Source organism: Taurulus bubalis (genome assembly GCF_910589615.1).
Source record: "Taurulus bubalis genome assembly, chromosome: 1".
Lineage (NCBI taxonomy): Eukaryota > Metazoa > Chordata > Actinopteri > Perciformes > Cottidae > Taurulus > Taurulus bubalis.
Window position 1 is genome coordinate 38,821,151 of NC_136589.1, and position 72,089 is coordinate 38,893,239.

Sequence of the window (72,089 nt, forward strand, 5' to 3'; positions counted from 1 at the left end):
ATGATATTATTCAATTAAAATGCCTTAATGTTGTGCTATTGGATTGTTTTCAAACATGCACTTTTGGTGGATATGTTGTTTCTAGTTAATATTCAAATAGATACAGCTTTACTATTTCAATGCGCCTTTTTTAAAGTGAATTAATTTGGAAAGCCACTGATATATAATAATTGCATCGTTATTCAATCCGTCTCTTTCTGTTGCCAATTTTTTTTCAGAAAGACAACTACAATCGTGGGAGAAGATGAATAAATCTTTGCTTCAGCATCTTAAATCGCAGCCGCCGTGTTCCCTCGCGGCCGTCTTGCCGTAACGTGTTTACGTAATGTCTTCTCAGGTCACTTGCTGCCTGCATGACCGCGGTCTGAGCCGACGCTCGAGGAGTCACAGCAGCAGCAGCAGCGTTCAGGTCAGGCGTTCCTCCCCATGCCACTCTGAGGAGGAATCGGCTCACCCGGGGAGTACGAGTTCGGCCCTTGTGTTTCTCTTCTCTTCTCGACCATGGGAGGAGCCGTGAGCGCCGGGGAGGACAATGACGACCTCATCGATAATCTGAAGGAGGCCCAGTATATTCGCACAGAGAAAGTTGAGCAGGCTTTTCGGGCCATAGACCGCGGCGACTACTATCTGGACGGCTACCGGGACAGTGCCTACAAAGACTTGGCGTGGAAGCACGGCAACATACACCTGTCTGCTCCGTGCATATACTCTGAGGTGATGGAGGCCCTCAAACTGCAGCCTGGACTTTCTTTCCTCAATCTGGGCAGTGGGACCGGCTACTTGAGCACAATGGTTGGCCTTATCGTAGGTAAGTTTGCCCAGCTGTGCTTTTCATGTGTGGGAAGTGCTCAGATGTAAAATCTAGGTCAAACAAATGTACTACAAAAGTACACTGTGTGCCTGCAAATCAGTGCATCAGCGATAATGGCACTGCAATTGTAATTATTAAAAAATAATTCAAAAAAGGAAATTTGTAAAAGGTGCACTTCAGTTTCCTAAAGGCCAAGTGACCATTTACAAATGTCTTGTTTAAAACTCAACATTCAGTTTATTATCACTTAAGACAAAGAAGATCAGTGTAATGCAGATTAATGTAATGTGTCCATCAATAAAAAAAACAGTTTACCGTTTCAGTGCTACATGAAGTCACAATAGATCATTCTGTGTTTTTGATTGTTTTTAAAGAACATATTGTTCCTTTTGTGTTTGTTTTCCTCTAAGGGCCATTTGGTGTGAACCATGGAGTTGAGCTCCATAAGGATGTGGTTGAATATGCCAGAGAGAAACTGGAGGATTTCATAAAGAATAGTGACAGCTTTGATAAGTAAGTTCTTGCTTTTAAAAAGGAACATTTCATTTTGACAAATACGGCGATTCGATTTTTTGCTGAGAGTTAGAAGAAAAGATTAAAATCTTTAGGTAAAGTCCTCGGGTTATGAAAAGTGAAGCCAATGTGGAAGTGACTTGGACTTGCGTTCTCTTTAATGGCCATCAGGGGGCGACTCCTCTGGTTGCAAAAATAAGTCCTGGTTGTATATAAGTCCATGAGAACATTACCCTTCTTCTCACTTAATTTACAACATCAGTAAACATGAGTTCATGGTCTCAATCTTTAGCTTCAAGTCTTCTTCAATACAGCATAATGTGTATATGTTCATGTTTAATAAAACAGGGGTATACTTTTGGGGCGTGGCTACCTTGTGATTTACATGTCGCTACCACTGTGTTGTCCAGTCTGTGTTTTTGTATTTAACTCTTATAGTTCATGGAAGTTCATTTTAACATTTTGCCTTAGAATGTCTTGTTCAGTGTTTCGTTGAATTTAGCTCCACCCCTTTGTGCCATTTCTGGTTGCAAAAAAGCCAAGATGGCGGAGACCAAAAATCAAGGTTGCAATAGCCAAAAAGCCAAACTTAAAACTCCAAAACGGCACTCCACAAAAGTTGTTTGCGACGTTGTGATGACTATGTACACTTCTTATAAACAGTCTTACAGCCAGCAGCTGGTTAGCTTAGCTTAGCATAGAGGGTGAAAACAAGAGGAAGCAGTTGATTGTCCCAATGTAACAACATCTGTTTCCTCGCACTTCTAATGCTCACTGTTATGTTCTATATTTAGTTTGTTTATTCCGTGTAAAAACAACTATTATACCATGTTAATAGTGGGCTTTGATTAGATTATTATCTCGTTCCTTTTCACAAAAACAGTGTGTGTTGAAAGCACCACAGGCACTAATAGCAGTTGTATCTGCCAGTTCTGACATTGTCTTGAAAATGTAATACATTTATCTAATTTGCATGATTCTGTCACAGCTCACAAATGGGATGAGTCTGAAAGAAAGAAAGAAAGAAAAGAAAAAAACAGTTTTCCATTGTTGTTTTATGCTTTTTATTCACAATTCACAATCTAATTTGCATGATTCTGTCACAGCTCACAAATGGGATGAGTCAGAAAGAAAGAAAGAAAGAAAGAATGAAAGAAAGAAAGAAAGAAAGAAAGAAACAGTTTTCCATTGTTGTTTTATGCTTTTTATTCACAATACTCATCATTCTTCCCAGGTTTGAGTTCTGTGAACCAGTCTTTGTGGTGGGGAATTGCCTTGAAATCTCTCCAGACAGTCACCAATACGATCGCATCTACTGCGGCGCAGGAGTGCAAAAAGACCACGAAAATTACATGAAAGTACTGCTCAAAATTGGAGGCATTCTGGTGATGCCTATAGAAGACCAGGTAAGTGCTACAAGCCTCCTGACTGACACAGAAGTAACACATCATTATTGCTATTCAAAACGCTAACGCATGAGGGAAAACAGGTAAAATGGCTTTGACCTAAAAGACTGGTTATACAATTTTCACATGCATTATTGAGCCACAACTGCCCCTAGATATGAGCAGCGGAGTAAGGAGTACACAGAGGGCTGAATACATACATGTTTTATTTATTCAAAAAAGTGGATGTTTGAGTGTGGACAGACTGTAAGGGTGCGTTCAAAATATTTGGTGAAGTTGGTGGAGAATATGGTTGGACTTTTTCCCCCAGTAAGGAGGGTAAAGATCACGACAGATTCCCGGGCAAGGATTTCGGGCAACGCTTGACTAATAATAGATATTGTGAGCTGAGATTTTATGTTGTTTTTTAAGGCGTGAGTGCGATATACTCATAGGAAATCAATCAGAAGTGATGCTGTGTTTTTAGAGAAGGTAGAAGGCTCGATTAAGAGCGAAAACAGCCTGCACAGGCTTATGAATCATCATTTTTATCAGAAATCTAACCAGTATGAAAGCACCACAGCTCATATCTGCTCAGACCATGTCCACACAAATGTGAATCATTTAAAAAAATATATATATATTTTCTCCACCACACCCTGCCGCACTCCCACCTCCAAAAAAAGAACCAATATTACTCTCCAGAGTGGACAGTTATGAATCATGGGATGAACTGAGCTTTATGAAAATGCTGTCGCGCTGTATGATTGAGTATCTTCAAAGACGTGGCGGGGTACTAATGGGAGCAACAAGCCATTGTTTTTATAATGGATCGCATTATATAGAGGTCATCTCAAACGTACTCCACATTATTATTCTTTATGATGGTAGGCGCTCTCAAAAGCATTAAGGGAATTTACACTTAGCTTTGGGTCATTTCTGACCCTTCATCATTCAGAATCTGAATTACCTTTTATTAGCCAAGTATGTGTGTACAAATACATTAGCACACATTTGCATTGCTCTGAATGTATACAGGAATGGACATAACAGTTAGGCTCAAGGGCAATAAGACTGGAAGAATAAGGTAAAGAGTAGGCAGAACGAATGTGAAAAAATAGGTGTCTGAACATATGAAAATGACCAACAATAAAAATGTAATTAAAACATCTATATATAAGTAAATTGTTCTGTAAGTTAGTATCAATAAGTTAGGATCAATACGTTAGTATCGATAAGTCAGGGTCAATAAGTTAGGGTCATCGTGCTGAAGGAAGCGTGCATCAATTCAGATGAGATTCTCATTTCTCTACAGCTGATATTTACAGAACGATTGATAAATGTTTCTTTAGATAAATGGGGCGAACTGTCCCTTTTTAACAGACGAGTGTCCCGGCTTTATTGAAATAAATAATAAGTAATCACAGAGACCTGCACTCTGACAGCGAGCATTATTGTGTGGAATGAAGCACATTAATAATGTCTATGACTGAATGAACCATACGTTTGCCTTCAGGGCATCTTCAGTGTCCGCTGGTATTAACGGACCCGTCGTGTGCTCCCTGAAACATTACAGCTCCCACTAACATATACTCTCATGTTATTATCATGCGTGATGAGTCCAGAGCCTCATGGGAGTTAATAGTGTTTTGATAACGGTCAATACTGTGGACTCGTAATTACATGTTATGAACTGAGCCAGCGTCATCTACTGAGGGCGATAACTTCTCACACGTTGATAATAGGTGTGCTATGACGATGTCGCCCAATTTATACTACGACTGCAACGATCATGGACACAATTAATTTGCTCCTCTTTTGATGCTAGAATAATTGTTTATTTTTCAATCAAAAAATATAAAACACTTGTCGTGTCTCCAGCTTCTCGGGATCAAACAATGCATCAATTTAATTGAGAACATAATTTAGCAGATTAATGGATTTCTGAAATAAATCATTAGCAGCAGTTTTGCTATATTGTTTTTGCCATGGCTGCTCCTTTGTTTAATATATCTGTTTGTTTGTTTGTTTGTTTGTTTGTTTGTTTGTTTGTTTTTAAATTGTGGGCAGTGTTGCATATTATGATGACAAAAAAGACTTAACGCACCTCATTAAAATACATTTGGAACATTTTTTAAAGATTTAAAAAATTATTAAATAATGGCAATAGTCAAAACTATCTTTTCTCAATTGATTTTCTAAAAATTAAAGTACTGCAGAATTGCAGTACTGAGATCTTTGCCTTTTGAAAAACAACTTCTCTCTCTTGTTGATGCTCACAGTCTTTCGTTCTTTAAGCCCTTAATTTGCTCACGCACAAAGCAAGCGTGTATTAATTTGTCATGCACCTATTTGATACAGCAGCATGTATGAATATGGTAAAAAAAAAGGGCTCAGTTCTTCTCCGGGGGCAAAGTTTATCTTTGGTTACACATTGTTTACGTGCAATTTGGAGTACGATCATTAGACGTGTGAATGTTTTAATAAGCAAACACTGCATTTATAGAGATGATGACAAACGTGAGAGACGTGTCCCCTTAAGGATCTTCTCTCGTCAGGCGGCAAACCTGCAAATCAGCAAAAAGTTAATTTTGAAGAAACTGTGCTTCTTGCTCCCTAGTGTCACCCAACATTTCATATTTTACAAGTGTTGAGTTCAGGTTTTGCCTCTTTATGAAGCTGACCCAGATAACCAGGACTGGCCAGTGCACATGGGACAGCAAAAACATCTTGGCGGTGTCCTTTGCCCCCTTGGCCCAGCAGAGCATAGCTGATGGAGAGAAGCCCGACGCTGTCCAGCTGCGTAAGTTCTCCAGCCTCACAAAAGAAAAAAAAAAAAAAAAAAAAAAACTCCTTGTGTTTTATTATGCCTAACTGGTCTTGAAGTGTAAAGCAGGCAATATTTCAAAGTCAGACATTCAAAGTGATGTGACGAGACGATCCCGACAGCAATATTTCTTTTTGACATATGAAGCTCGCCCTGCAGCGGCTCCGTTCAGCCAGTAGATCCTTTTCCTTGAAGTACCGAGACACAGCTCTCTCTCTCTCTCTCTCTCTCTCTCTCTCTCTCTCTCTTTTTCTCTCTCTCTCTCTCGATGGCCTCTGTTGTTGAAGCTGGCCTGGTTGAAGGACTGGTTACAAGACTATTGTTGTTTTTCTTTGCGGCGCGCTGCCCTGAAGGACTGTCATCTCTGTTTGTCCTCAGCCCCGGTGACCGTCCGCAGCCTTCAAGATCTGTCTCGCATCTACATACGCCGCACTCTGAGGAACCTGGCCGACGACGACGGCCAGGCGAAGGGCGTCGTGCAGCGGGTTCCCCAGAAGCGAAAGCGCAGGCGCTGCCGGCGGCGGCGCATCAACACCTACGTTTTCGTGGGCAATCAGCTCATCCCCCAGATGGTGGAGAGCGAGGAGGAGGAGCACGCCGAGGAGGAACACAAGGAAGTGGAGGAGGAGGAAGAAAGAGACATTGGCGACATTGAAATCCTCAAGCAAGCGAACGTGTTGAGAGACCAAATCATGTCTTTGCCGCTGCCCGAGTCACTGAAAGCATATTTGCTGTATTACAGAGAAAAATGACTGAGTATCTAATATCCGCTCTTCATGGGCGCAGCGGCACCTGCTGAAAGGCTTTTTCGTCACCCCTTTTCAGTACAAATGTAGCATCGTTTCCATTAAGCCGTAATGGCAAAACTGTAATGGAAAGAGACATCATAGATAGCGGAGGTTAATGTTACGATCGTCGCCAACTGTATGAATTTGTATATCAAAAAAAAAAGAAGTAAAAAAGTACACTAAATGGACCGTTTCAGAAACCCGTTTTGAGATTCAGATTTTATCACAATGTCAGGATTTCTGCAGAAATGTGCAGATTATAAATTGTATATGGAAAAAAAAATAGTAGTTCTTATTATATTTGTAAGAACATGCTAAGATGGAGACTTTTTATAGAAGCTTTAACTTACAGTCAGGGTGATTTTAATTGGTCACCAGAAAAGGAAGCGAAAGACACTGAAAATCAAACAAGGCCACATCCTCCTCCCCTTTTTGTGAGTTTCCTGCATTCATCACTAATTGGGGCACTTGTGTCGTCGTTGCTCTTCAGATTTTGTTTCCCGGTCAACGTGCTTTGTATCTTCCTCAGCGAGAGGCTTTATTGATGCATCGTTTTTTTTCTACAGGGCACCTTTTTGATGTAACTTTTTCTACGGGGTGCTTGTGTTTCCTCACTTTGCATCTGAAAGCCGACGTCCTACTTGATGTGATGAGTTCTTGTCGGCCCCTCTCCTCTCCACGGTGTCTCCATCGTTGATGCAAATAGTATATTTAATCACATCAGAGGTTCGGCATAATGATAAAACTGATAACGGGTGTTACAGTCGGTGGCTCACATTTTTTAGCTTCGTTTTTAGAGGGGACTGGTGAAGGGGAGATGATAGTCAATAATGCATGAATTTACTGTAAATGTGTTGGGTGTTCCTGACGTTACTTCCTGTCTCATGACTGGTCACTGGAGGTGATGTCCCAAGTGATCCAGACTGGAAATGATTTGATAAAAAAGGAGGATTTAAAGAATATTAATCAAGTAGATGGCCTTGAGACAAATCTCAATTTTTCTGTATAGTATTGCATTTTTCTTTTTTCTTTTTTTAAATCAATGCAAATCAGAATCGCTGAGGATTTTGAAGCCTTTTGTATCCTGGAGTGTAGAAGTGTCCTACGAAGCACCTTAGTCCTCAAGGAAGAATAGAAATAATTTGTATTGCGGACTGGACTTGTTTTACTTGTGATGTAACTCCTGTTTAATCAAAGTACAATGTGCTCACAGAACCTTCCCTGATAATGGTGCCAACGTACACCATCACATTAAGGACTTCTGTGAGTTTTCTGGCACAGTAAATTTACCCAAACGAAGGTATATTTCTACAAAAACATTCCACGGTGGGGAAGAAAAAAAAAAAAAAAAGATGAACCGCACATCCACTGATAGATGTCACACTTATTCTTCATGCTTTATGGTCACAGACTTTGGAGATTTTCATTCATCTTTCTTTGAATGCATCGTTTAGTATTCCAAAAGCTGAGTTGAATGTTGTTGATATTAATTCTATTCAATATAAAAGTGATGTATATGTATTGTTCTCATAGGATTCTGCATACAGTTTAATTTGCTTTGTCGTAGCGCCCTTTTGCTGTACTGTATCTTGACACTGGGAACTCTGTAGATCAAAACTCCACTGCTGTATAGTAGATATAGTAGTGCGTTTGGTATTCATTTTTCTTCTGGTGTAATGACAAATATTTTTGTTTGAAAAACAGGAGCGATTATTCTATTAGTAGTTTGTGTGTGAAGAGGTAATTATTTTCTGTGAGTTTTCTTTGTTTTTTTTTTTACATTCATGGTAAAGCTTTGCAAGTAAGCAATAATGGAATAATTGATCATCTTATAATTACCAACAACAACCATAGTCCCATTTGATTTCCCATTCAAATCCTCATGACCAATTACTGGCATGCAACAGGTTATACACTATTATCTAAAACATAATTGCTAATCAGAGAGCACATTAAGTATTGAAAGCAGGGGGAACTACAACCTCGACTCTCAGGTCACGCCTTGCACCAAAGTAAACGGGGTGTGGACGAGATGCGACTGCAGAAATGGCACCCGATAAAGACCAAGTCATAACCAATGCTGTGCTTTTATATTAAGTTCATTTGGTCAGAGCCCAAACGGCTGTGTCTCTGTTTATCAGGCCCAGGTGGATTTTCTCATAGTGCGTGCAGTTCATTTTGAAAAAATGTGTTGTTTCTCCGTAAATGTTTGGCACAAAAATAAAAAAAATTACAATCACGTGATGCCTTCTTCTAATTATTGCAACGGCTCTTTGCGTGTCTCGTTTGTTTGATTTGTTACATGCAAGTCGTTCTTCCCCGAGAGCGTGTACGACGTGATCGAGTCTTTACGAGCAGATATGAAGAAGAAAAAAGTGGCAGTCTGAATCCTTGGAAAGCTTCTTTTTTTTTTTTTGCTTGAGTCACTGCTACTACATTACATTTCGTTTAGCTGACACTTTTATCCAAAGCGACTTACAATAAGTGCATTAGTACAAACTCATGAGTACAAACTCAGAACAACAAGAATCAAGAAAGTATAATTTCTTCAATAAAGCTAAACTACAAAGCGCTATAAGTAAGTGCTATTTAAGTGCTACTACGGTGCTACTTTCTTTATTCAAGGTGTAGTCGAAAAAGATGTGTTTTTAGTTTGCGAAAGAAGATGTAGAGACTTTCTGCTGTTAATTGATAAACAAAGAAAAAAGGTTTCCATCTACCCTCGCACTATAGCTTTTCTGACAGATTTTTGGATTTCCTGCAACAAACACAGACGAAAGGAGTAAGGAGGGATATTGAATTAAAATTCTGTGATGATAAAATTGAAAGAGTTTTTGAGACAAAATTCCTCGGGGTTGTGATTGATCATAAAGTAACATGGAGACAAATTGATTATATAAATGGTAAAATGTCAAAGTCAATAGCAATACTGTATAAATGTAGAGATGTACTAACTTCTAAGGCTTGCATGTAATTTATTGCTGACTTATACTTCCATATTTATGTTATTGTTTGGGGGTCAACATATAAAACATTTATTAATTCAACCGTCTAGTTACAAAAACGAGCAATACGTATTATGGATAATGGTTACTATGGTCAGATCTCATGTTATGAAATGTAATGATTTGGTATATTATAAAATAGTGCAGACAATGAACAGAGCTAAAGCAAAGTCACTGAAAGACTGTGCAAAAGTTGTACAAACTTAAAGCTTGTGTTGATCCATCTAAAAGAAGATTTAATAGATGTAGTGACAGGCACTGCCATTGTAATGTCAAATAAACTATTTACTTAATAAATCACTTTGACATTAAATTAATATACGGTTTGTATAAAAATAGAGGAAATGTGGGTGCAAGATGGAGATGTATGATTATGTCTCAATAGAAACAGAAGCTGATGTGTAAAATCAGCTTGTGAACCTTTGTTGAATCATATTGTCTTTGCTTAATGTGAAGAGGTTCTCAAAATGTAAACAGCAGAGCTATATCTGGATTTTAATCTCCACAAAAGAGTTGGATACTCTTATTCGTATAAAGCAATGCATCTTTAATAAGTCCCAAGATAAGATAACCCGGAGGACATCTTCATGGTGTTTCTTTTCATACTTTTTACTAAATGTATAAATGATTTCCTGACAGCGAGGACTGGAAGAAGGAGCTCTAGAATATTTTACATAAGGACAAGCTTTTTACTTTTAAATAAGACATTTACCTTTAGAAATGTACATTATTCAAGTCAGTTCATATTTATTCAGAGTAAATTTACATTTACTCTGAATATATTTTACTGCATTCAATTGAAAAAAAGGGAGAGAATTGTAGGTAAAGTAAAGAAAGAAAATCCTCTCTGTCCCAGTATAACCAGTCCACTCTGCCTCTCTGTCCCAGCATAACCAGTCCACTCTGCCTCTCTGTCCCAGTATAACCAGTCCACTCTGCCTCTCTGTCCCAGCATAACTAGTCCACTCAGCCTCTCTGTCCCAGCATAACCAGTCCACTCAGCCTCTCTGTCCCAGTATAACCAGTCCACTCAGCCTCTCTGTCCCAGTACAGTCAGCCTGCTCTCTGTTCTACTGAGGTCTGTTCTGAATGAGGCTCTTTTAGAACTATGCTAAGTTACATGAATGGTAACCATATCCCATAATGATGTACTTGACACACCTGGACTTTCAAACAGACAGGTGAACCAAACAGATGCACCTGGAGCTTAAGACAGACAGGTGAACAAAACAAGCACACCAGGAGCTTCTTCCCAGCTGCTGATTCATCTCCTTTCTTTTGTTCCACTCAGTTTATCAGGGGTTTTTCATGTGATTTAGTTTTTGACCTGTGACAGACTTGATATGGAGAAAATTACATCAGAATATATTACAATTGACTAAACTGAAGTGCACTAAACAGTTTTCTCAGGAAATACACTCAATTGTATTTAACTACACTTCTTTTTGCTATAATTGTGGTCCTGAATGTCTTTAAATATGTAAATATCATCGCTGAAATATACATTTGAGTAAATTAAGTTATATTTTAAGTATGTTAATATTGAGTACAAGTGTATTTCAATAGCCTTGATGATTTAATGGCGTCTGAAAATGGCAGTCAATATATTTTTAAGTTGTAGTTCTTACATGACAATGAAAGGAATTGAATTTCCACTTTCTTCCCAAGAGTTGGAGTTAGAGCATTTCTCAAGAGAGTTTGTATCAATCTGTTTATCCAACTCTGAGCACGACGCCGAATTAGGGTCATTTTCAAAATGTAAATGTCTTGAAGCGTAGTCAAGTATATTTCAAGCTGCTACCAAGAAAATATTAAGTACAGAAAGCATAGCTCCCTTTTAAGTACAATCAAATTACACTTGTGTGAAGAAAATAAAACCCACCACAAGTGAGCCATGTTATAAAAGGTCTCATTTATTAATTCATCACACAGAATATTTGTTAATAAAACATCTGCAAAAAAATAAAATAAACCTGGCTCTCTAGGATCCTGCGATAGATATGGAAAAGTGAGCAACGGAGATCATTTTAAAGCACAAACGCATCACTCAGACTTTCTTTGCATAGACTGCACCACCATTATTGTCCCTCAGACACTCCAGTCATCTTAACAAGTGCAAAGCACTTCACTGACCCCGTTTAATTTGCTATCCTCTAGAGTTTGCTTACTCGTGGGCCCCTTCTGTTCCGAGTCTGCTTTGTAAATGGAAGGTAAGAGCATGACTAATTGCGCTAATTGACCTGAACTCTTTTGGAGTATGATAGGTTAGTTATCACTCTGCTGCATTTATAAACAGTTTAACACAGAGAGAAGTTTAAAGGGGGCATCTCAAACCTTTTGCAGGCCACAACGCTACATATCTCTGTTCTTCACTGTGTTTTCTTTCTTAATAGTCAATGAAAAGTTGTCATATTTACAAGCTGAAGTTGCAACAACAACAAAAATATATATATTCTAAAAGACCTCATTGTAGATTTTATTCTTTTGGTCAATTGAGAAGATGATGGAGAGAGCACGAGGTTATGAGGTTTTCCACCTGGTTATCTCTGGTGCACATCAAATTAACAAATGCCATAATCCCTACGCGTAATCCCTCAAGTAATCGCCATCATTCATAATTCTTTGAGTTTATTTGAATGTCAGTGTTTATTTACATAATCAAGTTTTGGGGAGAAAAGGCTTAGAAACATTATAGAAGGTGTTTTCTTCATCATGTTTAGAGTTGTATTGTCACATTATAGTTGCGTGGTCCTGTGATAAAAACTACAGCCTTTTGACCTCAGCTTCTTTACGTCATATACAGAGAAAAATAAACGAGGTTACTCGGTATCGTCGCACACGTACACGAAAAGCATTCCTTTGAATCGAAAATTCTGAATCAGATTTACATCGATATTTCCCTTTCAGATGCACTCGTATTACACTCCAGTGGAAATTAAATTCTACTGCTAATTCAAGTATGAATGTAGGGGAAACATTTTCAGCTCAAGAACACACAAATAAATGAAATATAGAAAGCGTCATCACATCAGTGTGCAGACAAGTGATTTACTGTCCGATGAAAACACGAAAAGGCTAAAAAATCTTGAATAAAATCACATTAAAAAAAGCAGGCTACCGTGGGAAAAGAACTGCATTTTCCTTTGAGATGTGTTGATCATAAGGATGTCTGAGGATCAAGAGGACAATTTCACTTAAAAACATATTAGAATCGCACGGGTTGTGTCCACAGTCTCTCCGTGAAGTCTCTCAAAAGCAGAGGTTCATGTTTTTATTGTCTTCCACAATATCAAGTATATCACTCTCAAAGAGGTCTTTTTTAAAATAACGTCATCCTTTGCTCATTGTTTTCCACGCTCCTGCTCCGCCTCTTTAGGCCGCGGTCACAGCTTCAGAGCGGCGGCGCCTGTCAGGTGGCGTATTTGAGTTTGGGCGTCTGTGAGTTGCACGAGATGCTGCAAAGGGAAGGAAACCCGGCGGTCATCGCGGTGCCTTGGCTCTCCACAAAAATCGGGTCCAGGCAAGCGACTTTGGCAGCGAAGAAAGCGTGAATACAATGAAGCACGGCGAAGAGGTTTGAGAACTCCAGCTCCTAAAAGACAAGGGGGAAAAAAAACGTACGTAAGTCATACATTTTTTAGAACTTTGTTGCTGTGATTGTCTTGTTGAATAACCGTTTCCTCGGCATGCAGCATTAATGTTCTCTGGTAGTTGAATTACCTTCGCTTCAATAGATTTGGAGTCTTGATTTTGGAATAAAAACTTGATCTTGCTTTTTCCGTCATCAGAGGAGCCTTTTAATTGGGAGAACTTGTATCTCCACAGAACTGCCTGAAGAGAGGAAATTACAACGATTAAAAACTAACTTTAAGTACAACAACAACAAAAATGACTGCGTTTCCTTCTCATTTCATGAATAACGATAATATTGCATGGACCAAGAAATGGAGCGTGTCACCAACTTGTTATTTCTGCGATTAAGGACATTTAACAAGCCGCAGTGATTTCACCTGAAATAGCATAGCCTTGGTGATTCAATTAGTGTTGAGCTGAATAAACAAAAGCTGCACAGGGAGCCGAACGATAGGTAGACAGCTGGCCGCGCTTTCACATGAATCTGTAACTGTTCCTGCCACTGTAATTATTATTGTGACACTAATCAGATTAATTACGGCATAATAAAAAAAAAAAGTTTGACATGCCATAGACAAGAAGTCCCACTGTAATAGAAATCTTTCAAATTCAGAGCAGATATTCACGACTCATCAGAGTGTAACAGGGAGTGTCACCTCTCCAGCTTTCCTTTAAAGCCCACTGTGGCTCTGACAGGTGACGATATCTCCGTCTCCTTCATGTCAGTCACAAGCACCTATAATAGTAGATCTGTACTGAGGCCTACGGCGCACGGAGACACGTTAAGTCTGTTTCCTCATGGGATTCATTCTCATGAGATTCCACTCAGTATTGTTTTAGTTAAAGTAGGTGTTATGCGATCGTATATTTCTACTTTAATACATTTTAGAAGGAGATATTATACTCTTTATCTCACTTTACGCGACAGCTGCAGATATACCTCTTAGGATTTCCCATACAATTATTATTGATACATTGCTGTAGATAAAATTACCCAACAGTATGAATTCATTAAGATAATTTAGCTCACTTTGGCCAGCTACATTGAACTCATTAAAGTCTTAAACATTAATGGAGCAGTAAGTCTTCAATAGTATAATATATAATGATATAGCACCGACAGCAGCCATCCTCCTGCATTATAAGTGTTTTTACATTAGCTATTGTAGGAGCTCCTTTTTTATTTGTTTTGGGTATTTGATTTGTTCGAGATATTCACTTTATAAGTATGAAGTAAGATATTGTATGTTTGCTTGGTATTTGTTTAGATTATATTTTTTTGTAGGAATTAGCAGCACTAGGTTATATATATATATGTATATATATATATATATATATATATATATATATATATATATATATATATATATATATATATATATATATATATATATATATATATATATACAGTAGGCAGGCACGTACAGGACCAGCATGCACCTGGGATGGCTGTTCTTTTTAACCAGAGCAAGCTTCTTCGTTTGCTAAATAAAACACAGAAATGCCAAAATATTTGAATCCACAGTGGATATAATTGTGTTCACTATATCGCTATGGTGCATGAGTGGCATTTTTATTTAAAATCTGATCGAAGTTTGATTTTGATTAAGAACAAAAGCCATCAACCCAAAATGTGAACGTCTCTAGAGATCATTCTCCAGGACCTTTTCAGCGGTGATCCAGCTGGCATGACGGTTTAAATCTGAAGATGTGCAGTCTGTGGCGATAACGGATCTATGAAATCATCTCTTCCATGCTTAGAAATGACTCATCCACTTTAGCAACTGAGTTGTTTAACCGTTTGAAACAAGTTGGGAAGAAAGCAACGTTATGTAACTCCATCCAACCTGCATGTGCTACCATGTGACCGGACCTGGGGGACGTTCAGCCTGCTATCTATTCATGCAGGATCATAGCAATGGTAGTTTTGGGATTATTTTAGCACAGTTATTTATTCTCAGCTCAAGGAAGAATGCTGAAATAATTTTCCAGAACATATTACTGATGTATTATTTTCAATGCGTTTTCAATGATCTGAATACTTCTCCCACCATAGCAATAATGCAGTTTACAGAATGGGATTATCTTCAATTTCTGACATCATTCATATCATATAGATTATTTGTCATGGCCTTTCTGATGCAGTTAATTGTCAAAAGTACCCGTTTGCTTGCCGTTTCCGTCTCTTGGTTTGTGCAGCAGCTCACTCCAGTCTCTGGTGTCAGAGCTGTGGCCTTTGAGTCTCTACTGCTTTGAGAAAAAACATCTTTCGATATGTACAAATATTGTGCTTTTTATTTAATGTTTTGATTTATTGATAGACTGTACCACAGTAAGAGCTTTGTACATTTAACCACTATCTGTACCCATTTGTACTGTGCAGGGTCTCGGGTGAGCGAGAGACTTCCTTAAGAGAGATCTTGACACGACGGCAATATTACGCCGACAGCAGTAAATTAGCCCACATGTCTTTGGACTGTCAGAGGGAATCACACGCATGAGAAGGGGAGCTTGCAAACTTAACGCAGAAAGACCGCAAGTTCAAACTCAGAGCTGTGCTTTATGCTTTTAAATATAAAAATACATGTCTGGTAATACTGTCATCCTTGTTATATACGTATTTTCTTTTTATGTTGTGCCTTATAAAGTAACGTTGCTGCTTTTGATTACAAAAATAGACCCATGGTGAAACATCTCACTGGGTCCGTAGCCAGCAGATTCATTTCCACTTGTCAAATAGAGTCGTCTCCACGCCGTTTCTGATTGAAACCAATTCAAACATGCTTTTTGAAGTTTGCCAACAGCAGCTTTTAATTACAAAGTAATCCCGCCCAGTGTTTTGTCTCCAATTTGAGTTTACATATGGATTGTGTTTTGTGCATTTCTCTCTGTAAACAATACGCTGGCAACATGTCTCTTGTCCTTGGGGGGGACATTGTTGCTTCACATTGCAAGAACGGGGCCAAAATCTTGTAGAACAATATGGCAACGCTCGTTGTCCCGCTCATCCACATAATGTGCACCAGCGGCGTAGTCGGCACACAGCTCTCCGACCTGGGGAAAGGCCAAAATGAACTGCGGGAGGGAGTGAGAGGTTTGAGCCGGGGTGAGGAACCAGCCGTCAAAACAAATGTGATCATACTCCCAAAATGCTCACAGTGCAGAATAAGTTAGTAGCACTAAAAAAAAAAAGGAAAAGAGAGGCTGCTGCATCGCGATTTGCTTCATCCCACTGTGTCTACAGTGCAGTTGCCGGAAAATCTCCCACTGAAAGACTCTCTGGTCCGTATTTTTATTGATGATAAAGTCTCCCACTCACCTTTGAAGCTGCATCAAAGCACACAAAGCCCATGCTGAAGTCCACTGTTAGTCCCATAAGGTGGCTCTCCATGATACAGGCATACGTTTTACACTACAGAATAGGAGAACAAGATGTTACCCAAAAGAGCTACACAAGGACACAAAAGCCTTTATTTTCATTCTAAAAAAAAAAGTCACATGAGCGTAGTCAATTTCTGTGTTAAAACAACTGAGCGGGAACCGTGTGCTAGATTAAAATCATCACAATTCCCGTCACACTGCCTACTGTTCAGGTGCCTGACCTGTATCCTCTCCACCTCCAGGAACGTGGCCATCTGAAAAGCCTTTTCCCAGATCAGCAGCTCGCACTCCAGTTCCACGCTAAAGAACATGTCCTCCCCGCTCTCCGTCTGGACGCTGAAGCAGTGCTTCCTCTTGTCTAGAAGGTCGTTATCCTAAGATAAGACAGTACGGCTGCCATGCTGATCAGGTACAGATGGGCAGAGTGACGTGGAGATAAGACAAAGCGACAGCAATGCAGTTTCCTGAAGCTGAACGGAGGTTTATTTAGTCCGACGGCGGCGGACTGCGGCTTTAAAAGCATTTGAATTATTTTACTCCACATAACCAACACTTACGCGAAAGTAATGTGTATTACATGCACGCCGAACAGCGCAATGTTTTACCATAATGTATCTCGTTAGAACTTTATGTCACCTAAATGGCATTGTGTAACGGCTATGGCAGAGTAGCTGAACTTCTATCTGATCCAACATCAAATTTGCCATCCTGAGTTTCAAGATAATAAATTGCAGATAAATTCTCACAATCAAATTCAAAGTGACCTCCAACCTGCGGAGAATGAACAATGAAATCTGAATCTTGAGTTTCTGTGGGATTTGAAGTAGAACACATGCAAATAAATTGGTGGGTTATATAAGTGCATTCCTCAGTTTTCTACTTTATATTCTCTCAATGTATCCGGTGCGAGCGGTTGCTTCTCTGAATGCTCAAGAAATGAAACCGAAGCGGCTGCCTTACCTTTAAAATCTTGCACATGATTTCGTAAAGCGTAAAGCTTTTCTCTGCTCTAGTCCAGTCCCATGTTGTCACCTGAAACATGTCACATGCATTTTGATTAGAAGAATGGCTCTATTAAAAAAGGGAAAGACAGTCAAACTTAATATTAATAATAAAATAATAAAAAAAAGAATATATATATTTTTGCATAAAATTACAATTTAACCCCACCACCCTTGTAAATGATTGCTAGACATGTCTGACAGTTTACTTTTTTTTTTGTTTTGTATATTTAACACTTTTCATGACACTATTTTAAATACATTTCTGCAAGTATGGTTCTTCAATTAAAAAAACAAAATATTAAAAAGCAGGCTTGTCGTTGTTGCCTGAAAGTCAATGCTAACGTTAAAGCTCTGTGAATTGTGCCGGCATTGACATTGAGGAGTAGCACATGTTCATGTGTTGCAGGGTAGAGCCTTGTCCCTAGTATTGTAATACAGTATTATAAATCAAACAATAATTGAATGTTATTCTTTCTAACATAACTCTGCAATGCCTTAAATGCTAGAAAAACTTGGACGAGCAACACGGTGACCGATTTAGTTATACTTTAATGTTTTGTATATTTAAATACTTGCCAAATTTTGTACAGTTCACTAATTTGGAATTCCTTTCTAAGACAACCCTATACAAGATAACCCCATAATGAGTTAGCTAGTGACATCCCCCTTTCCTTTGGAAGAAACGGCAACGTTAAGTTACCGCTGTAAGCACGAAGCTAGTGGCTGGTCATGCTCATGTTTTCTGCTTTAGAGCAGATGAACACTGTTAAATGCATTCCTTACACTTTTTTTTGGGAGAAGTAACGTTTCCACCCTCCGTGACCCCGAGTATCGCTCTCACTCAGCATGTGCCGGCCTGCAGCGCTGCCAGACGACCCTCACCCGCACCCTAACCCGCCCACTGACATAAAAATCAGCCCAAATCTCCAACTTACCAGAAACCTGTGTAAAATCGTAACAATAGAAAACACAGCTTCATATCTGCAGTAAATAACCGAAGATTAAATGTGTCTGTTTTTCTAGGGGTCAATTATTGATCCGTATTATTGATTTCAGAGCCGTCATCCTGCCATTTGAGGGGGAAATATTCCTCAAACTTCTAGGTAACTCGTCTTTAGTGATGAAGAAGCTTCTCACATCGTCTGAACAAGCGTCTACATTACACCATCCACTCACATTAGCATATTCCATTTATCTGAGCAAATTCAAGTTGAGCAGGCAATTCCAGTTTCCTATCAATCTTTTCTCATCTCCAGCACCATCAACAACTTATCCTTCTTGTCATAATCACTTAAGTGGCTGGCAGAATGTAAACAGATTTAATGATCATCATCAATCAAGGGGAAGATCAATGCAGCACAAAGGACGATGAGTGAGCCGCTTCCTTCTTTTCTTTCCGAACAGGAAAACATTTTCTCCTTCAACAATACATTAACGCGATGTGAAAAATCTCCCGTAGAGTTTTGAACAACGTTCAATTCAAACAGAGCCGTCTGATGGTTGAAAGAGGAAGTTAGGCAAGACAAATGAGGATCAAGTAAAGACTTACAGGAGGTGCTGAGAACTTAAAGAGGGAGGAACCACGCAACGCGAGGAACTTCGGCGAATACATTCGGTCCTGAACGGAGTCCTGCTCCTTCTCGTCGACCCAGCCCATGTAGATAATCTATCGGACAGGGGAAGACGTAAATGTGCATTTATGTCACAATATCATAATACTTCTCTTCTCCGGATCTATACTAAAAGTATCAATACTACTGACACTAAGCTTTGTTTTCAGTGTCAATACCGCATCAATAGGATCAATGCTAAATAAAATGCATGGTGTCATGGTGAAGAAGACTCTTCTCGGAGGATACTGAAGAGTCTGTGCCACAGTTTTAAGCATGTCTATATAATTTGTTTTTATTCCATATTAAAAATGTCTTTTGTTTCAGAATGTATGTGATGAACTAATTCACTTAACTAACATTTCTATGTATCGACCACCCCAGGTTTTCGTTATTTTCGTTACATGAGATTTTTGCATTTGAGTTTTTTTCACGTGGGTAAAAGAATAAAACATAAAACATGTATAAAATATTTAACAATATGTGTATACATTTAGTTTGCTTACATTGCAAGGATCAAACCACATTCACAGAGGTTATTAGTATTACAAATAATTTAAATGTTTTTTTGTCCTCTCCAAATTTGAACTTGAATGTCATGAATAAGGCCTGAATATTCAACTTAATTGAAAAATACTTGTGAAACAAAGTTATCAGGGGCATGAAAGATTACCATTCAGGTACTCCTATTTTTAGGAGATAAAATATCTGACAAATCAAGGTACAAAATCACACAAACATCCAATACATCCCTCTTGTAACATTTCCCACAGCTGTCTAATACACGTCTGAAGACGTAGAAACAGTATAAACAGTATCTGTCACAGTATTTATTGTCATCCCACATATAGTATTCAGGGAAAAAACGATGGGAAGATAAAGATAAATAAAGCAAAGCAAATGTTCAGAGACATGATTTAAAAAGAACAAGTGCATCTCAACATCAGTACTGATTAGATTCTGGGTGATTGCAACCAAAGTAAAATGTTTGCTGGCTTTTCTGTTTGGAGTCTTTCCACTGATGGCGACACAAGCGAGTGAAAGATTCGGGACAAGTAGTCACGTCTCACGCCGCTTTCTTTCTTAAAAAGAATTGTCAAGTGAATTCACGCGTTTTTTTCATGCGGCACAAAATTAGCAACAAAAACGGAGCATCCCCGTGTGGAGACGGAGCGATGACGCTGGAAGTCAGCTGACGAAGGCGCTCAAGTTTTTTTCGGATAATTTCTCAGTGGATGTGTTTTAATGATGCAAACACTCTCCTCATGTTGCAATAGTTGGCAAGATTGTACCGTGCCCTTTCTGTGACTGGCTGCCCTGATTAGATTCACTTGTGTGATGTTTTACGAGATGAGAATAAAATGCACAAATTAAAGTCGGCCAGAGCACAAAGATAATCTAAACAAGGAGAAACACCTTACCTGCTGGTTAACTGGAAAATTTCGGTTAATCTTCTTCACCTGTTAAAATTTAAAAAGAACATCAATAACTCATTAAAATAGCTTCTGCCAACAATCAGACACCAATTACTGGCAGAATATCAAGCAGTTGTGGGACCCACAGGGACTCACGATCAGTAATGTGTCTCTGAACAAATAAACGGTGTCCTCGCAGAACCTGTGCTAACATGTTAACCACAGCACTGAATGAATACTGTTATAGCTACTTCATTTAGTCAATGCATGCAAATTACAAAATGAGATAGATAGTCATTCCCACAAAGACCCGAGGCTCTTCCGAAAAAAGAAAAAGAAAAAAATTAAAAGAAAATCCATTTAAAAAAATCCATTCTCTATGTGATAAAAAAAGCGGGGCAACTACCGAGAGAGCAGTCAGGCTTTAAATGAAAACATTCTGCTCAGATCACAGGTATCACTCGCTGCTAATCCTACACTATACTATTCTATCAATATATATATATAACTGTTTCTTAGCAGCAGAACACCAAATTAAGCCGTCCAGACCTGAACTCGTCCTCTTATAGAGGCGAGTCACAGCTGCTTGATTTGAAATGTTTGGGCTGAAACGAAGAAGCGAGATAACTGTCAAGATTGGAGCCGGGTTTTGGATATTTGAGGGCAGAGACCAGGGGTTTGTTCGGATTCAGCCACTGGTTGTCGTGTCACCTGCCGCTGACACGAACAGGGAAGTGTCCAGTTCTTTAAGTTATACTATAAATCAGGCAACTCGCAGTCAGTCCAAGAATACATACAGGAGAACTTTAACCGGGGTGAAAGGTACACTAAAGTAATGAAGGAATACTCCATTGCATGTACTCAAGTAACTTTTTAACCAATAGAAAACCACTTGGGCTATTTTAATAATTTGGGTGTTATAATAAAAGGCTACACATGTGAGATTTTCTTCAGATGTCTAAATATCAGTCTGGTTACTGGTTAAGAGTAAATGAAGATGCCACACAGAAAAGAATGAAAAGGTTTCAGGTCCGCCTAGAAAAAAAGCACTTTCAGGATGATTATTTCTTTGAAATGATGCAGCAGTAAGGTCCAACTAAATCATAGCACAATATGTGAACATTCTCTCTGCAAAGGTTGACTTTGATAAAGTGAAGCAGAGAGAGTGTTTAGTACAGAGAAAATATTTGCGAGCATCTGTGACATTTTTATTTTTTCATGTACTAAACCATATATTTCACTTGTATATTACTGATGGTGTTCAATACATCCAAATGCAGCAGTTTGGGGCTTTTTTTCATAAAACAAGCTATGATTTACAGTTTAATACAACAATCGCTCAGTCACCCCCCTAATGCAGCATATTCATTACTTTTAATCCGTCACATTTGGATGCATTCTACTTGTATCTATGTATCGCGCATTCATGATGCGTTAAGAAGCCGGTGGTCAGCCTGTCTCCTCCAAGCTGATCCCAGGTCTGCTGCCGCTCTTAAAAGCTACCGCAGCCACCTCGACTCTCTGTTTCAAAGCACCACAGCGTTAGTAGAGTGACCAAATGATGTACGCACACGGAGACAAACTGCTTTTATTTCATGCAGACATGACGTGTATGTTTCAACCACAGATGGTTAAAGTGACGAATTGAACCCGCATGTTGAACATGTAATTAATGATGAAACATCACAGCATCACCTCCTAATTGGCCTAACGGAGCCATCTGATAAGAGACATTTTCAGAGAGATAAGAGACTGATTTGGCCTCTGATGTAATTGATGTGCTCTGTGGCTGTCTCTGATGGGAACTGGGACTTAATAGACGCGGTCCATTATGCACATGATTTGGTGATTTATTTGCCAGATCAAGTATGGCATGTGAAAAAGAAAAAAAAGTACTTATTGGTGTACTCAGAGTATAATATTAACGTACTATTTTGAGATCACACTTGAGAGATTCAGACTGGGAATATAGTCTGGTATATATGAGGCAGGTTATCCAATCAGGAGACAAGGATTTGTCGTTACATCACAAATACATACAGGTGTGTGTTCACGTCTTTACCTGAGGAAGACCATCTGTGGTGGAAATAATTCCACTCATATCCACATTAGTAAAAGTACTTACCCTCCTCCTCTACCCACCTCTGCTCGACACGTGCTTTACTTGACTTTCGAATCCACTGAACTTTACGGATATATTGTATTTTACTACATTAATGTGACAGCTGCAGCTCCTCATAGAATATCATATATGATAATCATTTTTTGTAATCATATACAGGCTCAACACTAACTGTCCCTCAGCTTTTGATTGCTGAAACAAAACATTTGGTGGACATTTTGAATCACCTTATATTTTGAGTAATTAAGATACTATGCAGTTATATGTCAGCTTAATAATGATGACATATACACGTGTGTGTTGTACATGCTTTGCAGTATCATTTTCTGTCCAGCTCAATGATGCACAGATTTGTTTTTGGTTCATCTGGTTACTACTTTAACAAATATTCTATTATAATGTATTTATTTCGGGGTCACTACTTGTAAATGCCAAAGGCCAAGAATTGGTTGCCAACACAGTAGTACATTTAAAAACATTGAGATTGAAAAGCATGTTCCTAAAATGCCCCATAGACACTATACTGTGGATTTTTAAAGAGCGTTTTAATTGAAATGACATATTCCATACATACCCCACATTTCTATGCTAGTGTTTTGTAACACTATAATATTGATGCACCTTTCTGTACAGTGATTTAACGACGTTTGTTCAAGACAAACGGCTCAGTTACATTTTATGACAGCTATCAAAGAAAGACTGAAGCTGCTCTGCAAGCAAAGCATGACCCTACTTTTAATTATGTCCCTGGTGTTCATATATTTGTAAGTGTTTGTGCTATTTTTGGCCATTTGTACGCCCCATTTGTAAGGTTTCCTATTTAACTGCCCAATTATTCTATTTACAAACAAAAAAAAGGTCTATCTATGAATATGTATTTTGACTTTGAGAAACAGGTGAACACTTGATAAAACAAGCCCCTGACGTATTCTCAAGTTTTACAGTTGTTGTTGTTGTTGTTGTTTTAAGGTCTTTGTGGGACTCGTCCAATAAATCAATCAATAAAATCACTTTATCTGTCCCAAAAGGGCAATTGCTTGTGCAGCAGTGAAATGGAAAACAAAAAGCATACCAATACAGCACATAATAACCAAAAGACGCAATACATTACAAAAATAAACAGTGTCACAAAATGTAAACCTTAAATTTGGAGTAGAAAATAAGAAATAGTGTTATTACTGGGACCCAATTTAGTTGAAGGATGGTGAACAAAAGTTCTCCTTTTATCTGTTATATCTTTTTTTAAAGCGTAAGGTCTGTCTACTACTGGACATTTAAGGTCACAAGAATCCTACATGACTTTTCTTTGAATGCCGCCATGAGGATGAAACATGGACATATATGGATGAATCCTAATAACTTTGGTGATCCTTTCACTTTTCATCTCGCGACAAAAATCTACACTTGACCGATACTTTGGTTTATGATTAAATAACTGCAGAACTAATGCCATTCTCACCAGCCTCTGTCGTGCTTTGTGTTTACTGCTAGTAAGCAGACGGTCAACATTACACCACTTTGGCATTTCAGCTCAAGTGACAATAAACGATCTCCTTCTTTAAAAGTAATGCAGGTCATTAACTGAGAAATACTGAAGCTTATTAATAAATCGACATCGTTGCCGGTTCGGTGGTATCAAAATCAAAATGTCTTTTCAATTAGACATCTGTTTTTCTCCTGCAGAAATCTTTCTGTCCTACATCCGCCTAGTTTGCTGTAGCTCACGCACACGCCTCAGTAAAAGCAAAGGCCAGAGAATGAGAAATGCACTCTCCATTGTTGAGGCCGTTCTGGCAGTGAGTGATTAGTGTAATGCTCAGTGTGTCGCTCACTTCATCCACTCCAATTAACCAGGCCTCCATTATTCCCTGGAGACCCTCTCTCACACAAAGCCTCACCAGCGGACACACGATCAGTACAAATCCCTGTTTTTCCACTTCCCCGTCATGTGGAGAACCAACACGAAACTGACTGGTTACATATGTTTATAGATGGCGGCTTACTAGACTCTCTAAAAAAAAGTAACTTATCATATGATGATTGGAAATACACCATGCTCAAGGTTTTGTATGAGTCACCGCACAAGATGGAGCCTGTTAGCAGTGTTTGTATTTGACCTCCCTCCCATCTCGCTGAGCAGCATCACCCATCTGGAAACACGCTTTGTTGTCCCCACCCCGCAACAATATGCTCACAACGTGAGAAAGACCCAACACTGTAGTTATATCTTTGTTTCTCGCTGCACCCTGCCATCATTATTGTTGAACGTATTATGTTGAATTATAGATAATAAGTGAACAGGTTTGGCGGGAGGGAGCAAGTGAAGTGCAGCGCAACTGCTGTTATTGTGACCCTGGACTCGTAGAAATAAGTATGTCTGTTACTTATAGAGTGAAAAGACATTATTATGCGTCCAACTTAATGCTGTGACATTTACAAAGGGGCTCTTCTGCATCAACTCCCACCCCAACAGGTTATTGGTTCACATTGGGCGGCAGTGAGAGGCGGCAGAGCAAACAGGTGTCATTATTTCATACTCACATTGTGCTTGGTGAGACAGGAGATGTTGCTCGCCAAGGACTGAAGCCAGTCCAAGCAGTCCTCCGCTGTGAGGAACTGGATCACTCCGCTGCAAACTCCGTCCACAGCTATGACCTGGAAAGCATTTTTCCTGAAAGAATTAAGAGAAAAATGGAAGATTAATGGGGGGGATTTGGCATTGATGAACTACAAATTACATCCTTATGGTCAAGGAAGCGATCACTTTCTATTTATGTCAGTAGAGGATGAGAAACTTACTGGCAATATGTCATTTTTTCTCAACTTTAGTTTCGGGTGGTCGAAGCATTTATACCATTTCATTTCATCCCAGCATGTAACATTCACACGTAACACTTTTTATCTGACGTCTCAGGAAGAACAAAATATTTATATAGTTTTGGCCACTTGGGGGCAATGGAGGCAAGTTGTGTGAACACAACACTGACATATTATCCTTTTTTAGGTTGATATAGCAAACTCGTCTGCAAATGAAAGTCAAATATTAACTCTCTTTTAGCTCCGTTTTTGTTGTGAAAAATGTGACTTCTCCACTATGTTCACCAGCTAGTCGCTAATGGCTGTCTGGTACCGACTGATAGTGCTTAGTAGTTCTTTTGAGCTTTTTTTGCCTGTAGCTGCCTGATGCAGCCACACTGTGAGAGCGGTGAGAGTGAACCAAAACAGAGACGTTGGAGCTAAATAATGAGCTGAAACTCTATAAAGCGCCGTCAATTCAAGGGGAAGAGCAAATTCAGGTGATGAGTCTCAGAAGGTTCATCACATACGAGCGACCCCTTTCACATTGTCATTTGATACATTGTGATCATAAAAATATTGACTGTAAGCTGCTTTTAACGTATTAACACATTTTCAAAAGCAGCCTACTCAGAAAGATAATAAAGGAAACATTTGTTACTGTGATATGTTTTATGTGCTAAAAGATGTTACGTTGATCTTCATTTTTGCCCCAAAATAAAGTGAACCCATGAACTGCATGTCTAATCAATCTAAAAATGCATAATATCCATTAATTGACTCAAACATGCCAAACCACAAGTGTGGTCCATTTAGAGGCAATCCACAAGATTGCCGTTTCTAAAAATTCAAAATGTATTTATTGACAGCCAAAGGGCTTATTAAGTCAAGCATCCACTATTCAGTATCTGTCATACTGCAACACCACATTTTGCTTATCTAATTGTGTTTAAAGGGATAAGACTAAATGGGCGAAAACAAATATTTTTCCAGATGAAGGATGGCAGTCTGCTCCATAAAAAAAGCAAAAACAAAGCACTTAACGGGTAGTAGATCTTAGCCCTGCCGGCCTGTACAGCCTTACAGGGAGACGCCAGCTCTGCAAGTGAGAACAGACACCACTGACCCCTCGAGATGAAGTCCCGCAGCTCACCTGCAGACGTCAGAGCCGGGATCGTACTGCGACAGGCGTGAGTGAAGCAGTGGAATAAGGCGCAGGTCCACCCATCTCTTCTCCCAGCGAAGCCCCGGAGACGTGGGCCAGGACGAGCAGGACAGCGTGTCCTGCAGGTGTGCGAATCGCAATTTAGAGGAGCCGGTAGTTTCCCCGCCTCGCACATTTCAAACAATAGACGTACAAGAGTCCTGCTGCTGCTGCTGCAGTTGCACAGGCAGGCCCAGCGAGAGCGAGCTGCAGAGGAAAGCTGATTCACCCTCCTCAAAAAGATAAAGATAGAGCATCCCGGTTATCAGCGAGGCAGCGACAGTTGCATGGAAACAACTTTCTGGCACCGGGCTCGCCGCTGCATGGTTACAGAGGGCCAGTTATAGAATCAGTCAAATAAGAAGCTAATGAAAAAAGAAAGTACCGTGTTGTTGGGATGGTAGTTTAAGTGCAGGCCGCTATCGCACAGAGGCGAGGAGGTCCCACTACTCTGGTCGCTGGGGATGCCTGAATGTACAGCAGGGACACACACACACACACACACACACACACACACACACACACACACAAAATAAAGCCAATACACCCTCCAAACTCAAAACAACACCAAAAATCGATTTCATGGTTTCCAACTGCAACTAAAGTGTGCCACTCTGTTCTCCTCCACTCTGCTCGGTGCCAATTTGTATTCAGTTGTCTGGTTGGATGGCCGGTCCACCTGGCCTACATACGCGTATGAAAGGATTTCATGAGAGCTTTCATGTCCGATGACGAGTGATGAAGCTTTCCCTCGCAAGAGCAATCAATTGCACCACAATGGGCAACGTCAATTCTTTCAGTTTAGTCTTTACCCCTCTCGCTCAATATCTTTAGGAAAGTGAAACAACTGAATTTATATGTTCTCATTCTCAAAGTGGCTCTTCGTTACAGTTTATTGTCACCAGGACAACCATTTATAATACCAGCTATAAATACTCTTGGTTAATTATTTTTGCAGTGCGGTGATGGTAATTATAGGTCAATACTTTAATGAAAGAGTGCATGTAGAGGTTTCTTACATGTGCAGTCTTCGCACACGGGCAGTTTCAGAAAGGCTGGAGTCTTCTTTAGGAACGAGACATTAAGAGTCACTTCTTCGCCAGCATTTCTCAAAACCTGGACCTGGAAAGTAAAAAACAGCGGGATATCTTTTTTTTGCAGAAGCTGTAAACTGCAAGGTTTTCTGCCGATTGCTTGCTGTAATGAAACATGTTGCGCTGACGCCTCTCTAAGAATGGGAAAGCCAAGATAAGAGATTTACACAGACTTACACACATATTTCTTGCAGTTACATTTACAAAAAAAGAGCATGAAACAGAAACAATTGGCTTTACATGTCAAAAAAGATAGAAATCCTTAAGTGAGACAAGATAAGCGGCTGAAAGAACGGTTGCAGCGCAACGTTGCAAAATATGAGATATGAGATGACAGCTTACCACTTCCTCGTGGCGATAACTTCTAACGTTTATTCCATTTATCTGGAAACAACAGGAACAGGGTTACCCTAAATAATACTGCTGGCACCACATCACTGTAACTCCAACTTCAAAATGATTAATGAGGAAAGCACAATAACTGTTATGGCATCTGCGCTGAAAACTGTAAACAAGAAAGTCACATCCACAGCCGCCATGATTACAGAGCGGCTTCGGCTGAATCGGAAATGTTTCCACTGCACCGGATGCTTTTTTTGTTGGTTTTGTTGGTGATTGCATGTAACAAATGAAAGATCTAGGATGTGACATTTAGGAATATGCAGTTTTTTGGACATGTGGGACATGTATTATTAAACATACAGTGTGTGTTATTTTTGCAGAGTAGGATGAGGTGTGTAAACAAGAGCGTTGACATTTTACCTGAAGGATGCCGTCTCCGATGAAAAGCAGCCCAGAGAGTTCAGCTGGAAGTAAAAAAAAAATTACAAATCACTTAAAAACAAACTAGGGGAGGAAAATAGATGGAGCTGTAAATATTTTTCCAAAAACAACAATATACCTTTTTGCTCTTTTGATATCTTTGATATTACAACAGGGATGTTGTGCTCCGCTCCACCCTGAGGACAAATACAATTACATTGAATTACAAGAGAACCGCAAACACTCGAAAGAAACTCAATTTTCAGCGAGTCCCTCAGCTTGCGCGGTTATTTCAGTTTGACAAGAAAATGATCAATAACACTTGTTCGGACTTAATTTAAAGCAGTTGAGACGGGCAGCCTAATCAGATGGGATCTAAATTACCTTGATGCTCAGGCCGAACCCTCCAATTGTCTGCCTCCTGATCGTTACAGTCCTTTCCTGGAAGAGATTCAGTTAGAACCGAGAAACGAGGTCAGACCGATGCTGAACCTGAGCTCAACACAAGTGGGGAGGGCTGTCAAATGTAATCAACATTAAATCAAATGGGGAGAGATAAAAAGCAACACAAAAAAGTGATATATCTTTATTTGTTTTTGTGAGGCACATCATATTTCTTTTTAAATAGTATAGTGTGTTTTCAATAATAATTATACATGGTATAGTAGGAAGTGGTGATAATGCAATATTATAATGTTGTACTTGTTTGTTTGTACAAATTCGTGATTTTTTTTTACATACATTTGTAATATAATGATATATTCTGAAAAATGCCCATCCAGAGCAATACAGTACAGAAACACTATATATATATATATATATATATATATATATATATATATATATATATATATATATATATATATGTATATATATATGTATGTATATACATATACATATATATATATATATATGTATATATATATATACATATATATATATATATATACATATATATATATATATATATATATATATATATATATCTATATATGTATATATATATATATATATCCAAGGCTGTGTATGTTTTGACAAATAAGTGGTGGGTTAATGTAAAATGAACAATAAAGTTTAAACTTTTCTTTATTGTCAGCACCAAGTTTATTGAAAATGCAATATTTCTCTCATACTGCAGACTTTTGCCAGGCGGCAAATTCCCAATATGTAACAACAAGAGCTTTATTTTTGAGCCACAGGCTTCAATAACCACAACAAACTCACAATAACCTGAAACAATAACAACATATCCAGACTTATTTATAAATCTGGATGTGAGATTTGGACAGTTTGTTGTCCAATCCCCGTCTCTATTTGAACTTCTCTTATTCATGAAAGATAATTCATGTTGTTGATTTTCTATGTAAGTCTGTGGATCCTAAGAGAAAGTGTTGGTCTCGTATCAGGGATGTTTTTTTTTTTTTAATATTGACTGTAATTGTTGCAGATATTTGTGCCTTAACTCCCTTTTCTAGTGGTTGTTGTCTAGAATACAGATGTTGATGTATCATATTAGGAATTTGGTGTCTGACTCATATACATACATACATACATACATATTTAGTGCCGACAGTGTGCAGGAAGTCAGCGCTTTCTTTGAAATGTATGAGTGTAAATTGGTCGACGAGGCTAAGAAAGTCTTCACTTGGAGTACCTGATATGCTAATGCAGTACTACTGGAACATATCCTCTCGCTTTACGATAATTAGTCACCGTGTTTCAGAGGACACAGGCGCTTCCTCTATTTATCTTTGAGGGTTCATACAGCAACATCACTGAATGAATAATTCCCTTTTGAGAGAGGTAATGGACTCGGGCCTCAGTGGAGTAAAATTATTAATGTTAAATAAAAGTTGTCAGACGGAGGATGACAAGTGCGGCTTAATTATTAGGCTACATGATCCAGCAGGTAAATCACTATTAAATAGCTACAATTGATTCACGAGGAATAGATGAAATTATGTATATTTGTTATTAGACATTCAGAGTGTTCTCCGTATCTTTGCGCTGTAACCTTCATGTATTGTGCGGTACACGTTATTTCTCAAGAACCGCTCATCCAAAACAGACCTGTCATGGCACGACATCATTTTGGTGCAAAAGCTCACACAATCATTTCATGGCTTAAAAAAGTAATAAAGGTGTCCTGTAGATTTTCCGGTCTCTTCATCTGTTGTTGAACGTACTGTAGCAACTAATCCTCGCACAACGGATTGTACGATATCTGTTATAAATAAGCGTCCTTCACAGGTAACTTAGTTTTATGTGACACAGAACAGTGGTCTCCTGGGTAAAAGATTGTTTTTTTTTGTTCATCCATCGCCCCATGTGTAGGTACAACTCGTGTAGTAGCGAGCGACGGGGAACGAGCTGTACCCAGCATGCCGTTCGGCGGTGTAACAGTTAATAGGGGGTACCCTCTCAGTACGCTACGCAGCGTGTGTGTGTCGCTTACATAACACACAGCTAACAAATATGTCCCAAAGATCTCGAGGGCTCACACTCAACGCTACACTTTCTCGGGTGCTTAACAATCCACGCCAAGTGTGAAGTCAATCGGATGAACGGTTGTTGAGAAAAATCAAAAGAACCGACAGTGAGACAGACAGAGGCTGCTTCCAGTTTAGTTAGATGAGCATGTGAAGTGTGGCACAGCGGCGGTTAGTGATTATAAGACGGGCTGGGTTACTTACGCTTGAATAAAACGGCTCTCCTGACACACAGATGACATCTTGTTCTTGAATGGTCAGAATATCTTTAGCCAAGTGCAGTCGAATATTAAACGGATCCTCATTACCTTCTTGCATCAAATAAATCCCAGTCTTTGTCTGCGAACAGTCAGAAAGATAAAATCATTCATCATCCCTCCGTGACTAAATTAACTGGCCATGAAATGAAATGTTGTTGAATACTCGCTGCAGGATGAACATGGAAATTAGGATATAGAGCTTTGGTGACGTCTATTTTTTTTTCTACTTTCCTTATTGGAACAAAATAACCACATTCAGCATCTCTGAGTGATACACACATATTTTTATATATAAAACATATAGGGAATAATGAGCCAACGCTCTGAGAAGCAGCATTTTATGAGTCTTGTGCTTTGAAAACATGCACGCTGAGGGAAAAAAATTATAAGATCTAATTTGTTCTACGTGTAACGCTGATGAGGATGATGGCTAATTAAGAACCTGTGAAATTAAGTGGCTGGAACCAAGCTCGCCCTCCACATTTGAATTTCCCTGCTTCGCACAAGCAACTGTTTCCAATGATCCATTTAAAATGTGCTAATCCGCATAAATTTGCATCCTGCGTATCCCTCCTCCTCCCTGGCTAATTGCAATGCCTGTCCTGTCCTTGACTTAAAAAAGGTCTAAATAAAAGAAGCACCTTCACCTGACAAGACTGCTAATAGATTTTTTTTTTTTAACCCCAGTGTCAGCGTCCTTGTCACCAGGGATACGCCACTCATCAGTTAACAAGACAGCCGGTTGCACGGCCGCTATTCTTAGAGTCTCTCCACTGCAGGTTAAAACTTGAATCAAAGTCAGTTTATGCAGCGTATTATCTGACGCCCGTAATAAGGAATGTGAAGAAATGAGCCTCCGGGTTGCAGCTGCAGTGTTAGAAAAGAAATGAGGGGCACATTAATTCACATTATTTGAAGTAACGTGTGTGCGAGAGTCATTACCCGAGCAAAATGAGGGCAGTAGTGCCATAATTGTATATAGCTGGGTCAGACCGCGTCTCACGTGGAGGAGCGTTGTTTGACCTGCTGAAGCACTTGCATTGCACATAATTAGCCTTATCAGTGATCCCATTGTGTGCTCATCTATCACTCTCTCCTTCAAACAGCCCTCCAGAATTATCTCCAGCATCGTCTCTAATCTGAAATCGTGCACATGAGTATTTCCAATGCAGGATATGCAACAAGGACGTCTCTATCTAACCCAGGGGTGTATGGGGGGATGGGAGTAGTGGAACTAATTGACAAGGGACACATATGGGAAGGCCAGGTATTAAAAGTTTAGGTTTTTAAGTTATTCGCATTGTTAGAAAACTATTGCTTCTCGCTGACTAAAAGGTTTGTCAGATTATTTCTTGTATCTAAAACAATATTAGGCCTCTGTAGTTTCGCTGATGGCAAGGACTTCAGTTGAACTTTGAAAAATGTGTTATGTTAACGTAAAATCAGGCTACAAAAGGAAAAACGAAAGTCAGAAGTGTCAACTTGATGAATGAATCAACACTGGCCTCAGTTTGACAAACAGCCACAAAAAGTGGATCAACTGAAGGTCCGTCATCCTCCCGTTACTGAGGATTTGAGTTCATAAAGTGGCCACTAAAGTCACTTCAATCAGTAATGTACTGCATTTGACAAATATATCCATCATAAATAAAAGGAAAGATTAAAAAGGAATGACATTTCGAAAAATAGTATGCTAACCGATAAGCGTTTGTAAAAATAAAAAACTAATTAGCAACGCAAAGATCTTTATCAAGTGAGCATTGCTAATTATGACTTTTTGCTTTTTGCGGAGCAGCGGCTATTTGGATTTTCTCTTCAAGAAGCCTGTTTCATTATATGTGTTTACTTGTTGGTGAAGTTATTTGTGCAAGTGTAACAATGGATGGATTATGAGGCTACATGCACAGGACAACAGATTTATGTGCCGTCTAGCCGGCACGCTTTCATTGATGTTTCAGGCACTTGGAAATGCTAAGGCTGTTTCTATAATCAGTCAATTTACTGTCAAAGTATTGCATTGATTGAATCCTACTAACCTCTTCATTTGAAGTCTTGAAATCCATGTGCTACTGCGCAGTGAGGGATACTGCAACGCCGGAAAAACAAGATTGAGTTAGTCCGTGGAGGAAAAACACGCTGTAGTGAAAAAGTACATCCGATTCAACCTAGCATTGTTAGCGGGACACCTATTTTCATTTTAGTTCTGCCTTTCTCATATATACTCATATAAACTATATAGATATATACTCATATAAACTCCTAGATATCTAACTCGACTGGAAAAAATTCCCCATGGAGCAATCCTGGGAGAATACTGGAGACCATTAAGCGTTAATGCATAATTCATGAGCAAAGGTGAGAACCCATATCCTAATAAATGTCTCAATATTGAATCCAGCGCTCCCAGAAATTAACTGTGTTGCTGCAGCTGATGCCTTGTCAGAGATACAAACTGGGCCACTGCAGGAGAAAATAGCACAGTTTAAGTACAACAACCTGACACCTATTGTGGTTTTAGAGCGACACAACCATTATACGCCACACATTTCTTTTTAAATGATCGTACCTGCTACATACAGACAGACACACAAGTAATACAGCCTAGAAGAAATGTCATGCCTCACATACACAAACCAGTCCCACTTAGTTTTAATCAGACACGACGGCCACTTGACTCAACACAACGAGTACAGAACAAAAATGGCTCACACTTGAATTATAAAACTGTGCCTCAGAGGGAGTCAGAGACTCACCTCAGTAGAAAGGCCCCCAGTGCTTTGTACGGTGAGATCTAGCCACCGAGCGGTGAGTTGATCCCTGATCTGAGCCGCGGCAGAGGGCCTCCCCGGATCATGGCTGTCTCCTGGCCCGCTGTGGGTGTCGAGGAGCAGCGACGAGGCTCCCGCGTAGCGAGGTTTCACTGCCGGTGACGGGAGGAGGAATGTAGTTAACCCCTTAAAAACAGGGTGCGAAAATCCCCCTGCCTATTATCAGACAAAAAAACAACAACATATTATCTCCGGAACCACATCGTTGTTTAACTTCATTTAAATCGCTACAATACCGCAACCCTTGTGAGAAGATACACCTGGTGTGAAACATAATTCAAGTAACCGTTAAGTTTAAGTACTTACCGTAAACTCAATTTTTGAACCGGACGACACAGTTTTTTGACTGAAACTCCATTGAACACCCAAATGCTGTGTTCTACTACTACTACCGATTTTTTAGGTCCTAATCTTTCCAAAAAGGTGTCTTATTAGTATGTGGGCTGTTGTTAGGGCACCTTAATACAGTTTAATACAATCTTGCTCATATCGTGCTGGATGTTTATAGTTTTGATCAAAATATCTTTTTAAAGTGTTTTTTTTTTTGCAGATGTACATTTTTTTTCCCAAGACTTTGCTGACCAAATACATACAATAAACACAAGTATTGGAATTAATTTGGGGTTCCTACGACGACTCAAACAGAAAAAAAAGTCTGGAACCAAAACTGGTTCCATCGTGCTTAAAGGGTGTCATTCTCATACTGAACTCTCTCGCAGGTGAGGAGCTGCTGTTCAACACAAACTAAAAGAAACCTGAAATCAACTGACAATAAAGCTAAAAAACAGCTGAATATTGTTGAGCGAATGCTTCCGACTATGACTGAATGTAATCTACAGTTGCCAGCAACACAGATGAGTGTGATGTCAACATAGCTGTAATGTATGTGGGGTGTTGAATCAGAAGCAACTCAGAGCTTTAGTCCCCCAAATAAGCACCTGGCGCAACAAAAGGGAATTCAAAAGCAAACTCAGAACTGTGAATCTCCTTCAGCCTACGATGAAGGATCCTTTCAAACACCTCACTGGTGAAAAACCTGTGGATTTCATGTGCACGAACGCCAGAGTGCAATTAACTCATATTCTTCTATTTTTGTATGCCAAACACAAATTACTCCGTTTATTGCGCTCCAATAGCACAGCCTTGAGCAATCCTCCTCGTTAGTTTGCATTGTTGGCTCCATGCCACCTTTCAGTTGAACCGCTATGATTGTAGTTCTACAGCTTCAACCTCCTTTTACTCTCAGAGCTTGTTAAACTGAATCAAGGTGGCCGAGAGCTATTTATAGCACCAAGTTGTACATACAGTATGACCCATTAATAACGTTTTTCCGCCTCTGTTACGAAGAGGCTTTGTGTTCGGTGAGGAAATGCGCCACAAAGCAAAGCCTCTGTTGCTGCCTCGGCCTTCTCCGTTTGTGAAACAGAGACTAGTGCCTCCTAAGTGATGTTTTCAGATGGTTTTACGCTACCGTCTCTGTTCCTTGACTGCCACTCCACCAACATCTTTTACCGACTGACAGACTCGCACCGCGGGCGGGATGTCTGATGAATTGAATCATGTTGACAAAGTGTTCCGCCCTGTTAGCCAACAAGTAGTTTGACCAATACATTAAGGACCAATATTCACAACGGATTAAAGACCGTTTCTTTGGATTATAGTTTTTAAAAGAACCTATATTGTGCTCGAAAGGTCAAATTAAAAGGGCTCCAGGAGCCTCATAACCTGACAGTAGCCTTCATAATACTTAATGCAAAAATATTCTCTAGATGATGTGATAACCTGATCATTTAATACATTTCCTTTATGTAAGATATTTTTATGTTGCATCCTTTGGCACTTTAAGTCACATTATATGTTTCATTTATGTGATTATTTATTATTATTATTATTATTATGGCTGTCTTGAATGTTGTCCTGTTAGTCCTGCTCTATAAGGTCTGAACAACATTGCTCGTAATAATAATAAAGTTAACTCAAGTCAACACATTAACTAGATCTAATACTGTGCACACAGTATTCTGCGTATTAAGAGAACAGTTCAATGAATCAGACTCTCATGAAGGTTTGAGATGTTGATTCCGACTGTAGATTTGTCGTGCTGAGATATTTATAATACTTTGTCCACCCCATGTATATATATATGTATATATACACTAATACATACATACACTCTCCCTACACGGATCCGTTGACCAGCATCCTGCCACAGTACGTGCTAAACTAAGCTGCCAGTTTATTAGGGACGCAATAGACTGCATTCATTGTACCTAAGAAACTGGCAGCTTAGTGTACATTTAATAGTAGTGTTCAGTGTAGTGAGGAATATATCATATTACAGAAATGATGCAGATGATAGTAATGCTATTAATTTGTTGTAACAATTACTTGATTCACTGATTGACATACAGTTCGTGTGATTGATAATCGATTCATAGTTCTAGCCATCTTAAGGAGAAAAACGTCAAAAGAAAGTGTCTTCATTGGAGTTTTTGATTGATAATACGTTTTTTCTATAAATGTGAACGTATGCATGTTTCCTAGAAGTATTACTGAAGTTTGATTGGCTTTAGAAATTCAATCTGAAGAACAAGATCACAGAGAGACACGCTCTCTTCATCGAGCTGTCGGAGACGGATGAAGAGAGTTCCTTGACATCACTCGTGAACCTGCTTTTAAAATTAACGTCTTCAGCTGAAAAATGTGTCTGCGGCTCCGAGACGAGCACTTTGTCTCAGCAGGTGCCCTCCTGATTTTCCCGGGAGAATCCACAGATTAAATAAACCAAACCTTTTGTGCCTTTCAAGTCCTTCCACAACCACGACATCAGGTATTTTCAGTCCTCCCAATTTGCAGACCAATGTTTTTTTTCTCCAAGTAATGCTTTTGTCTTTGACACAATGGCGAGCGGAGCAGAGTTAGATTGCCTGGATGATGCGGAGATTGCAACGTGACATCTCCATCTCTCAGACCTGAGGACCGCCGCGCCCCTGCAGGATGATGAACAGCCGTTTTGAGAAGCCCGCCGCCTGCAGAGTGCTCCGGAGAACGTGTTTTTTATTACTGGAGATGGGTTTCACTTACTGTACCGTTCGCTTGTTTTCGTTGACGCGACGCGCCATGCCTGGGAGTGCAGCTTTCTTTTTTATTTGACGAGTGATGATAGCAGATATTATGTTACTCAAATGTTATGGCATCCCAAAAGAGTCCTGCTCAACATCACCGACAGCGTTTCACAGAATCTGCTCATTTTATGTGAGAAAACATAAGCACTTTCATGTTGCAAGCTTCCAGCCTCCTCTGTTGTTAACGATAACATTCCCGCGTCTGGTGTGCGTCTTTAAAATACTTCAATCTTTTCGTATGTGAAGAATTCTGATCATCATCATCTATTTTTGACTTATTTTTGTTATCTTGAGAGGAACACACTCCCTCAACATTTGAGTTATTTCTTGATTAATTATCAGGATTTTTTACCATCCAAGAAACGGACTCTTGAGAGGAAATGCTGTGGATATTTTTGAAGATTTTTGGGCTCCTTTTTTTTCCGCATTTATGAGGACTTGCAGAGAGGCAATTTTGTTCAAGGTTACTGATCTAGTTAGTTTTTGTTCTTCGTGTGACATAATGTTTTCATTGTGTTTGCTTGTCATTGTTATCTATTGTTACTTTAGTTTCATATTTTTGAAAAAGAGGGTTGCTGGACCTTGTAGAAGCGTCATGGACATGTGTAGGCTTCTTTGTGTCTCAGACGTGAGTGCTGTGGCGTTGTGTTTGTCTTGTGGGTTTGTTTCAGCTGCAGTAGGTGTATAACTGGAACATATAGAAGTGGAGGTTTTGTAAAGCACGCCCTATTCTTTGAGAAAATGAGAGGCAAAGAAAGAAGAAGCACATTTTCTCTATTCCTCACTATAGGGCTGCAGCTAACAATGACTTTCTGCATTTAATCTGCAGATGATTTCCTATAATAATCGGTTAAGGGTTTGGGCTATAAAATGTCTTTTTTTGTCTGACCAATTCTCCAAAATAGTTAAAGGATATTCAATTTAGCATCAAAGAATAAAAACCAGAAAATATTTACATTTTAGAAGCTGAAACTGGGGACTTGTTTGTCATTCATGCCTTAAAAAAGTAAATTTCTGTTGGACTTTCAGGCAATTATAGGGCTCAATGATTTTCATTATTGATTCATTTGCCTGTTATTTTTCTCTTTTAATTATTTGGTCTATAAAATAAAAAATGTCCACCAAAAGAGCCCAGGGAGAGTAACAGTTCTAAACTCTAACAATATTCTATTTACAGCGATAAATCCTCACATTTAATCAGCTGGAACCAACGAATGTTTGAAGTTTTTACAGTAAAAAATAATGACTTTTTCTCCTTTCGATTAACACAAATATTTAGTCGACTCTTAATTAAAGTTCGAGACGACTTTAGTGTAAAACATGTGCAGCGTGCAGCTTTCTCTTCACCTGCCGATTCCTGACACATTAATAAACTGAAGCCGTTTGAACAGTTTTGTATTTACCGAGCACATCTCGTATTCAACCGGGCCTCTTTTGTGTGCCGCTAGAGGTGCTGCGTCTCCTCCTTTGCTTTCAGATTAAACTCGAGATGGATCATTCAGACAAGATAGAAAAGAGTATCGCCTCCTGCTTTCAATTCATTTGGAGCGTTTGTCAGAAAATAAGTCTGTCATTTCCTTCCTAAGTCAACACCTGAGGCCACAAGCCAGTGGCGCTCTGCAGGCCAGATGCCCCGTGAATGATAGGCAGAGGAGTAAATTAGTGATGGACGCGTTTATAGAGCGATCTCTTGACCTTCTTGACTATGATGTATGTTTTTGGCAACGGGGAGCCTCCAGATATCAGATGGGTGCCATCTTAAATCAGTGAGAATTACTTTCTAAACTGATATCAGGGAGCAGAATATACGCAGGATATTAAAGACACTGGTCCTGCAGCCTGCTTGATACTGATGGGCTGTTTAATTAGATTGGAGTCTTTTTTTTGGGAGGGGGGGTTCTTTAAGATGTCATATAATGGTGCAACGCCTGTGGATAAACAGATTCGACAAGTTGAGCATGTTATCTCACACGAGGGTCTTAATTAGGCTTTATACTACACTGAATAGCATAATTAAATCTTTAATTGAATCATACTATGTATGTTTACATTTGTTTCAGCCATCGAGCCCCGAGCAGCCTTGCGGGGGAAGACTCGGGGGCCTGGAAATGACACCATGCTGTGTGTGGTGTACATGAAAGGATGAAAAAGCTCAGCATATTGCTGAAGGCTGGAGATGCAGCGACACAGTGGAGGGACACATCTGCTCATTTACTAATTATAAATTAAGGAAATACAGAACTGTCTCTCAATTGCTTTGAGAAATTATTTATATATTCAAACCGCCTGACGTGAAACTAATGACTGTCTTAGGGATATCAGTTATAATTTATGTAGACCTTAAATAGTAGTAAGCTTTACTGGTGATAAAAGCCTCAGTTAATAACTAATGAAGATCTTATGTTTACTTTCTTTCCTGGAGATTTGCATGATTCCCTTCAGGTCATTTACAGAAGCAAAATCTGAAAACTGCCTAAAATACGATTACATATACGTAGTGCACTGCAATTAATGACTATTTTTATTCTGTTGATTACCTTTTGGATGAACAGTTGAATCATTTAGTCTATACAATATGAATGAACATGGACTAATGCCCATCACATCTTCCCAGAGCTCAAAGGGACATTAAAAATGTTTTTTTTTTGTTGAATCAAGAGATTAAAACGCTAATTTATTCAACGTATTGTGAGATAAAACAAAAAAACTGCAAATACCCACATTTGAGAAGCTGGAATCAGAAAATATATCGCATTCATGCTTGAATTAAATAACTTAAAGGGACAGTTCACCCCAAAATCAATCTTACCTGTAGTGCAATTTATCAATCTAGATTGTTTTAGTGCGAGTTGCCCAGTTTTGAAGAGATATCCGTCTCTCTCCAATCTAATGGAGATAAACTCAATGGATGCGACATGAAACTTCTCACAACGAGATTTGAGGATTAACTTGAGTAACCAAGTCACGATTTCTGGAAAAAGACATTTCAAATTAATTTTTTCGGCCTTTTTGTGCCATACAGTCACATTATATTGGAGAGAACGAAGACACTTCTACGACTGGTATCTCCAACAATCAGCACGTCACACCAAAACAATCCCAACAACACTGCATGTAAGAGGGTAAATATGTATCTTTATACTTTGGGGTGAACTGTCCCTTTAAATTAAACGATTAGCGATTAACATTGCTGTCGCTCTACTACTTGCTTCAGCTCTAAATACTCTACTGCTTGTGGTGCGTTCACAACTGTTCAGTAAACAGAAAAGCGGGAAACCATGCAGTCTGTTTTCTTTTTTTTGCCAGCATAAGCAAAAACTGTGAAATGGGTTAATTGCTGCTCTGGGCTATTTTACCATTCACAGGTTGAATGAATTGCAAATGTTCCAAAGAAACGCAAAATAATACAATTTACAGTGTACACGATGCTTGTCGAGGCAGCGGAGCTTAACGAATACAACTCTCCATATTAATCAAACGTGACCTAAAATTGTCCAGGCTGGGCTATTTACATGCTGCAAAGCGTGAAGGAACGACGAGGACTCCCGTGTTGGAGGTATAGATGTCATCTTTGGGGCAGGTTTTGTCACCTATATGTGAAGCGGCGCGCTTCTATCGCACATCATCGTGTGTAATCTCGGCCCTTATTGCTTTACTCAGGGCAGTTATCCCTCTCGTGTGGCTTTCAGTATGCTAGTCCGTGTTGCAGTCCTGGACCTCTAAATCAGATGGGCTGGTATATGAGGCGCATATAAATGAGAGTTGTCTCTTCTGTCTTCCCCCCCGCCATGAGACTTCGGTGTGCATTCGCTTCATTAGCCATCAGGGCCCGCCAAGACGGACTAATGGTTTTCTTGTTGCATGACGGGCCGTGACTTTGTGGCACAGACTAGTATTTCTTTTTCTGCTCTTTCCGAGAGAGATAAATACCGTGTCTTCTATTTGTGCAAAACGCATATGGCTTTGTCCGGTGAATTCGACATTTGGAGCTGTATGGATGGTCGAGCAAACAGTTGCTATAAAAGTCCCACGGAAACATCAGGTGTGAGACATCTTCCTCTCTCCATGGTGATGAAGACGTCCAGCCTCATAGTGACTTACTGTAGGCGCTCTCCGCTGCCCTTTGGATGGAACAATCGCTGCAGGAAAAGGCTCGCTCTGTTTTGAGGAACTGTTTTTCGATAAATGCACAAAATTCTGCAGCATCATGCTTTAGTTATTCTTACTTCCCCATAAAACTCCTTGCTTCTTTTCCTTTCCCCCCCTTCTTTTCTGTCAGCCTCGTCAAGTTTTTTTATGCATAATTTTCAGCACAGCACTCCTTTTCACGATCAAAATAGGTCAGTGAATATAAACCACATGACATTAAAAAAAATGAATGTATGCTTCACTTAGAGTCCTGAAAGTGTAATAACCCTTGAATATTACATTATCAAGCTGCTGGGGGCATGCAACAACATTTTTGAATCCGTTAACATACTAAATGGATGTGTGATGTCACAGTGTGTACATCCGCTCCTCCCAGTCACGCCTTGGGACAAGCTATCCCACTCGTATGTTTGGAGACATTTAACTGGTCCGGATTCTTAAACGACCCGATGGGATTCAGCTGCAGGAGAAATAGCAGATTATTGATTACTTAAGGAGGGAAGATAAAGTGTGGAGGAACTCTTTGTTGTGCAGTGTAGACACTGTTTCCAGATCATGATCGATGCCGGAGTGCTTTAGATCGTGTCGGGTAAAACTTTGTCTTCTTTTTTCCGAATTTTCCAATTATCAGCAGATCCAGACTGCAACACAGTACGGGGGCTGGATTCAAACAAGTTGTCTCCGGCCCTCTCTCTCTCCCACCTGACATATTGACCGGACATGGCTGACACCATTTCAATCAGCCCGGATTTTCTGCAAGTGTACCCCTGTCGCTTGGCAGAACTGCTTTTTGATTTAGGACATAAGCAGAAATATGGCGGAGGGGGATGCGTGTGCGAGGTCCTGTCGGAAGTGAGACCTCCAGTGCATCAAACAGATTGCCCCTGACCTATGACCAGCCAATGGACCAGCTCTGCTCTGCGGGCTCATGGGCACAGAGCATTGATGTGAGGTCTGATTTCTCCATCTCAGTGGGCTTCTAGCGACAAACTGCACTGATTGTTTGTCACTGTGCAGCATTTAATGAGAAAAGGCAAGCCAGACTATATCGTTGCACCCTGCCACGCCAGGTTACAGAAAAAGAAGCAACTGGAGGATTTAGGAGCTTTCTGCCAGGCTAATAAAACACACTGGATCAGCAGAAGGCTGTGCTGAAATACTCAGGTTCATCACAGATGGACGTCGCCTTAGTGCTCTTTCCCAGAAGAAGCTGGGGATGAGTGATTTGTGGCGTTTGAGAAATAAAATGTCCTATTTTGTAAAAAAAAAAAAAAAAAAAAAAAGGAAGAAAAAAAGTAGGATTGTTGACGATTATTGGCTTCCAGAGCAGAGAGAGTACTTTAACGCTGCTGATTAGCACTGTGGGTGAAAAGAGGTCTGCTGCCACTGCACTGGCTGGAGGAACTGCGGGTGCTGCTCGTACCTGCACTGAGTCAACGTGGAGGGTTCTGCAAGCCCACGTATCCCCTGCAAACCATACAATAATGAAAGGGTGTTTCATCACCAGGCCCATTAGAAGTGAAGTGTTCGGCTCAGTGCATCACACAAAATGTGACTGATAAGATGGTTTATTATGCATCGGATATCAGAAAGGTGGTTGGTACATAAATCCTGGTGCGCAGCATTGAGGCAGATCCCATCTCCAAAAAAAGTGCATTGTAAACGGATTAATGATCCGTTTCATGGGTGTTTGCCATCATAATGACGACCGTGGCACACTGTATTATGAGACACTGTAAATGTAAAAGGCAACAAAAAAACAAAAGCTCAGTGAGGCTTACCTGGTTTTCTAGTAACAGGTGGTGATGTCTTATTAGATCCCTTTGGACTCCAATCCCTCATGTGACGGGCTCTTCGGATTTTAATATATGCAACGGTTGCTAAAACATCTCGGCGAAATCACAATGTATCCCTTGTGGCAGCATCGCCCACACGGCATCCTGGTCCACTATAGCCTGCTCCCTGTAGCGATGTGCGAAAAAACCGACAGGGGAAGAAGAAAAAGAAAAACAGCCCGGACTCGCACATGAAACCAAATGTGTCCATATTTCCTGGGCAGCGGCGGTTTCAGGGATTCCTCTGCGTCGACATTTCTGGCAGCGCGTCCGGATCCACGGCTCCGTGTCGGTGTCTCGTGCGCATCGTGCTACCAACGATGACTGAGGCTGGGAATTACATGCGGGCTGGTTTAACGCGCGCGTCAATCCACTTGCTTTACCCGCACAACTCTGGGTCCATTGATATTACAGGGCTCTACTTTTCCAAGCTGTTTCTAGGGAGGTTGCTGCTACTGCTGCTGCTGCTGCTGCCGCTCTGTCCACAGTTACACCCGAGATAAAGACGCGCAAACACCTCACAAAACGTTTTCTCCCCTTGTTTTCCTCTCTGCCAATTACGTTTGCGTGCACTGCGGTCCTCTAGTCAAGTGTGTGTGTGTGTGTGTGTGTGTGTGTGTGTGTGTGTGTGTGTGTGTGTGTGTGTGTGTGTGTGTGTGTCTGGTGTGAATGAATTCTCTCGGGATGCATACCAAGGTGTGCAAAATCCTAAAAGCGGTGTTCACTAGTGAGGACTATATATTGCACGTATCATAAAATACAAGTTTATGTATTAAAAGAAAAACTAATATTCTATTCCGAACGATATAGAATATTAGTTTTTCTTTTCACGCAACGCCCACACACTTCAAAGTTAATACTCGTTAGTGTGTGAACAACTTCCCTGAGCTAAATGCCATTTAAAGGAGAAAATAAAGCAGGGGTGGATTTTCTCAGCCTTTCAGACACTCATGAATGACTCAGTTTGTGTTGTGAATGAGCACACACACTCACACACACTCACACACACAATGTGGCCCCACATATGCAATCACTCGGTAGTATTTGTTCCATGTCCCCGAGGGCCCTCGCGTGAGCAGCTGCGCGGGTTGACCAGGTGTGTCTCGCCGCTGTCATCATGCCAGCTGAGGAGTCTGTTTCTCAACACATGATGCAAGTCGACCCCTCTGATGTTTCACGCTCCCATACCAACCTCAGCGACACGTCAGAGACAGCTCTTAGTCGAAAACTGAGGAGGACGTGCAGCCTTTCAGTGTGAAACCGAATGGAAAGCACATACCGTTGCTGGCAGTATTCAATCAATTGGGACTTTTACTGCTTCATCATAACATTGCACCTTGACCTTTGATCGTCTTGCTTATATATCTGCTGCAAAGGATTGTGGGTCAGATTAGCCAAGAAAGCATGCAACCGGATGTAGTACATCCTGGTATGTTTGGCATACTGAATTTGACACATCATGTATTGGGACAGATCTGTATCTAGCATGCTAAATAGTATGATAGTATGGGTATTGGAACGCAGTATGCCATAAATACCAGGATGTCCTACTGCATGCAGTTGCCTTTTGCAGTATGTAAGCCAGTATGCTATTCTGGCTATTCTGACCCACAATCCTCAGCGCAGTAAGGTCAAAGTTCAAGTCGAAATGTTATGGCCAAGTAGAACGTCTCCGGGCAGCTGCAGTGTGATTTGGAATGCAGTGCAAGTCTCTTTTTCTAAAGGTGTTGTTTATTACAGAAAAGAAACAGAAAAGACAACTGCAGCTCCAGACCAGTAAACTGCTTCCTGTTTGTCCAGCGGTCAGACGTTTTTACCAGGTCTTCTTCCAAAAACGGTTTATTTGAACCCAAAACACGATATGTTGTTGCCTAAACCTAAGGAGATTTGTGGCAGGCGTCTCTAATCTGCTGCTCTGGGTTATCTGCTGGTATGATTCAGGCTGCATCTTCCAGTTCTGAAAAGTGAAGCCAATGCAGAAGTGCATTTTTTCTAATGGCCATCGGGGGGCGCCTCCTCTGGTTGCAAAAACAAGTTTGATTGTATATAAGGTCTATTAGAAAATAACCCTACTTCTCTCTTGATTTATTACCTAAAATGATCTGCCAAAGTCAGATCAGTTTTGGTTATTTTAAATATTTCTCTTGTATTTTATGATACGTGGTACGTGGTATTCACATACACACACGCAGACACAGTTACGGCGTCGCCTACATATACTATATGTGAATTGAAAGTAAACAAAAGCCTGTGCAGGAGCGGTGTATAATAAAAGCTGAGGCAAAGGCCGCTCCCAAGAAACTCAAGGAAAGATAAGCAGGATTACATTAAATAAAAATAATGAGGAATGGGAAGGCAATTACAAAACAAAGAAGAAGAAAAAATTAAGAAAAAAAACCTCTCAGTCCAGTTGTTCACCAGTCATCCCTTTGATTGGGAAGTTAACAATGTTTATTCAGATGTTTTTTTTTTAAAAGATCACAAATGATGGACAATATGGAAAATGCAATCCCACAAAACGTCATCTGTATGCAGATGAACATTTTATTAAGATGAAGACCGTCTACAGAGACACCTGGATGTTGCTTAGAGAAGCTGCTGCTGCCTCTCAAGAAAAAGCATCCTTTTCTATGAGCTTGACCAGAAATGAAAAACGTGTTCACGTTTTAATTGAGCACATTTTTGCCCGTGTTACATTATTCCACAGGGCCGAGTATACACGGCTTGTACTCGGTTAATTAATTTTCAAGTTCATAAACTATACAGCCTTTGCTTTTTCAAAATAGTGATATGATTTGAGTCAGTGCACCGTGCTTTTAAACTCGCCCTTCAAGACTGTCAGCAGAGCGGCATCCACATGCTTTGAATGCAGCGAACACAAGCGAAGCATGAAAACTGCAGGAAGGCTTCTTCTTCTTTTTCTTTTTTTCTTCTTCTCTTGGCGGCGCTCCGTCTGCTTCTCGTGGATACAGTTTGGTTTGCTGATGTCAATGCATTATCTCTTACGGTGCACGGCGTGTTCTGCTGGATCCCCACCAGAACGCCGCCACTCCTCACACGTCCTCGTTGCCGTACAGCCAGCTGACAGTAGCCCGGAGTTATTATGCACAGATAACCTTCCCTTCCCTTTTATAAACCCAAGCGGGCACAAAGGGAAACTATTCATGATCTGCAATTATGTCTTCCAGATAAGATAAGCAGTTCACAACTAACTTAAGGCTTGCCCCAGACATAAGGTGCTTTTCATATCTGCTGACCTAGCCAATCAAACTGCTCCAGGAGCTGCGTTTTGATATCACTAAGCCTTTGCCTGTGTGTGCTTCTTCTTCTTCTTCTTCTTCTTCTTCTTCTTCTTCTTCTTCTTCTTCTTCTTATTCTTCTTCTTCTTCTGTTGCTTCTTCTTCTTCTTCTTCTTCTTCTTCTTCTTCTTCTTCTTCTGTTTCTTCTTCTTCTTCTGTTGCTTCTTCTTCTTCTTCTTCTTCTTCTTCTTCTTCTTCTTCTTCTTCTTCTTCTTCTTCTTCATCTCCTGCCTTGTTACCTTTTAGATGTTCAACTCTTGCTGCCCCTGTCAGAAGAACAGAGTTGAACACAAGGGGGCGTAGACTGCTAAGTTTGCCTCTCCTTGTCCAGCTTAGCAGCAGCAGGGGTAAATTTGATTATCGCATCATGTCTGACCTTGAGAGGGAACTACTCTTACATTTACATTTCAAGGAGGATGGCCTTATTGCATTATATGGGCGAGGAGATGTGTGGCTTTCTCCACACGCAAGTGCATTAGGAAGGGCCATCCTAAGATGGCCACAGAATAACAATGCGGATGGCAGCATGCCGGCTGGTTGTTGGTTTGATCACGAAGCCACAGACTTGTCTGTTCAACAGATTCTATATATGGGCGACATCTTCTATTCCAATATATGTCATTCATATCTCGATAACGATATATATCATGATATGTTATGTGTTCTGGTAATTCAATGAAGATGTATTCTAAATAACCCCAGGGAGAAGCCTACTATACTCCTGTGTGAATTTAATACACGGCAAATGAAAAGTACAGAGTATTTTGTCAGTTTGAAGAGAAATGACTTGATTTGACTTTGATTACATGCATGCACACAGAGTAAGACAATATATTGATTTAACTACACTGGGGTATTCACAGAAGCATGCATTCCTATCAATTCAGATTTTCTGAGCGATTAAATCCATTACGTGCTCAGTATTATTTATTAAGACGACAAAATGGCATATCACGATAACTCAAAATAGTATTTAATAATATTGAATATATATATAAAGAAATGTTCATGATTAGGAGTGCTGGTGTTGGTGGGGGTCTATCCAATTCAACTAAAAAATATGCCACAGGATAATCAGGCCCCAGAGGTTTGTAGCACAACAATCATCAGTAGCATGATGCACACTGTGCAGTGATTACATTAGCGATGGCATTTTAAATAAATAACCTTGTTTGCCTCACCCTCACCCTCCCTCTTCTCTTATTTTCTTTTCCTTGCACTTCAATCTTATATGTGCTACACTTGCATCCCTTGCAACACACCAGTCCAGCTCAAAGCACCTGTCTAACTGGGAACATGGCTTTAACCCCTAGAGGGGGTTATGCGCTCCTGTAGGCCAAAAAGCTCCGTGGAAAAAAAAAGCGACTTTTAATTGGTTTGGGGTCCCAGTGTATGTGAATAGAAGAGGATGGCTCCTCCCATGCACCTGATGGGGAGTATTTACAGCTCTTTACAGCTACTCAGCTGCACTGTTTCCAAGAGTGCAGCGACGCACCATGACACTCCACTGGACTTAAGCAATAAGGATTTCCGTCTTCACAGTATAAACTCGTCAGCTGTATTTTCCAGGACAAAAGTTTGGCAAAAAGTTGCCCACTTGTTTTTCAAGATGCCACGCTCCTTTCTGGTCAAGAAACACATAAACTCCGCAAAGAAGCCAAATTATAGTGAGCTGGAGAGCACAACAGGTAAAGTGTTCAAAATCAAGGACTTGTCAACTTTAACAACTTTTCTTATGATTCTGACAAGCAGTCAAGTTTTTTTTCCAACTTAACAAAAAGTTTTCAAACTTTATTGGCCCACTTTTTCCAATATGTGCTCCTCGCTAACACTCCCCAGACCAGACCCGACAATTCATTCTCCTTTCTCTATGTTTCAGTGTTCTTCACGCCGCACATCTACAGCGTCATCCCGCAGCCGGAGACCCTGAGCCCGGCCGCGTACAGCCCCATCACCGTGTGGACTACCAGCAGCTTGCCGCTGTCTCCGCTCCCCAGCGACCTCTCCCCCATCTCCGGATACCCATCATCGCTCTCCGACGCGTCCTCCAAAGACCACAGCGGCTCCGAGAGCCCGAGGAGCGATGAAGACGAGCAGATGCTGCCCAAACTGACAGACCCTCACGGAGTCGAGGCAGAGAAATTCCAATGCAGTTTGTGCAGCAAGTCCTACTCCACGTACTCTGGACTGCTCAAGCACAAACAGCTGCACTGCGACGCCCAAACGAGGAAATCCTTCAGTTGTAAATACTGCGAGAAGGAGTACGTGAGCCTGGGAGCTCTCAAAATGCACATCAGGACTCACACGTTGCCTTGTGTTTGCAAAATATGCGGGAAAGCTTTCTCCAGACCGTGGCTGCTCCAAGGACACATCAGGACGCACACCGGTGAGTGGATGGGGACAACAGAGGGGCCTTCAGCGTGAAGAGGGCTGAATATTAGTTTTTTTTTGTATGGGCAGTAATTCAACCTAGTGCATGATTGAACTGCCTTCTTGGGCAATGTTTCACAGCTCATAACTGTTCTGTAGTGAGGATTTCATTGCTGTGAGAACTCTCAGAATCCTATAACTTCCCGTATAGGTTTACTTTTGCTTGTCTGTTGAAAAGAAAAATATAGCTTCTTTTTTTTTTTTCAAGGGAGGAAAAATGTCATGTTCACAATGAAAAACAGTGTGTTGCAATAATAGTGAGATGCCTCTGTGAGGTTTTTATTCATGTGTCTGTGGGCTATCTTTGACAGTGTCTTTCTTTTCTTCTTCTTCTTTCTTCTCTTGACAGGAGAAAAGCCGTTCTCCTGCCCTCACTGCAACAGGGCTTTTGCGGACAGGTCCAATCTCAGGGCTCACCTACAGACCCATTCGGATGTGAAAAAATACCAATGCAAGAACTGCTCCAAAACCTTCTCCAGGATGTCTCTCCTGCACAAGCATGAGGAATCTGGTTGTTGTGTAGCACACTGAACTGGGATACTTTTCCACCACCACAAGAAAAGAAAAGAAAACCCTCTTGTTGATTCTATATTCCCCCCCAGGAGAACTGTCAGGGAATCACTTCGAAGGGGGTTTGTTCCTGAATATGCAGACTTTTTTTCTTTTCTTCTCCTTCTCCTTCGAGCGGTCCATTACATTTCAGAGTGAGAAATAGCTCTGCACTCACGTGCTTCTCGTTCCAAGCAGTGTTTCTGTGTCGAGCTTCGTCGTGTCATGTACTTACCTACCTGTGCTATTCATGCACTTTTTCTGCATGTCTAGAATGTTTTATACGCCTTCGAAATGTTATCCTCAGTGTTTTGTATCATGTCTATCAATGGCTGTTATGCAGTCCTCCACTTTCTTTTTTTATACGCACCACACAGACACAAACGATACCAAAAAGACGCATTATGAATGACAGTACACATATAACAAGAGGAATACTGAAGCCATTGTTACTTAGGGAACAAGTGCAAACTTAGTTTTTAGGGTGAAATTATTATAACTTTTGCACAGTCATTAGAAACAGTTTGCCAGCACTCAAAAAGCAGAACAAACCTTCTCAAGTGCCTCAGTTTGTCTTGGCAATAATATGTATTATTCAACAGTTGCCTGTTATATTTTTATATATTGAATGTAAGCGTGACTGAGATGATTGTATATTTACAGTGAAAACTGTGATGTCGAATGACTTTTGATATTTTCATATTTTCATAAAGTTTCATGACATTTTGTATAATTCTTTTGGCCATCTTTCATGTCCCCTTTTTTTCCATCCTGTGGGGCCTTTGGTTGAGCAGCTCATTCATCAGAACTCAGCAGCATTCGTTGATTGTCAAGCGCTTCAAAACGGGACAACTTGCGTAAAAGTAAATGATATTTAATCCGGCTTGCACCATCTCATGTTATGGAGATGTAAAAAAGGAGGAGAGAGGTGACTCAGCTCTGAATCAGGCCTGAACCTGTTCCTTGTGAACCTGTCCAGACATCAAACAATCATGAAATTTAACACATACTAGCTATATTGATCTGCACTCACTTGTTATACCCTTTGAGGGCCCATGGCTTTCTTTACCTAAGTGTGTGTAAAGTTTAGATGCGAGGGCGTTGTTCTTTTTTAGAAAGTAATCCGAATCTCGTGTCATCAATGTGTGTAACTTAGGGAAAGTGGTTTTATTTCGTTTTTTTTATATCTTCCTGCTCAATCATAACAATCACTGCCGGGGCACAGGGCACTCCGATATCTAGATTTTAATATGTTTTCACAAAAAGCTAAAATTTGCATTTGCTTTGACAACCTCCTTGAATTTCTGGGACGCTTGCCATCAAGGATTAAATAGACGTCCTCGGGCTACATTTTTGTTGTCTTTTACCATATGCTGTCTACTTGCAGCAGATAGAGATTAGAACCGAAAAAAGTGCAACGCCTTAAAGGATACAGTCAAAGTTGAACTCTTTCTAACAAACCCCAGAGTGTGTTTCTGTTTGCCCTAATGCCCAAAAGCTACTGACCTGAGTGATGTGATCTGAAGAAACAGACACTTGTTTTTCTCGCTCCGAGGCTCTGAGCTCCCCTTGAGGTAGATTCTCCTCGCTGTGAATCATCGTCGAGCTATTCCAGGTGCTCGCCGCCGCGCTCCGAGTCCGGGCCAGGTGACTCCGGGGCTCTTTGGAAAGCAGGTGCAACCGTGGAGGATGCAAACCGCAGCCACTGGTCCGCCGACACATGTGGAAACCTCAGCCGTGACCTAATGTGGAAACATTACAGGCGGCGGTTCCTATTATTCAGATCATTTGCCTCGTAAAAGTAAAGTGCCATCGAGAGGACACTCTAAACACCAATGCTGCTGAGATAGTAAAGCTGTTTGTCCGCTCTCTCTAATATCTTTTATTCCACAGCCAACACTTTATCATGCTATGGTGTCGGAGAAGAAAAACAATGCATGCACAATGCCAATTAGTTTGGTAATCGTGCAAGATCTCCCCATTTACAACAACAATTAACTGCATGGCAGATTTCTCAGATAACAATAACATGTTAAATGCTTCCCCCTCCAACATGAATATTTGATTTAGCCATTGTGATGAGTGGGAGGAGAAGGGGAGGGGAGGGAGCAGGAGCTCATTTGTTCTAAAGCATATGCCTATTAGAGGAGGTGTTAAAGAATGTGAGATCAAATATTTGTTAGGTGTGGAGACTGTTAATACTCGAGTTGGGAATCCCGCAGACGGCAAATGCAGGTAGATGGCTTGTGGGTGTTTTTGCACGAGAGATATTGTGACGATGAGATTAAATCTGATCTGCTCATTCCCAAGATTCAACTAGAATGAACAAATTGGAGGCCTGAATTAAATCATTCATCACATTCAGTGCGAATGAAATGTGCCTTTACCACGGCCTATTTTACTCTAGCCGTCTGTCCGTTTCACTTAACTTAAATATTGTGAAGAAGACGTGAAGTGCGTTCAGATCTTTCACAAAAGATCAACTCAAATGAACATATTTGAGGCTTGAATCAAGTCATTCATAATTTTCTGTTCAAATCAAAGCGGCAACTAACAAGTCATTTCATTGTCGATATATCTGCTGATTATTTTCTGCATTAATTGATGTAAATACCCGTCATACTTTCCCACAGCCCCGAGGTGATGTTTAAAATTGCTTGTTACATCTGAGAATCAGTCTAAACCACAAGCTGTACTTATGACCAAGAAAAGAAGCCAATCCTGACATTTGAAAAGCCTTTTTGTTTAAAAAAAAGACTAAACGATGAATCAACAAATAAAATAGTTGTGCGTTGAATTTCCGTCAATCAAACACCTGTTTTAATCGACGACTATATCTGAAATAGGATTTTGCCACTTGAGCTTTCTGTTCATTTCATGTGGAAGCTCATCCTTTTTAACAATTTTTGACGATACCATTAACAACCGTATTCATGATACTCTTTGTTTTATCATGTATTTTATACCACGTGTAAAATAAATGTCCTCACTCTGCACAGATGAGTGCTTGGGGGCGTTTAAAAAAATCCAGAGCGGCCTCAGAGAGCAGTGTGTTAGACGTAAAGGAGGGCGCAGCTCTCCGAAAACCTGCTGACTTTATGGTGAATCAGGGAGTAGGATTTCTTTATGACCATCAAGTGGAACAAATAAAGTTAAGGGCGCCCTCTGAGGTCTGATTGTCCTCGCCGAGAAGCGATCCCCAACCCTCCTCTCTCGCCCCACCACATCAGAAGGGAGATGATTGCGTATTCCCCCTTTAACTCCCACCGCCCGGAGAAATATTTGTGCCTGTTTATTGAGCTCCCGCATCTTGTTAAAGACTATTCTCTCTCGCTTCTGTTGTCTCCTCAAGTGACTGGGGGTCGCTACTTAGAACGCCACTGCTTTTCAGCTGGAGGTGCATATTCTTCAGATAATACGGTTTGCCTCTAATTGCGCGGCGTCCTTTGCATCGGCGCTCAATTTGTTGATAAATTGGATTCATGCAGATCGAGCGAGCGTGATTTAATTACCGGGGGAAAATGGATTCCTCTGAAGCTCTGCCGCTGTCTTAGAGTCTTATGTGTTTATCTCATTAAAAGTTAAAAAAGGTTCAACGTTGATTGCCGAAAAAAAGATATAGCGTTTTAGTCGAAAAGAAATCAAGAGGCCGCCTGTAGCCGCCTGTTAGATGTGTGGCAGGCCGGAGTCGTGCACTGAGAAATGGCAGCTGACCCTCACATGTGGGTCAGAAATGATTTTTGTTCGGTGTGTCATTACGAGCACTGAAGTGAAGAGTCCAGCAGAGACAGACGAGGCTGTGTTGTCTTAATCAATAGCTCTGTGGTCTCTTTTTGTTGCCTCCTCGCCGAGCAGAGGTCAGCTGTCAAAAGATCCTGTGATCATATTTACTTGATTGTATTTCCTCCTTAATGTTCAACCCACAAAACCCCGTGACCGCAGCTGTAAAAGATCCTCTCTGCTAACAACACGGCCCTTTGTGACCGCTGATGATTTGACCCGACTGAAAGTTGTCCTTTGTATAAAAAGTTTTCACTCTCACAGTTTGATTTAATAAAACACATGTAGCATTTATAAGCAGTATATACACAATTAAGAGTTTATAGCACACAAAAACACAGTATATTGTAGCTGTAGGCAGAGATTATTCAACTGCATCATCCTACTAAGTCCACAGTTCATTAAATGTAGAACTATCTCTGGTTTGCTGGCAGGTTTTTGTCCGTCGACTAGCAATATTAAATAGAAATCAATAAATATAATGACTTCATCCACAATTTGACACATCTTAATAAGTGATTTAAAGGTAGTTTAACCACTAGAATTCCACTAGAGTTAAAAGCTGACATGAGAGACGGTTCAGAGAGGAGACGACCAACTGAGTGTTCATTTCCTGTTTCTGTGTCATGTGGTTTTTGCCACATGCCCCGCCCCCTTTAGTAGACTAGTGGGATGTAATGGGAGAAGTGAACGTGAACACAGATTATGATCGATTATTTTGCTCCATAGTCATCCAAGTAGAGCAGTGGTAGTAGTAGTTTGACCAATTTTCACAAGCCAAATATCTCACATCTTCTGACACTAAAATGTAATTTTTCAAACACACAAATCAGCATAAAATTGACCTTGTTCGAGACCTTTCTCTGTCTCAGCAACACACTCATGAGATCTGGCAACTAACGTTAATGATTATTTGTTGCACATGTCCATAAACACATTAAAAAAATAGGTCCTTTTATCTTCTTATTGTGTTACTTTATGAATTGTTTATAGATGTTAAGATGCTGTTAGTTATTTGAAATTGTGAAGTTTGTATTTAAATGTTAACGGGTGAACCTGCGTGGACAGATTTTGAAGCATTTTCTCAACTGTTGGGAGGTTGTTTGTGGTGAAATTGTTGATAAATGACACTTGGAAAGTTTGAGTCTTGTGGTTCGGACATCTTTGCTGTGGCAACAGCAGTGCATGTACATGCTGTGGTCGGTACCTCCCATGACGTTTGCTACATTTCTTTCTTGACACGTTGTGTGTGTGTGTGTTCATCACTCATGGCATGTGACGAAATACATTCATCAACATCTGAAAAGGAAGCGTGCAGCGGCCTTTGAGACGATCACCGCCCACGGTGATCTAGGACCTGAGGCCACTACGCTACCCAGCATGCTCCTGACTGTCTGATGCCAGGTCACAGGACAAACAAGATGGATGGAAGCAGCAGGGAGGTCGCTGACTGTTGAGCCTCCGTCATTCATCCCGGATCAAGCTGCACTTGGCTCCGGCTGGACGTGAAGAGCAGGACTCTGTGTTTGAGCGCCATCGTCATGATGTAAAACAATCAAAGTTGACAGACAATGTTTTACTCATGTTGAATCTTTAAAGACGTCGTTCATATTATCTGCACAGAGAATTGTTTTTGTTGCTGCTGTTTTACATTCCCTGTGATGTAAATAAACAAAATGTGCTCCAGGAATGTACAACTGGGCTAAAACTGAACTTCTTTGTGCATCAGTGAAACTAATTGTGCAATACTGTTGTCATTTTTTTGGGCCTTATTTGATATATTTTCTTTTTTACTATTAGCATTTATAGCAATGTTTTCTTTTGTTTTCTTAATTCTAATTCTAATTTGTTTTGCCTTAAGTTTATTGTAATTCTGTGTGTTTTCATTGTACGGAGTAACTGTCTGTTATCTGTGCATATGACAATACAAATATCTTGAATCTTGAATCCCTGTGCTGCATTATGACAATAAATGATCCTTTAAATCCTTCCAATTCCAATTTGAATTCAATATGACCCCTTAAACTTTCAGAGCATTTTTCCATGTTAAGATATTCAGTACAATCTCAAAATAGGCAAGATGAGCTGCACACATGAACCTTTTGAAAAGGTGAGCAGCATGTAGTCACATGGTTCGATTCATTTGGATTTCTCCTTCAACATGCAACTCTCCAGAGTTTTTAAAGTCCCTTTCCTCTCAAAAGAGACCATCTGGGTGAAATCAGAGTTTTCAAATACTGACGGGCGCCTCTGAATGGTCGTCGTTTTCCCAAAGTGGTGCAGGACAGTTTGATGTGAAGCCACTGTCACACTTCGTGGGGAGAACCTGCTTTTAATTTGAATAATAATGATGGCATTCTTTGAAAAGTGGATGCAGCAAATTGCTCATTTTTAATCCTTTTAGACCTCAGAGCTGCCTTTGACACCGTTGATCATCCAATTTAAAATTGAACGCCGTAAGCACCAGGAGTTATTACCTGCCCTGCGCTTGACTGATTCATCTCCTTCCACTCAAACAGAAACTTTTATTTCACCAGTGGGATCTCATCTTTCTCTTGAGAAAACATCAATGTGAAGTTCCTCAGGGCGCAATTTCGGAGCCAACCCATTTTACACACAGCTCCCCCTGGGCCACATCGCTTGTAAACAAAATGCTTAATTTTGGGCGATGATTTGGAGCTATACTTTCTCTTAAATCCAAATGTATCATTAGCATCCATTAACAGCCTTGTTACACTAAGTCAACTGCCCTTTGTTGATCCCCTGACTGTTCCTCTGGCGCCATTACGAGGTTCACATTTATGGTTGTGAGTGAAATGTTGGGATAACAACTGGGTGGCTTGCCATGAACTTTATGACAGACATTCATGCTCCCCTGAGGATGAATTGTAAAAATGTAAGTGATCCCCTGACTTTTCACCATCATCATCGTCATCAAAAGCATGGTGTTTGATTGATTTGTTTCTGACCGAACATCATATATGACATTTTCATTAGCCTCAGTTGTTCTTTGTGTTAATGCTGAAGGAATAGAAACGACCTCCGACACAGAGAGGAAATACAGACTTTGAATGATCTACGTCTGACTTGCAATGGATTGCATCTTAAATGTTAGCATGCTCACACGGAAAATGTTGGTTTCCCCACTGAGAATTAATAAAGTGTTCTAATCTAATGTAAATGAAGACAGTTGACATGGTTCCAAGCATTATACCTGCTAAACATCAGCATGTTAGCTTTGTCATCGTGAGCATGTTAGCATGATGTCGTTATCATTTAGCACAAAGCACCACTGTGCATCAGTTACATCCTGACAGAGCTGCTGATATGACCGCAGACTAATTTTGAAACAACTAATTCAAAATAGTTCAGATTTGTATCTTACCAGAAAAACCCTTTAGTCACCGATCACACCCTCCAGACGCTCTGACGTCTGCTGTAGCTAAATTTAGGATCGACCAAGGTCTTATATTCAAACTGATTAGAAAACTTCTATGTCGGCCTTTAAAACCTGAAAATGGAACTTTTCAAAAAGCTCTCCAACGTGGACCAACAGAAAAACACAGAGTCTGCATTGTATTATTATATTATTATTGTATTGTCAAACGGGGGAAAGCTTTCTTTGCATGTTATGGTGAATGTAACTTTTCGAAAATAACTATTCAGGGTTAACTCTTTTGTTAAACAAACTCAAACAAGAAACGTTTTACTGAAAAGATCAGTTAATTTCATTTCGTATTCTCGTCAAGAAGGATGTTTTTGATCGTTATTTTTAGCAGCAGCGTTTTTTTCAAATACATTAAATATGAATATTTTCCTCATTTAGAAAGACAATGCAGAAGTGGCTATGAGGATGTTTGACAGACGTTACGCGTAAAGGGAGCCTCACATATACTGTCAGTGTTTAGACAGGGTGGTTGCTTGTCAGTAATTGGCAAAAATTAATGAATGATAAATTCATTTTAGGCACCAACAGTTCCATTGTCTTTTACCATATAAAAAAGCCCTCATATTATCAGTTAATGTCAAAAGATATAAGATAATTAAAAACAAATTAGGAGAACATTCATGAATATTTAGAGACGTAACAACCATCATAACCTAAAGGTTTACTTCTATATATACGGCAACTCAGCTTGTGTATGCTCCACTCTGGATCTCCACTTTTAGAGTTCATTATAATATTTCACAATCACATTCTGCTCTGAGCAACAAATTAACAGCTGGGTGGGTCTATACCGACTGCATATTCACCAGCCGTTCGGGTCCAATCACAACTGTGGCTGTGTTCATTCACGTCCAGATTAGGAGGAGAAATTACAAAACAGAATGCACCGGACCTTTAACGACAAATAATCATCATGGAAATGGGATTTACTTTCTAATTGTACAGCTGTGTGCTGAGTCATTTATTCAAATTGATTTTCTCATTGTCTACCTGTTGTGGGACGCACTGTGCATCTTAATGTTCTTTTTTTTATTGCAATCCAGTTCAAAACCTGAATATGAAAAATGTTACCGGGCACTTTTCATGACATCCACTGATGAGGCTATAATCACACAGGGAGGAGACAGATAAAGAGCAGCAGATGAGTTGAAGAAGGATTAACAAGACAATAATTAGACATTGGATTGTGTCCAAAAGAGGGTTGCCGTGACTGTTAATATGAGAAACATTGCCTGCACGTTCGCGGCATTATTATTTTGATCACTGATTATCACGGAGCGGCGTTGGCGGTGCACAGGGGTGTGAGCGTACAAGTGTGAGATGATCCCTGAGAGGCCAGCAGACCGAGCCGGTGACCTAATTATGATGAATCAGAGCTGCGAAAAGCTGTCTCGCCACCAGCCGTTTCTAAGAGCTTTTACACTCCACAGCAACAGCGTGAGCAGCCTCAGCAGAGCAGCAAGACACAACAGCCATGCTCCGAGCTACACAGAGTCAGGAGCTATGTTGCTCAACATGTTCTTGTCGTATGAGCTGGAAATAAAAAGGCAGACGGGTTATTATGTGTGGCTTTTTTAAAAAGGACTACTTTGACATGTTGGGGAACCTGCTTTTGGTCGAGCGTTGGATGAGAAGAATGCTGCCACTCTCAGACGGAGAGTGATGTCACTTTTCTCATAGCTTAAAGGGATAGTTTGGCTCTTTTGAGGTGGGGTTGTATGAGGTTCTTATCCAAAGTCAGTATTACCAAAGGAGATGACAGTTGACACGCCCCCAGTTTGGAGACGCAGGCCGTTACAGTAAAGTAATGTACTTCTGTGGACGGGGACGTCAGTAAAAAATTATTTTAGCCACCTGAAACAAAGATCGACCAAAAATATATAGATATCCGTTGAGGTTTATGCTTTTTTCAAGAATTATTTTCGTTTACTTTGGCATGAGACGGTCGTTCCGACGGGGAACTAAAGAAATCAGAAATCAGAAACCGTTTATTTACCAGGAATGTTTACACAAACGAGGAATTTTTCTTGCCGGAAGGTGCATAACATTAGACATTAGACGAGACAATCAACAATCAACGACAACAACAGTGCAATAAATATTAAATTAAGTATAAGAGAGAATTTGCTGATCTACCCCGGCCTTGATCAGTTAGTGTGTTTGTGTTATTGTGTGACTTTGGTGAGTCCGAAGTCACGCTATAAGCAACAAAAATTACATTTTTTTTTCTCCAATGTACTCTGGTAGCTTTGGCGAGAGCATAGATAATGGCTTCAGTACGTTGCTTTGCTGCGTTGCTGCTACTTCTCCAAACTGAAGACGTGTCCACCGGCGTCTCCTGCAGGTAACACACCGACTATGAATAAGTACCTCATACAACCCCACTTCAAAAGACCCAAACTATTCCTTTAACATCTAATGCCGTACTACTCTCCTTTACGGGGAAAAAAAAACCCTAACTGGATCTAAATTGTATGAGCTTGTCATTGAAATATGCGTATCCCTGCTGAGTCCCAGGTAGCGACATCAAAGAGCAGCTGTTCGGGGACACACACATACAGCGTGACCTCTCTTAACTTATGGGTAAATAGTGAAACAGAATACTCTGGGGGTTTGAGAAAGGCTCGCCATGTAGTTCGGCATGACATTGGGCCTCCGAGTGGTATTAGGTGCTCTCCACAACACATTTAAGTCCAGAATATGTTGCTTTGAGGGATTTGGGGGATTTCTTAGATGGATGTGTTCGGCCAAAACCATGACGCGGTATGAAATCAGACGACAATATCCACCAAGACACATTCTGCAAAGAGCCAGTGGCAGCTTGGGCATCTTTAGAGAGTTTTTTTCCCCCCTTTCTGTCTCGTGGTTATCTGATCATCAGCCGAGGGAAAAGGTGAGTATGGAGCGCAAACAAAAGGTGCTTGAATAAACTAGCTCCCGGCCACATTATTCAGACTCTGGGTATTGTACTCGGCTGACAAGCCTCAACAGGACAGGCACCTCCAGAGAAGCTTCTCCGGGGATTGGTAGGACTTCTTTGCTTGACTCAGCGGATTAAAAAGAAAACAAGTTATGTGGATAATCTGCGTCTCTGCTGCTGCATGATGAATATAAATAACACATCACAAGTGTTGCACTACATGAAATGTCACAGCTAGAAAAATAGAAACACCTGCAAGATGTTATGCAATACAGCAGCAGCCCTGCAGGAAATACTACCACATATTTAGTTCAGACCACATTAGTTGATCTGTGTTTTGATGCAGTTCTTTGGTACTTTTAGAGGCCGTACTTTATGCTGTTTTAGGGGTTTCCAATATTGTGTCCACTTCATTGTAGGCGCAAAAACACGGTGCGATGCGACGCAATTAATACAACAGCAACGCAAACTACAGCTCAAAGTTGATTGAGTTGAATCAACATCCTTGACACCATGTGAGCAGCAATCAACAATTCATTTAAGAGTAGCAATCATGACAGAAATGTTGGCTTGGAATATATTACAATATAGCATACAGACATTTGCATTTTTTTCTCATTAATCATTGTATTCTGTATTTAACATAATATAATATACTAATTGAAAAATGTGAAAGGGAACTTTTATGTTAAAATGGCCTATTATAACAAAATGTAATCTGTTCTTTAAATCAGTGGTTTCCAATCAAAGTGGCATGTGTACTTTTAAAGCAAAGCTTTGTTTTCTTGGGACCCCTCGTCACATGTTGCATATGTCAGCAGGTTGTTACCAGTTATTCAAAACCTGGTGAATCTGAATATGGGCCTGAAGAGGTAAAATCATGCAGTAATTCACCCGTCAAAGCTAGTCAGTCAGTGACACGTAGCCACGCTCTAAAGCATACCCTGCTTTATCATCTAATTTACTATAAACGGAACCATCATTTATTAAATGAACATCATGCTGTATTGAAGAAGACTTGAAACTAGAGATTGAGACATAAACTCATGTTTACATTGTTTACTGAGGCAATAAATCAAGTGAGAAGTCATTTCCTCTTACAATCTTCTATACAACCTGAGAATTTCTGCAACCACAGGAAGCGCCTCCTCTCCTGCAGGCCTTTAGAAAGAATGCAAGTGTATGGCCTGTTCCCAAAAGATGAACCCATTAATTTAGGATCGCTATGTGAGCACCTGGCGTAATTTTGTTTGGGACTATATTTATAGTTACTAAAGGATGGACCCCCTGCTTGTGTTGACCCCTTCACCTCTCTTTCAAAACTTCCATTATGTACATGTCCCACTAAATGATGATCGTGATCTTTCAGTACTTTATATTATCAGTTTGATGGGCCAAGAAGGCTTTGAAGAGTCTGTACCAGGGCCAAAGTTACAACAAGTTTATCACGTAATAAATAATGTTGTAAATGGGAATATCTTTATAGTTGTTTTTAATCTAAAGAATGCAGTGTGTGAAGTGTCTTAATTACCCGAGAAAGATTTTATGAGCTACTTTCACTTAAACAGATTATAATTTTGTGCAAGACCTGAAAAAGTGACTGTAGTCATGGTGTGATAGTTTTAATGCTCTTTCTCACAAAATAATGAATCCATTATGGCGACACATTTCGATACGATATGCCCAATGAAATACCATCTGCATACGGAACTAAAATGGCCGAACGTCATCAGTCATTAAAAAAGAGAAGAAAAAAGTTTGAGTATGTTTTTTGGCCCAAATTGTATTTTTCTGTTATGACTGGAGCAGAATAGATACAGAAATGTTGACAACAGTATCCAACAAAAGTGTCCGCAGTGAAGTGAAAACTCCTCTGGGACTGCTAGATTGTATTTATGTTGAACAGAATTTATTGCTATTTTCCTGTTTTTCAAGAGGAGTCGGAAATATTTCAGCACTCTAGGATTTCAAACATAACCCACCAGGCAGCTGAATACTTGTACGGAGTGATATTTTGCAATTATGAGTCTTATAAACACTGCATCAATATTACAATCCCCCTCCGAGAAACAGATTGTTTGTCTTTCCAAGCTAGTAGTCACAGTCTTCCCTGCCATAAATATCCTCTTGTCAATGGTGCATTCCTCTGCCTTCACCACAGCCTTTGAGTATTTTTCGGAGATTGTCTGGTCTGCACCGATGCTTTCATTCCAGTGGACTGATCACAGGAGACCTGATCCAGCTGTGTCATGAGCCGCAGAGAAAACCACGGCTGATAAGAGACCAACAAGACACTCAGTGATGTGGGATGAGGCGTGACTTTAAGGCAACAAGCAACATTTGGATTGTATTAGGAAACCAAGCTTGTGATATATTAACACTAATGTAGGCCTCTGTGATTGCAGTGACACTCCAAAAAAAGAAGAACTGGCTCGAGATCAGAGATGATAGCGTCAATATGAGACATGCCACCGAGCACGGGAATGGATATGAAGCGAGGGCCTGCGGGGGGAAAGACACGTCATCGTCCCACAACAGCAGTGTTAGTTGCCACAGACAGCTGGAATGTTCCACTGGGATGACAGAGGGTGTGTCCGATCGCACAGCAACATCCCCCCACCTCTCTCAACACCACCCTTCCCCATCAACATGCCTCCTGGTTGACCCCCCCCCCCTCCAGCTCTAATCCCCTCGGTCCGCGCTAACCGGTCACTCGAGACAAATGGCGAGGCTCTCGCCTGGCAGTGAAGACGCAGCAGGTGCTGTGCTGTCAAAAGCCACTTCACACCTCCTCTCTCTCTCTCTCTCTCTCTCTCTCTCTCTCTCTCTCTCTCTCTCTCTCTCTCTCTCTCTCTCTCTCTCTCTCTCTCTCACACCACCACCGCTATCAAACCCCCCCCCTCGAGCCCCGGCCACCCTCTCTGTGGGAGGCGAGATGGACTCTCCAGGGTGTGTTTTGTTATCAGCATGCTCCAGCTTTGAAGTGAGCTGGGCCAGAATCTGGACTGTGTTTACTTGAAGGCATCCCCCTTGTTGTGTGTCAGTCAGAGGTAATTACGGCCCAGCAAGTAGCCCTGACCGACCGTGATGACACAGTGGGGTAGGTGCGGAGAGCAGGGCCCGGAGTACATCAGCGTCTTGGCCCTGCTCTTACTCACGAGGATGCGGAGTAGACAAGGGAGCTCCCGAGAGGGCTTTGCTTGCACGGGCATGATTTGTTAAAAGAGGCGACGACCATAGCCAATAATGTCCTATAATTGCGTTGTTATCATGAAGTACAGGCCTGTTGTGCTTCTTTCTCAGCGGGGCGTCACATCAAAGACTTGTTCAGCAAAGCAATACATTTGGAAGGACAATTTCTGTTGCATTATTCAAAGGGACTGTACGCTGAAGATGTTATTTTTGCCATATTAAACTATGGTGATGAATTTTCTAATTATTCTGGTTGGAGAGTTTGAGGTGAAGTTCGCAAATGTCATTAGTTCTTAAAGATTTAGTTTCGGGACGTAAGCTAGGGTTTATTGAACTTTAACAAAATTGCAAAGTGCAAATGTAAAACAACTTTTTTGTGGCATTTAGTCCAGTGCTTCTTTAATGTGTCTTGTCCATATATTGAAGCAATAATGATAACAAATAAAACATTCTAAATAATAAATACTTTATATAACCACATATTAAAATGAGAAAATTAAGACACTTTTCAGTCCTCCTCATATATTAAAGTAATAATGATAACAAATACAATATTCTAAATAATTAATAATACATTCTTAATATGGCCACATTAAAATAAGAAAAGTAAGACACTTTTCAGTCCTCCTCATGTGGTTGGGCATATTTCTCTGAAGACTGAATCTTTCCCAAGAGTCGCGATTACCAATCAAATATCAAATAGGTATGAAAGTCCTTGCAGGTCATGTGTTTGAAATTGTACCTGCTCTGCAAGTCACGCGCTCAGCTTCCGAAGCATCACGGCCGAGGCGAAAACATGGGTATTTTTTTTTTAGTTCGTCCGTGAACTTACATTTACGTTTCGGCATGGCTGCAGATGTCACGTGCTGTTGTAAACAATGCAACTAGTGGAGGTAGCAAGGTGCTCAGTGTTGCCAGATTGGAAATGGTGAAGTATCGTACCGAAGGCAAAATGGTCGTATTTGGAGGATAATTATCGTGCATCTGGCAACACTGAGATCGGTTGACCAATGACAGTTCTCTCTACAGTCAGAGCTCGCGCAAGAAGGTGGAGCGTAAGGGAGATACCATTTCCAAAACTTAAGGGCGTAATAACTAGTTTGTGAAAGACGTGAGAAACACAAATTTCCTTGCCGGACGCATTTTTTAGGTCTCGAAAAGAGGACATATCCGGGAAAAAGAGGACGTCTGGTCACCCTACGTAAGCTTATTTTCTTTCTTGCCGAAAGTTAAATGAGAAGAGAACGAAATTGCTCTCTTGTTTGTATTATAAATATAAAGACACAGCTGGGTTAGCTTAGTTTAGCATAAAGACTGGAAACAGAGGGAAACGGCTAGCCTGACTCAGTAACATTGTCTACCATCATCTCAAAAACGTTCTAGTTAATATGTCTTATATCATTTGTTTTGCAAAGATTTATTGGGCGCAACATGACGGACCCAAAGTTGTAATTCTACAAATTTGGCTACAATGTAAAATGTTCTTCTTGGGGGTTTGGTGCCGTCACAATAACAACAATAACAATCAAATATCAGGTGACATCAGATGACCAACAGCGTCTGCTTCTACGTTCAGACTTTCCATTTAGCCCCAAACCTAGATGTAAAATATGTAAATCCTTTTCTTTTTTATTATACAGAAATACATCCTCTCCTCTTTTTTTTATGGCAAAAGGATTTCCCAAAGTATCTGTGCACTGAAGTTTTTGACATTACTGGATTAGGAGTAAAAAGTATATTTTCAGCTGCGGATTAAAAGTCATGTTGTGCTCTAGTGAGTGTTTACGGCAGCGGAACAGTGCACGTGGGATTCAAAATAAACTGCACTGCTCATACTCATCATAATGAAGAAACATGTCAAATTAATGTGTTTTAATAGTTTTTGCAGGTCGATGGCATGGAGGAATAATCTACAATATCAAGCTTTTACTACTTATCATGATCATTGTTGGTTTTGGTCTTTTCATGGCATCTGTTGACAAGAATAAAAACATAGAATCACCATACAGTGCAGTTTCATAATATGTCTATACTATTTAGATAGAGCCATGTAACACTGATTTCCAGTTGTCCATGAGAAATGTAAATGTGTTGCTGGTTTTGCTCAGCTGTACTTTTAATAAAGGACCCAAAAATAGACGATCTAATCTGCGTCATAACAAAAAAAACTGGTGATAAATTACAGAAGTTTACTGGTGAGAGTTTGATAATGAGGTTTCCCCTCCCTTCAGCCTGCTCAGTAGCCAAAACAGGATTTCTGCAGCTCTTCGAATACCTATTAACTGCAGAAGCCTTCAAACTATATGAAGAAAAAAACGGAAACCAGTGTGTGTATTTACAAGGTCCAAATGTCAAAACTCATGTCATTGGTTTTGTTACAGATCATGTTGTACAATCTTGTTTCCCCGGCTCCAAACACGCTGATGATGTCAGTGTTAGCACGAAGTCAAAGGTCAGATTCCACATTATGCTGCTGAATCTTTTTAGAGAGACGGCCTTGCGGATAGATGGACTTTGTAATGTGGAACTAAATAGCCGCTGGAGAACAGTGCATCGCAAAAGGCCAGATATTCCCCCTGCGGGCTTGCTGCAGTTGTCAGAGAGGATGCTTAAGCTCTCCGTCAAGTAATACCATGAAAAATAAGTCTTGCATCATGCGTAAGAGCCAGCGAGGTGTATTTTATAACCGTGTGCATCACTTGAGCGTATTACAGAGTGACATGTATGAAATCCTGTGATCTTTGCGCTGACTGAAGACTCATTATTTCACAGAGGCACATCTAAAGTAAATCTAATCTAATCTTGGATATTTATCTTGTCACTCTCTCTCTTTTAACTTGCTACAATTAATTTGATCCAGATTTAATAGCTGTTCTCACTTTGAACGGCACTGGAGCTAATTTGAAAAAATGTAAATCAATTCTCTTGAAATGAATTAAAGCTGTCTTTTTTGAAAACAAACAAGAGCATGGCTTCCCACATAGACCAAGGTGACGAACCACATATGGCAGAGAGTTAATGTGACAGGGAAAGCTTTTTCAAAGCAAGTACACACACAGATTAGGGAGGATCTACAAAGCCTATTGCAATCTGATAAGACTTCTGGTGTTTTCATTGGTGGGTGTCTCTGCTTTTATCTTCTATAACCGCCGAGCTTCTCTTATCATTTGCAGCACAGTTTGGAATTCCAGCCTCTGATAATTGTCTCGTAATCTTTGGTTACCAGAGCAAAGAGTTAAACTAATGTGGACTGTTAAAATGTTAACAAACTATGGCTCTAAACTGGAAGTGAGGTTACCACCAAGTTAACGGGTCTTTCTAGTGAAACACCCTTCGAGCTTGGGGAGGAAACACTGGATTAATAAGGAAGAACATTTCAAATGTACCCAGCCAAGATTTCCATCCCAGTGTTGCCAACTCTTTTTCCAATGAAAGCATTTAGCAACCACCGGCTCCAAAAGTTTCAAATCGAGGAAGAAAGCCGACATCACTGACAGCCCCTAAAGCTCAATAATTAACACGTTAATTCTCCTTGACAATCGGTTGAATCCTCGCGTAGAAAGAAGTGTAGGAACGACATGTTGTGGTTCATACGGGAGACGTGTTAATTGCTGAGCTTTTGAGTTGCTGGTATGCGGATTCTGCTGGTGACAAGCTAGTTGCCCCCACCACCGGTCTTTTCCCGTCTTTATGCTAAGCTAAGCCGAAAGACTTGTAAGTGAAAAACACATCCGATACGTTTGCAGTCCAGATTGAGGGGCCAATGGGATTTGCATTCATTCCATCAAGCATTACAGCAGTGGCTGTTGTTGGTGGCGGTCTACCGAGTACACTTTTTCTATTTTTAGTTTTATCTGCCCCCGGCTGTGTGTATTGTTATGTTTTCTATTGATAAGAAAGCCAATTAAGAACTAGTTTTCAGAACCACCATCATTAATACAGTTTGGACCGATTTTTAATGACGCAATTCTGTAGAGATATATTCTAAAGGTTTGTCAAATTCATCTGCAAAATAAATCCGCTGACTTGAAGCCTGGAGGAATACAACTTGAGGGTGAGGTAAAGCTCCTCTGCCTCCATGCCAAGAGAAAGCAGAGGCAATGGTTGACCTTGTCCTTCTTTGCTGTTGGTCTGTGGGTTTGGGCCAGGGACAGGAACTCCCTGTACAGACACTGTGTCTGCGATTGCTGAAACTACTCCACAGTAGAACGCTTTGTTCACTGCCACCAAGGAAAACCTAGACAACAAAAACACACACTTTCTGGAAAAATGAACACTTGAGAAGGGTCGTTTTCTCCTCAAAACGTCTTGCTTGGGTTTCAGCGGTAAATGATATTCCCTTCTGAGGGGGAAAAGCATGCAGCCTTACAGAAATGCCCCGAGATAATACAAGACCTGTTGTTATCAAACCATTAATCTAAATTTACAAGTAGCAAAAGGATTATGATGTCTCGTGGAGAAAAATAGAGCTTGTAATCACATTGTGATCCAAGAGTTAAGTTGTTAAACTGCGTGCGTGTTAAAACAATAACATGGGAATGCTATTTTTACACGGAAATCAGATAAATAATTTGATTTAGCAGTTCATACATAAACTAAAGTATGCATTTATTCAATTCTGGTGTCTAAAGGCTCAACAACTCTTTTTGATGTTTTGCAACAACATGTAAATACAAGATTAATGCTACAGCAACTTTGGTCCCGAGCTGCTTGGCGTCTGACATTTTTCATTCACGACCAATCCAGCTGACCAAATATCACTGGCAAATAGTATCACCTCAATCACGGTGGCCCCAAAACTGATAGGTTATCCAATTATGTGCGTTGATGCATTTCCTGTGATGCTGGAACATTGCTTGTGACCTTTTTCTTGATAGAAATGAAAATTCAATCCCTCAGGCTGAACAAACTCTCACAGCACTCCACCCTTGGAGTGAGTCATGCTGGGATAGTCGAACAAGCCTCCACGATGATGAATCTCCACAGACATTACTTTGCTCGCGGAGAGGATCTGTGTTTAGAAATCAGCCACCGTTTCGATGTGTCACGCGGCCTCTCTTTCGCTCTCTGTGTTGGCACGTCTGCTTTTTAAGAGATTTGGCGACGAGGGGCGGAAAAGTCCTCAGCTGTTCTTTGCTCGGCGTCTCAAAGCAGGTTGTTTCTTCCTGCAGCAAGCTGCCACGCGCCTACTGCACCTGATTGTCTCATCGGCACATTCCAGGTGAGAGGGCCCGACATGCCGGGACAGAGCGCCCAGACAGTGATACACTTGTTCAGCAGCCGCAGGTGTAGCTGCCCTCTTTTCCGGCGCGCTCTCCCAAAGGTATTAGGCATCGCGGAGAAGCAAGAGTAATCTGAAGGCGAGGCGGGGAAGAAGGGAAAAAAAAATCAATGACAAATGACTTGGCTTTTTTTTCATGAAGCACAGGAAGAAAAGAACAGTCATTTTAATGTGTGCTCATCTTATTAACCTAAATTCCCTTCCATCATTGAAAGTAGACTCGGGAGGTAAAAATACAATAAAGTAAGACACTGCCAACACCTGACTCAAGTCATTATAAAAAGGGATTTTTTCTTTTCAATATCTACATTGATTCAGCTTCAGTCCCTCAACTGGGCCAAACATTGTAAGTGTACTCAGTCTGCAGTGGTCTGACAGTATAGTGTAAGGATGGGTGTATACAGGTAGTGGACAAAATAACAGGAACACCTTGTAATATGTATTTTAATGCCACAAAATGTCCCTCAATGTTCCTCATGTGTGTTTTTACTCTGAATTCAGTATCGAATGACTGTAATAAGCATCTGCAATCATTTAATTCAGCCTCAATGTAATGATGTGTTAGTGATTTGTGGAGCTGATGCTGCTACTGTCGTTGGAAAAGAGTTGGCAACACTGGGCTGAGATTTTAGCTTTGATAATTATTAGTTTCTAAGATTTCCAATTAGTTTCAATAATGCAACCAACATCCTTCTTACATTAAGACATTTCCTTTTCTGTGGGATTTCTTTTAAATCCCTGACAAAATATGCCTGACTGGAGAAATCAAAATGAACAAAGAGTCCATTGTGTCTTTTTTTCCAGGCTTATGAGACAATGTTAGTCATCTTAAAACTTGAAAACAAATGAAAGCCATCCAACCAGCCCCGGAAAATATGGACTTATTCTGTACACATGACATCTATTGGAATTCTGGCCATCCTGGGAGAGGGATTCCTCTGTTTTACTCCCCGAGATTTCTTCTTTTTGCCTCTGTTAAAGAGTTTTTCCTTTGGCAATGCAAGAGTCCAAGGACAGAGGACATATAGATATAGATATATAGTTTATTGTACAATGGATTCATCTGCATTTTATTATCTTGATTAATTGTCTGGTCCAGAAAAAGTGTTCTTTTCATTTTGTCCACTACCTCCTTAGTGAGAATACAAGAGGTTCCTCAATATAAATTGAATTCCCCCCTCCAGCAAAATAATATATCGCCCTCACTACAACTCCCCTTCATTCATTCAGACACCCACTAATACGTTCTCCTTCTCAATGTATTCCTGGGTGGGTCTGTTCGACTGCCACTGAGGGGCGATCAGCCATTCAGGAGAGCGAGGAAACAGGAAACTGAAGCATTTTGATGATGTAATTGGCAGCAGATGCGGAGCATGATGGAGATAAGGGAGAAGGAATTCAAAATAATATCTGTTTGGGCATGCATGAGGGGGGGGTTAGAGGACTTGTGTTTTGACTTTTGTTTGTCTCAATGATTCCCTGAGTCAAGTGCTTTTGTTTTTACAGGGGTCTAAGCTATGGAAATCTGCCACTTCAATGCAACAACGGTGGTGATACTGTGAAGGATTACTGTAGCATCTCTGAAAGAAGCCTTAAGTAAAACATAGCTATCCCCACCTGATCAGAGAGCACACAAGGCCCAAACACAAGACAAATTGAATATGCTAATATGCAAGGCACATTGTGAGCAGCATGTAAACAGCATTATCAGCGCTACTTATTCTGTGTGCCATAATATCAACTAGGAGGAGGATTTCAAGCTTTCTAATGCTGGAAACAATCCAATGATACTCCGGGATAAAGGTTATTGAAAGTCACGGCAAAGAAAGCAAGCAAAGGAGGTCAAGTAGGCACGTTTTCTTGCCTTCCTTGTGGTCTGACAATAAGGCGGTGAGAACAACAAGGCAGGGCTTGGTAAGAGGATGCAGGGTGGGGGGGATGCAGGCTGGGACCTGCTTCAGCATTAAGTTATGCCTTTGTGAGGCAGAAGCACTTGCCTGTGGCAGGTGCAGGTAGCAGACGTGACGCTGCCGAGGTGTTTCTATTGAGAAGTACCCAACCTGCCGAGTTGTCGGGACAAGTCGGAGAGCTCAGTCACCACCCTGCGCTGAAAGGCTCCCCAGATCCGCATACTATGACTTGCACTTCTAAAGACGGGATGGAGGAACTGGAAAATCCCAGGGCTCCAACATAAAATTATAGGATTGTTGTGATGCTTGTCATGGAGGCTAATGTGGAAGATAATACATCATAACAGCAATTACAATCCCAGGGATCGCTTTTATGTTACAACCTAAAAAAAGAAGCACTGAAGGTATTTCAAATAAAGTCACATATATTTGATAGAGTGCTCAGCGGTTATATTTAAACTGGAAAGGTTTTATTTTTTATGGGAGTGGACTAATCCTAAAACTAGAGTATTAAAGGGTATACAATAACTGGGGCACTTGTGAAGCTTTACATCAGAGGACTCTCCTTTTCCACTGAAGACTTCCTCAGAAATGTGGTTGTATTTCACAATAATAATAATAATATCATCCTTTCTGGTCATTAAGCCCCTCACTGCATTCAGCCGTCTGCCCCAGTGTGCAAGGATGAAATGTTTACACCACAGAGGCACCTGTAGCTGCCTACAGCACAGCAAATCACCAACAAACGTAAGCTTGCAAGTCTGGCCATGCCACGGGATTCCTGACATCACAGTGCAACAGTAATCATCTGCACAGAAGGGTCCGAGTGATGGAAAATGAAAAGGTTCAGTGTAAAAAATGCAAAGAAGAATCTTCAGAAGGAGACGTGACTCACCATGTGCCACACTCGCTCACAACATCTTCTTATTGTAGGAGTGGCGATGAAAGGCCCAGAGCAATAATTGTTCAGCTTCAAAGATTCCATGCAAACCTATTTCTGAAATAGTGCAGAGAGAGAGAAAGAGAGAGAGAGAGAGAGAGAGAGAGAGAGAGAGAGAGAGATAGCGCGTCTTCGTTTTGGTGGTGTTTAACAAGAACTTGTCGATCCAGAGCCTGTTGCAGCCTGTGTTGAAAAAAAAAACCTGAGTGAGATGATATGAAAGATCTTTAGCCCTCATGCTGGTTTGGAAAATCAAAATCACATCAATGCCCACCAACTTGGAGTCACAGGAATTTAAATACACCTCCTTAAGCCCCTTTAAGCCCTCTAAGCCTGGAGCACTTTATCAGCAGGTAATTTCAGTGTGGACCTACACTACATGCTGCTTAACGCAACTGCGTTATTCTCACCAGCTAGTGGTGAAAATGTGATGATATGAATCTCAAAACACTATGTTTAGCCGCAATTAGGTCCGCAGACACCTGAAGGAGTGGAGGATTTTGAACAATGGGGGCAGAGGAAGCAAGATGATCTGCCCTCCCTCCTCTGTTTGCTTTGCCTGAATGAATAGCAGCTCCACCAGCATGGCAGTGTCAGAATAGATTAGCACCACGGTCCATCTCCCTGGCTTCAGAAAATACAATCCTCTTAAAAGCAGGGGATGTCACTCAATCTCCTGAGACATGTACTTGCATGGAGCTCTACTGGGAAATATAACTGAACAAATAGAGGAAGTTAAACTGAAAGTGAGCTGCCAAAAAATAAAAGGTATTTGCCAAGGTGTATAGATCTGCACACCAATGTTCCCGTCAGACAGCAATTCGTACGCTATTAACGTTTTTAATGCATTCAAAGAATGATACATTATCGAGCTGCAGACAGGAATTATCTTACACATATAAAGGTACACTTCTTTTACACACTAAACTTGAGGAGGACAGGTTCAAGTGGCTATTTTTTTAAAAGCATCTTCGCATTGCCTTCAGCTATCTGTTATTCTATGATCACAGCCCTCAGCTGAGAGAAAAAGACGGCTTTTCAAAACCCATTCAGAGTTTTCAATCCCTGTGACAAAGAAAACAACAGGAAGTTCCTCTGAAGAGCCCAAAGGCAAGAGGTTAAGAGTTCATTGCTCACAAAATCTCTAAAGTACTCTCCTTGCAAAACAAAAAGTATTTATTTATTCCCAACGGAGAAACATATTGTGAAAGGACAAAAAGACGATGAGGGCACACAGCTGGATAGCACAATTTGACTTAATGTAAATATTGAGAAATATAGAAGTATATAGGCCTATATCTGAA

At 40.4% G+C, this 72,089-nt stretch overlaps 3 protein-coding genes across 3 annotated transcripts; 2 read left to right on the plus strand and 1 right to left on the minus strand.

Moving 5' to 3' along the window:
* Positions 1–501: 501 nt before the first annotated feature.
* On the plus strand, positions 502–7,728 carry pcmtd1 (protein-L-isoaspartate (D-aspartate) O-methyltransferase domain containing 1; the record flags this gene model as incomplete). Its single annotated transcript, XM_079232254.1, has 5 exons — positions 502–808; positions 1,222–1,324; positions 2,559–2,730; positions 5,389–5,512; positions 5,915–7,728. The coding sequence occupies 5 exons, from the start codon at positions 502–504 to the stop codon at positions 6,286–6,288; spliced, it is 1,080 nt and encodes a 359-aa protein (XP_079088380.1). The 3' UTR covers positions 6,289–7,728.
* Positions 7,729–12,738: 5,010 nt separating this feature from the next.
* Positions 12,739–33,162, minus strand: sntg1 (syntrophin, gamma 1; the record flags this gene model as incomplete). The annotated part of the gene is made up of 17 exons (XM_079230303.1): positions 12,739–12,921; positions 13,050–13,160; positions 16,282–16,374; positions 16,565–16,717; positions 17,304–17,375; positions 18,897–19,013; positions 20,379–20,417; positions 25,036–25,165; positions 26,444–26,574; positions 26,880–26,962; positions 27,514–27,616; positions 27,931–27,972; positions 28,351–28,394; positions 28,490–28,547; positions 28,735–28,791; positions 31,044–31,178; positions 33,136–33,162. The coding sequence occupies 17 exons, from the start codon at positions 33,160–33,162 to the stop codon at positions 12,739–12,741; spliced, it is 1,578 nt and encodes a 525-aa protein (XP_079086429.1).
* Positions 33,163–47,944: 14,782 nt separating this feature from the next.
* On the plus strand, positions 47,945–50,039 carry snai2 (snail family zinc finger 2; the record flags this gene model as incomplete). The annotated part of the gene is made up of 3 exons (XM_079218090.1): positions 47,945–48,023; positions 48,215–48,721; positions 49,115–50,039. The coding sequence occupies 3 exons, from the start codon at positions 47,945–47,947 to the stop codon at positions 49,294–49,296; spliced, it is 768 nt and encodes a 255-aa protein (XP_079074216.1). The 3' UTR covers positions 49,297–50,039.
* Positions 50,040–72,089: the final 22,050 nt, after the last annotated feature.